The following is a 72,089-nucleotide window of genomic DNA, read 5'->3' on the forward strand; positions in this document are numbered from 1 at the left end:
CAGCCAGGATCACCCCAAAAAACTCAATGTCCTGTCACAGAGGGGGGGCTGCAGTCGCACACATTGTGACTTTTGCTGAGCCAGCACACAAGGAGGAACAACAGAGGGCACACGGAGACACTCACACAATGACACTTGAGAGTCTATGACCATAAATGACACAGATGTAGTTTTTACTGTATGTGTTGGATTAGTTACAGACACTTGACATACTTCTTTTTACAGCAAAAATTACCCAACAGTTGTTTTTGAGACTTTCTAACTGTAAATATAAAGTTTGACCTCACACAACAGAACAAGTGAGATGTAGTTAAAAGTAATTGTTAGTGTGTTTGCCAACACAGATGTCCACACATGGTGTAACCTTGCCTCAGTTTGAATCAAAACACATGGGAGGATCTTTTTCCATGTGCACTTCTGACGCAGAAGAAAATAATTGCTACTACGCCAAGAGATAAATATCTTTTGACTCAAGAAATACATATACAAAATGGTAATTTTAACTTGGTGAATGGCACCAGTTACTAATTTATAATATATGTTCATGAGTGTATTTCTTCTAATTTCTTCTACAAATGGATCCATATGGATTTAAGGTAAGAAAAATACTGGATCCTTTTTAGCACAGGTGCAATTTGTCAACCTGTGACGAACCAACTGATGTTTTGTAAAAATTAAACTTAATTTTCAATGTATTCAAACTTGTTTGGTGCAACTGGTGATACAATGATTATAGTTAATTATGTGTGGTAATATAATTGTGCAGTAATTGGGTGAGTGATTTATGATTGCAGTTTGAACAAGTGGCCTAATTACACTTAACAGTTCCTAAAAATAGCAAAACATTCACATGACAAAGTGATCATGGTTTACAGAACATTACTACGCTGTTCTTTTCAAATAACCAGGTCATTTTTCAGATTTCAAGTTTAGGCATTAGATGTTTCTATACACACATTTTTCACCTTCTTGCCACTTGTAATCCAGAGCTGCTAAGCATGAGCCCCTCTGGGTGATGAGACACCTCTGTCCTTTCTCCCATACCTCCAGGATTAGGCTGTGAGTCTCTGGAAGAGGCTATACTGACACATTGACCAATAAAGCTGTCATGTCGACCAAATGGAGTATCATCCTTTGAAAACAGTAGGATCAACATTTCCCATATACTGCCCTCATGCTCCCTCACATTAACGACTGACTACCAGACTCAAATCTGTTGTTTGGACAACCTAGTATAAACTGTCTGAGTGCAAACTTGATGAGTAAAAGCTTGTCTTAGTGAAATCTCTGCTTTTGGAAAACCCTACAGACAAAATTCAATAATGACAGTGTAGAAGTGTCTGAGAATTCAAAAGGACAGAACTAATGAGGATAAAAGAGAGGGCGTGTCAGTTGTTTTTGCTTCCCAGTTTAAGGTCACATTTAGCAGCCGGCCATAATTTTCAAAGCTATAGACCTTATCTAAATGTAAACTACGTAAAACCCTGATACAGACACTCCCCCAAAAAATGCAGATGTTATTTCATTCCCTTATATAGCAACAATGTCCTCCATCAAAGAACTGAGAAAACATGTTATAATTATAACATGCATGTTTGTTGATTAAATGCATTGTGGAGTTGTACTGTTTAGCTATTATTAGCTACAAAACCTGTGCGATTTTCCTGACAATTTACCTAACAAACAAAAAGTAAAAGAAAACAGAGATCCTAATGGCACTGAATACAACTTTCTACTTTGAGAGAAGGGGTTCACAATGATCTGAGTCCTACAGCGTGTCGAGACCATTTGTTGAGTCAGATATACCGACTCAAGCTAGCTTGGCACTAAGCAAGACATTCCTCTTTGCTTCGCATGACTAAAAACATTTTGATGAAACAAGAGCAGTGTTTTACAGCAGAGAAAAATGTGTTGGCCGATTATCATGTCTTCATCATGGCTATCAGCCTTTTATCCCTCAAAAAATTTGGGGTAGCACTTGTTGTGACCAATCAAAATTCAACAACAGCTCTCGCAACTGTTGGCTAGTCTCTTTTGTTTCATCAGGCAAGTTTTAGGACTCATTCATTTCCATATCCTCTGAGAGCAAATTTCCAAATTTGAAAATAGCAGTAGCAAATCTGACTTTTATTAACATCCATTGATGCATATCAAATAGATATATTCCTCCCAGGCTGTCTTCCTTTCCAGACAGAAATAAGTGCTTTTTTTAACATTCATACCAGGGACTCTGTTCCACTGACTACACACACAGGAATAAGTAGAGGTTAAAAGAGTGCAGGTGCACCTCGCTGGCCTGATGGCTGTTATTGCCTCTGTCTGCCTTTTGAGCTACACTTTATTCCACGTTGGTGAACCTATGAATTTTCCTTCAAAAAGCAGTCAAATACTGGAGCTCGAACAGGCGTCATTGTCTGCAGCAACAGCAGATGTGTGTCTGTATGCGTCTGTGTGTTTCAATGGTGAAGCACATGGCCTGGCACAATTTAAGTGTGATACATTTTTCAATAGCTGTGAGTCACAGTTCTCTCTGAGTTCTGAGCATGGCAAAGTGCGTCGCCCAGGGCTGCCTGCATCCACAGACGGGTGGCCTCATACTTCTTTTGCATTTGCTAGACACAAAATCTGTTCTCCAAACTCTACGTTTTCAGTTCAGCTCCCAGTTCACTGTCATCGCGGCACCCCCCCCTCTCTTTCTCATCCTGCAGTCATGGTAACGGAGCTGTGAAAGAACAAGCTGAGGAATATGAGACATGGGAGATGACAGACACATGGCCACATTGTGACAGAGACAGACGGAGTGAGTGTTGAATGGTTTGACACCACAGACAGCCATTTCCCCATCCTAACATCCAGCATGCAAGCAATTAGGAGGGACAGGAGGCAGAAGTTATGTGGGACACAGCAGAGTAAAAAAAAACAGGAATAGCAGTATCTGGGTGGCATTAAGAGCAGAGCGAGCAGAAATAATTACTGAAAACATCTTATTGTTTAGAGGTGCATCCATGTATTTTTATTTTCTCAACTCACACAGGACTAATTTCCTGCGTGAAAGTGATCAATGAGCTGATCTACTGACATGAACTTTTCAGCATTCTAGCTCCAAATCCCTTCTGTTACTCTTTCTGCATTAAGGAGAAGAGAAGCTATGAGTGTGGCTTAAAATCAATGAGATAAATGATAGCTAAATGTTCTAACATCTGAAATCCAACACGCACACTCACAAAAACCTTTCTCCCCCACATATAAAGTCTTATAGCCTAATAGATACAATATTGATTTTAGTGTGGTTGGTGCAAATATCCGTGAACTTGTAAAAAAAAAAAAAAAGTAAGACAAAACAGCTCTTGTTCTCCCTCCGCTGCATCCTGCATAATCTGAGCTGTTTTCAGGCATTGTGCTCAGCAACAGCCAAGGAGAGGTTGCTTTTCTTGTGTGTGCCATAGATGCACAGCATGTCTGGCACACACATAATAAAAACAGATCTATCCCAAAAGATACCATTCATCCCTCGACACCAGCTCAGGCTCTCACTTCATACCAGACCGAGGGTGCACACATGCAGTGATAGCGGCGACAAAATGCTCACACACACTCTTACACATTGTTGAAATACACACAAAGTCACTCACACAGTACTAACACACACACATACACAAAAAAAGAGTAAAAAAGAGGTACTGTATGTGTAGCAGAGGTATAAATGTCCATACATGCACATGCAAACTCACGCACGTACACACACACACATATATATATATATTTGCACTTTCAGATACACTCACATTAAAAACACAGAGGAAGGAGGGAGGAGGGGAAGGGGGCACTGAGGCCACAGAACATACAACAAAAAGCAAGCAGACAGCCTTGAGCTATGAGTTCAGCTAAATAAATAAATAAGTGAAAATCTCATTTTAAACCAGTAGCTTCACACCCCCTCTTGGAGCCCATTCCTCCTCCTCCTCCTCCTCCTCCTCCCTGCTCTCCTCCTTCTCCTCCTCCCCATATCCCTGATCAAGGTTTCATTCTGGAAAAGCACAAAGACTGGCTGCCCAGAATCTATCTCTTCAGCTCCTTCAATCCCACCTATTGTTGGCCTCCAGAGACATGGACCAGGAGCAGTGCACTGACTGTGTTTTCTGCCCTCTTTATTCCCTGCATGAATTCTGGCTGTACCAAACCACATCAGACACCTGACAGTCAACCTGCAGAGGGGGCAGGATTATCAGACCACTGTATGTGTTTCTGTGAATCTCCTATACAAATTCAACTGGCTCCATATCATTTTCCACAGTTTATTATGCTGGACTTTGAGGCTGGAAGGATGATGCCAATTAGAGAAAGGTATGGATGTCATGGGAGCTTAAGAATTCCAGACCAAAGACCACAGCGAAGCACCCACCACTTCATTTAAGCTGAGTTGTGGCTGAATCCATATTGTGCTACGCTGTGTAAACAGTCAGAGATTAGTAGTGGCTGTGGGCATGTGGATTCTGTGGCTGTGGATGCTGGGGAGACAACGGATCGTGGCTGCTTTGGCATGAAAACCACACACAGATGGATGAACATCCTGCCCTGGGCTGGAACGGATTTGGTCAAACATGTCACAATATCTATTAAACAGGGCACACACTCAAACTAACTGTCAAAATCACCAACGACCGACAGAGAAGTGGTGCGGACAAGTAGGGGGACCTTACAGGGGACCAACAGAGACAGATTATGCAGATGATAATGTGGCCTTCATTTGGCCTTAATTATATGGGTCAGTGGACCAGGGGCTGGTGGTGTCACGTGGAGGGGCTCAACAAGTACAACAAATGCACAGACACACACACACACACAGCCAGTTGATTTTAAGGGAGTCAATCAATGATGAGGCCCTGCATAATATAGTGAAACCTAGAAAATGCAAATACAACACACACACACACACACACACACACACACACACACACACACACACACACACACACACACACACACACACACACACACACACACACACACACACACACACACACACACACACACACACACACACACACACACACACACACTTATATGCATACATGCATTTATATCATCACAGTGGTGAATTTATAATGATTTTACCACTCAGGAGGAAAAAAAACTGAACAGGAAAAACAGGTGATGGCAGAGAGAGGGGAACATTTTCAGTGGAATTTGGTTCCTGACTAGCTTTCAATAAAAAAGGACACTGTGCACTTGCACGGTCAATCATAAAAACCAAGGACAATAGCTTTTTCACTATAGTGTACCAATGACAAAGAGAAGAGAGCCTCATGCACACCTGCTCCACCGTCATCATGATGGCTGGAGACTGTAATTAACAGTGAGGTGCAGATACACATTACCATGAATGTATTCGGAAACACAGCCACACCTTCCCACAAAATAAAATGGCCCACTGAATCCTTCACTGTAGGTCCTTCAGCACAGTGCTCCACACACTCATTGATCCAATTACAGGTCAAAGGTCACAAGACGGTCCCATCCTACCACAATATACAATAGGACCTCCCCCACTCACTTTTCCCCATCCTCCCAGCATTTCCCTCATTCATTCATCCTCCTCTCTTCACACCCTTCTGCTCAGCTGTCATCTCTCACTTCGTCTCCTCTAAATGGCTATTGACTGTGCTCACAGAGCTTTCGGTCTTTGTCTGTCTCCATCACAAATGTGTCTGCCAATCACAGGATTATGCTCTTTGTATGTTCACCACCCTGCTCGGACCAACCCTACATCTAAGAGAAACAATCCTCTTCTACTCCTGTAACACAGAGGAAGCAGTGTCTTATCTTTTTTTGAATCTAAAACTGCTTTCCATAAATTTGCTTTACTCCTCTGGCATTCCATACTACTGTCAGTGTTGTTGCTGCAGTTTCTCGACTAATCTATTTTCTCTGTGGTTGCCCTTTTCTCAATCATCGCCCTCTCTAAGCTTTCTCTCCTACGCTCATCCACTGTTACTCACTCTGTCTCTCTCCTACTCTCTCCTTTATCTGTTTCTTCTTCTCTTCTCCCATCACATCTCTAGTCTCTAGCTCATGCCCTGAGGGAAGCGCTCCCTTTCAACTCGCTGGACCTGGAGAGAAGAAAAATGTATTCCTCCCTCTGTGTCACTGTACTATGTGTGTTTTTAGTAACTAAACAGGAAAGTCCATCCCATGTGTGGCGGTCACTGTGTCAATATATGGCTGGCTTGGTAGTGCAGAGCATGGTGACATTACTCATCTTCACTCAGGTTTTTGTTAGTCATTCATTAAACATGTTTATGATGGTATACTGAAGCTCACTATATCTGGACTAATGTATATAAAACTGTCAATTAAAATGAAGAGAACATACTGTCTTAAGCTGCGTTCAGACCAAAAGCGTCTGACGTGGAAAAATCGCTTGAATCGCTTCTATCGCGCCGCTTGATCATAAATATACATTTTTGGATCATCGCTTCATTCGCGCTTGTGACGTCGGGAGAAACTCGCCGCTGATTGGATGTCGCCGCGCGATGCCGCCTGAAAAGTTCAAATTTTCCAACTTTATTCGCGCCGCTTCAGACGCTTGATTCATTCATTCATTAATTCGCTTCAGACGCTTCATTCGCGCCGCCTGATATAAAATCGTGTGTGATCGTGCCATTTACATTCATTTTCTATGTGGACTTGCTGCTTAATTCGCGTCAGACGCTTTTGGTCTGAACGCAGCTTAAGTCAGAGGCAACCACAGCAAAATCCAAATAACTGTTAGAGACCACAGACAGAAGGAGGAGGGAAAGCATGGGTGCCACATGATACACAAGGATACATGCACATACATAGATATACCCCCCATATAGACAACCACACTCCCCACACAGAACAAGTCTATCACTCCAAACAAGCCCCCCCCACACACACACCCACCCCTCACTCCTCTCCTCCAACATGCATTCTCTACTTGTCCTGCACGAGTGCCCCAGATTTACAACCTCTCTCCGCACCGGCAGAGGGTCGGCTGATATACAGTGAGCAATTAAAAAGAAAAAAGAGAGGAATGAAAAAGAAGAAGAGATGAGAATTGAGATTTTGCACTGCACTCCCTCAGCACCTCTGCTGATGAGTTTTGCTCTCCTGGCATCAGTCTAGTAAGAGCGCAGAAACTCATCACCTCTCTGGGCAACAGCAAAGGTAATTATGACTAATGAAGTGCAGACTTTTATGGCCAAACATGGGCCTAACTGCATTTTGTGCTCATAATGGCATACAGAGAGAGACACACTCTGCTGCACTGGCATAAACATTACCCAGACGCAGAATCAAGGTCACCTCAGAAGATTAGCACAGCCTGTAAATGAGTTCAATTAAACAAGTTGCTAATGACTGCCAGCTAATGACCAAGTCCTACACTGGCAGCTCAGTGACAGTGTATACAGAGCAAAAACTTTTGAATAACCTGCAATTTGTGTCAATCAGTCTCCAGGTACATTTGTAAATTGTCAGGATTTTTAAATGGGAGTAATTCTGTGCCACACAAAGAGGAGTGGAGGAAACATTTTGATCAGCTAAAAATCTAGTTGCAATAATTAAACATGAGTAATGAGCTCCTCCATAATTAACCTGCTCCCGAAGCTACGCTCTTCTCTATTAGAGAGAAGATCAAGAGAGCACCACAGACAGAAAGATAAGGGTGGGATATGAAATGTTCACATAACAATGTGTGAGATCAAATCCATTCACTTGGGCCTGTGTGAAAACTTTTCATGTAGTTTAATGGCAATTCCAATCATGAATTAGAAAAGGGAATCTCATCAGCAGTAGAAGCTGATGGATTATGGTCATGAGCCTGAGCAGGGCTGTCACAGGGCCAGGCTAGGCTCACCCCCCCCCCCCCACACCCCACCACCCCACCACCACCACCACCCCTCTGCTCGCCATCATTTCCGCCAAGCTATTTAACAAGCCATTATGCCATCTCATTACATTTGACGTCACAGTAGGATGTTTGACCTGGAGCAACACATTGGCAGTGAGGTCAGGGAGAGCCCAGCAGCAATTAAAAAATCACCATCATCTTCTGCCTCTGAGGCTAAACATAAACAGATTATAGAAGCAGTCAAGTGGAGAGAGCATTTTGTTTTAGGAGAGATAAGAGAGTGAAATATTATGCTCATATATTAATCAGCAAGGCCCTGCAGAACTAGAAATAAAACCTCACATACACAAGGGGAACCAATATATAATGAGAAGCCAAAGGTCAATAAAGACACTAGAACAGGGATTGGCAAATGACGCAGCAGACAAAATCTGGTCTTCCACCCAGACTATTTAGCCCATTTTCAATTTAGTCACATCAAAACTTTCATGTTTTAGAAATCTAATAGAAATGACATCATTTAACGGACCTGCCTCTCTGCTGCACCTGTAAATGTGTGTACAGTGCTAAAAGAAACAAGCCAAATATACAGCAACTGTTCACCCTTGTCCGAGAAAATCACGGTGGCATTTTGCAACTTTTCCGTCTATAGTCGCTGTATTCTGGTACCAGACAAGAGTATTTACTGTGGTGCCAGGTTTCAATAATATACTCCTTGAGGGAGATAAAAAGTAGTCCGGTGGCTCTGTGAGGAGGCTTTCTATGTGGAGTTTTGGCTCTCAGCCAACGCTATGACTCTGCTGGAGGTCTAACTCTATAAACAGCTAGCCTCTTTCCCCCTACAGACAAACCACAAAACTCTCAAACTCCCTCACATGGGGGACATTTTTTTGTGGGAATATGAATGATGACATCAATTCCAAATTATCATGACTAGATATTTGGATGAGGTGCAGGCTGTTACACACAGAAGAAACAATGAAATATAAACAAGTGTAGGTGCATTGTTTTCAATCAAATCAAATGACTGAAGCAATTGGACTGTATTTGGAGGCACAGGAAGAGTCACCCTGTGCTCTTGTCCTCTTCTTTCCTTGGTTACTTATTGAGGCCAAGGCAGGGTTGCTGTACACTGGCGCAGTGGTGGGCCTCTCAGAAGGAGCAGTAAAACTAACCACCAGTGGGAGGTTAAGCTACTCCAGTGTCACTCTGACAACCCACAGTGATGCCGACACACTTCCTGTGCCAAGTTTTGCGGCTTGATCCTGACAAGGACAAAAATGTTTCCCAACTCGTCCATTGGGGTCCGAGTCTCACGCCATGGATGAACAAGCTGAATAAATCATACAAGTATGACTGAGAGTGTGTAGAGCCAGAAAGCCTGAAGGAACAACAGAGCGGGTTCTGAGCTTCTTTCATATAAGCAGACTGCCGGCCGCATGGCTGGGGGAGCTCAGCCCTTCGAAGCGCAGGCTGTTGTGAGAGAAACACTGAATTATGCATCTGAGAAGGGAGGGGAGATTGGCTGCTGGCTCCAATACCACCCCCTCCTCTTTTACCTCCTTTCCTATTCACTGACAGATAGATGAGGGCAGCTAGATGAAGTTTCACAGGAGGTCAGTGCTGCAGACTCAGGATTGATAGACACTGTGGGGCGTGTCCCTCTTTCTCCTGTTTTCTGCACCATTTCACAGAATTGGGGGAAATGCCACTCTCCGCCCTCTCATCCGAGGGGGGTGCGGTTGAGGAACGTCCTGTCGCCTCTGGCGAAGACGTATGCTTGTTGACACATTGATGACACATTTGGGCCTCTGAAATCAGCCTAGGGTGGTTATAAGGTGTGCTACATCGATTCTCAGGGATGAGGACCATCTCCTGCCACACCTACAATGAGCAATGGGGTCAGAGGGTCACCCTTTTAACGGCCTTCCCTCTCCCTAAAAAAAAAATCAATCCCTTATTAGAACTTCATTGCCATCAGAGAAGAAATTAATAGTTCTTAAATGAAGACAGAAGACATTCACCTTTGTCAGATATGATTATGGACTCTCTCTGGTTTCCCTCCTGTTGTTATGGAGGAATTTCAGTGGTTCAGTCCCTCTTTCATTAGCTGGGCCTATACTGTTCCTCCTCCTCATTTGAACCTCTTGCTCCTTGTCTCTTGACAGTTCATTGCCAGGCTGTTGGTTCTATTTCTGTCCATTGCCGTGGGCTAAACATTTTGCATATTGTGCATGTACAGATGAAACCCACATATGAAACACCTGCTTTCTACACACACTGTAAAATATTACATTCAGCAAGAATTACTTTTTTCCACAGCAATTTACTATGCAGTTTCTTGGCTATGTAGAGAAGAAATCACTTCAAAAGCCTGGTGAATTATTGAGAGGGTAAATCTAACCTGCTGGTGTACTGTAGCTCAAAGACACCAGTGATTGCTTTGCCACTTTGCTGTCTTGATTGATCATTGTTGGTCCACTCAGGTGCCTTGTAAACCATCGTGTAAACCACATTCCTGATGTCCTTCACTGCTGCGGATGTTTGTGAGAACACTACCTCTGGCTAAATGGGGTTAACATAGAGGCAGTGATACAGATGAGGGCAGGTCCCCTTAATGGATCCTTCTGACTGTCATAACCAGCCAAGGCCTGTGGCAGAAACATCCTCCTGCCGTCAATTTGACTCATGAAACTGGAGCAGTGGGCCCCTCCCTGTCCCTGTCCTCTAGACTACCTCGCTCCCACTGACTGATGGCAGTCAGCGATAAGCTGGCCAAGGGTATTAGAAACTGCAAGCGAGATAAGAACACCCAACGTTGTAGAGCTAAATAACAACAGTATAGAGCTCCCTATCAACTGCCATGAATATACGTTGATATCAACAAAAATACAGATATGAAAAGTAGCACAATTTCATGATCTAGGCTATCTAGACAATTTCCTAAGAGGGACTTCCAACTGTATTAATGTGCTACATATGACTATTGAAGAAGTGACTGAACACACATTAATTCAGTCATACATTGATCCATCCATTAATTAATTTAAATATGTAGGCATTAACCTCCCATTTGAGATTGTGCAAGGTCTTAAAGGAGGGACATTGGGGTACCATATTACATCAATTTGCTCAAGAAGTATTTATGAGCTACTACAAGCTGTGGCCAATCTGCAGACACAAACAACTAAATGAGTGTATAAATATAGATGACATGCTCCAGGCTTATGGCATGAATATACGACCCCCTCGGGCTACTGGTCTTTTTCAGCCTCTTCCCCCACCTTGAGCTCCGAGATGTATATATGTATGGAAGGAAATGAAGGGGGAAGGTACTGAGGCTTTTTCAGATTCAGATTTACGATGTGGATACCTAGATGAGGGCAGATCAGCCTGTCGCATACACAGTGGTATGGTATATTCTGCAGAAAGCTTGCTGCACTGTAGCCATAAAATGCATTAGCTGAATTCTACTTTCCTTGCCTCATGTAACCCGTCTCTTGTCTTACACACAGTAGCGACTGAGCTGATGCATGGCAAGCAGTCATTGTGGAAATATGTTCCATAATTTTCTGCCTCCTTTCAGGACATAAATCACATTCTATAGCTGCTTGTATGAAACATCAAAGAGTGCAAAAAAGAGAGACACATGAAAGCATGCAACATACAAACATACACACCCTTTACTTTCACTTCTCTTTCCTACTCATGGCATGTGCACTCCCACTCTCCACCTGCTTTTGTCTGTCTCCTGTCAAAGTAGATGTGATGCCGGTTGCTGGAGCTGTGATAAATCCCATTATAGACAGGAATATGTGGACCAGACTTCATGTTTCTTGGCACATGTTGTTACCATTTCATTGTGTTGACCTTGACATGGAAGCTTTTTAAAGAGCTGGGGAGCACGCTCTGTGGCTCAGGTGAGAGGGGAAGGGGAGATGGGTGGTGGCTTAGATGACTGGAGGGGAGATAGAGCACTGAGTTCTAATGTTTTCCCTTTACAAACTCCCTGCAGACAATACAAAAGTGTCTACCAAAACCTTTGGGATTAAAAAAATCCAGGTATTCTGAATGTGAATATATCCTCATGCTTGATATAAAACTGTGTTCTCTCCAGTAAACATCTGTATCAACCTGAGTGTCTTATTCTGCCCCTAAGATTTTACTATGTTCCATATTATCTGGTTTTGACTGAGGTGTGGATGTGTGTATGGCTGAGGTCACTGATGTGTTCACATCTCTTTGTCACCTTTGACTCTCATTTTTGTCCTCCCACAAGGCTTTTCTCCCCCTTTTCTCTTGCTGTCTCGCATCATCTCGTGACTTGGAGTGTTGTGTCCTGCTAAAAGTTTACCAGTTCGTATCGTTGAGAAATGACTGATGATACATTTTTCATGTGGGGCATTAAAAATTCAAAAGATCCGTTCCCCTTCTTTATTCTGAGACTCAAGGAAAAAAAACAAGTCTCAATAATGGATGAGAGAAAGGTTTGCTAAGGAAAGAGAGCCACTGTGGTGCGATTGAGCTGAGGGGTGAGAGAGAGACGGAGTGAGAAGGAGGATGGAGGGGATGATGTATGGATGGACAGAGCACAATGGATTGAGACAGATGGAGTGACAAAAGAGTTGCTGAACAGTGGTTTTGATAGGCAGGGAGAGGAAGAAGGAGTGTCGAAGTATGTAGAAGGTGATCTGACCTGTTGTGGTAAAACAGTTCTCTTCCACTTGAAGCCTTTGTCCATGGGTATACACAGCTGGCAGCTTCTGGTGCTCTGCTCTTACTCAGTCACGCACAGCAAACGCTGCCTGGCCCTTCTCAGTCACAACGCCAAACATTCAACACACTGACATATACACACACACACACACACACACACACACACACACACACACACACACACACACACACACACACACACACACACACACACACACACACACACACACACACACACACACACACACACACAGGACTCTCATCAACTTATTGCCACAGGTCATATATTTGTCACTATAAAAGAACATTCATTACTCAAGAGCCTGTTTGTCAAAGAAAAATGTTGAACTAGTCAAAAATTCCCCCATTTTTAACATTCCTGTAGACTAAATACAGCTATTGTGAGAGCCTTGCTGGACAGTGTTAACAATTGAAGGACAGATATACTTAACTACAGCATGCAAGATGATGAATAAAGAACTGATCAACCCTAAAAGTTGTTTCCCATAATTGAATTTACATGGAAGATAACAATATTGAGTACTGTCTCCAATTGTCTTATCTCTCAGAAGGTAAATATGCCAGTAGGATTAAGAGCCAGACATCTGAACAACTCAAATATGTACAAAAACATCTCAAGACATCAACATGGTTGCATGAGCAGCAGACTAACAGCTCTCAGTGTTTTGTGCAATTAAAGAAAAAAAAAAGAAGCTGCACAGGAAGCGAAACAATATTAGACTTATACATTAAACTATCAAAAAAAGGTCTCAAGTGTATCAAACATATAAGGATGCTTTAGCAACATATAAAATGTATTTATGAGGAAATAAGCATCATTTAATAACATCCCTCTTGTACAATGCCAACAAAATAGTGCCGCTGGGGTGACCAAAGCTTCTCTCAGGATGCCATCTAGTGGTATATCATGAGAAATGCACATGGTTTTGAAAGAAATGGGTGACTCCCTAAAATATCATTACACCTTTCCAGACATTAAAAAAGGCTTACTAAACTAAGGTTTGGATAAAAAAACTGTAGAAAATACCTCCATAGAGAACATAATTTGTCACATCAGCTTCATGATGCTGATTTTCTGTTCCACTTGAAAGCTCTCACCCCATCGTAATGATGTCAAAGTCCTGAGGGGAAAGCAATTTTAAAAACCAGGTCAGTGTGCAATGCATATGTTTCATAAAAGACATGTCCTGGCTTTACGCTGATTAGCCAGGACCAGTATAGAAGTGGTTAACTTCACCTCAACACCAATGTTCACTAATCCTTTTTCCAAAATGCTCACTGACATATTACACACACACACACACACACACACACACACACACACACACACACACACACACACACACACACACACACACAACGTTACGAGGCTCATTAGTATGGCACAGGGTGTTATCAGTCTAATGAGAGCAATGTAAACATGTCAATCAGAGGGAGACAGTAGAGCGTCAGAAAAGGGAAAGCAGAGACATACCGTACTTCCCATCCTGCCAAAAAAATCCCAGAAGGCAGTGGTGAAGATTATAGAGCCGTCAAAACACTCTACACTGGTACATGTCATGATATGAACACACCAACATCAACATTTACTCTACATCTTGCTGATATTGGTAATCTCACTAATGAGTATACCAAAATGAGAGTGAATTTACAAAATACTTGTTCTATATGTTCTAAGTTGACTCCACACTGGATTTCTAACTTCGAAAACAAGTGTTTTCCAGGAACTTTTTTTCACTGTCAAAGAGATGCTAACTATACTATTCTATACTATGTCAGTTCAGGCTTTCAAAACATTGTAGATAATTCTCCTACAGATGGCCTAAACACTCACGGACATTAAGAGACATATCTCCATACACATTCCCCCTCTACAGTCAACAAATTCCAACACCAGCCAGCATCAGACAACACAGTACTCTTGCCACTATTCAACAACCCCTCTTATTGTGTTGATTTTGCTCCCTCTCCTGCTTTCATTTGGGTGTTTTATCTTTTGTTTACTGGTGGGTTTTATTCTCAGAGGCTCTAGGGAAGCAAAGTGTTGGCAGTAGCTCAGTTTGATCTGCGGTTGTGGATGAAAAGCACCAGTGGGGGAAAACAAGGGCATTTTGGAAATATAAAAACACTGCCATGTAATTACAATGAAAATACATAAATATGAGCCCTCCTGACAGCGAGGGAAAGTGCCAGTGTCAGCATTGTGATGGTAAACAGTCTGCGAGGGAGTGTTTGTGCGACACAGTGGGGGTCACCTCTACAATAGACGAGTCTGAGTTTCAACTGGGGTATAAAAAGTCCGGAAACTTCCTCGCAGTCCAACCAGCCCTTTCAGGCGCTGAGGCCATGAGTCGGCACTCAGCAGGCTGGTGGTGACTTAGCTTCAACAACACCACAAGACAATTTTGATGTTGAGGGGATAAAAAAAAAAGAAAAACAAAGCACAGAGGGCAACGATTTGCCAAAGATTTTCAATGAATGGTTTTACTCATAAAGATGTTTTAATTACTAAAAGGCTCAAATAAACAAGAAAATACCCCTCACCACTTTGTATATTTGCCATATTTCACCAGTTACTGTCTTCAGATCTCTGAGTTACAAATAACATTTGATTGTAAATTTGATTTGGAAGTGGTGTATTGATGTGATCAAATTCTTTATGTCGATACATTTTCACATTTATCTTAACAACAAGAAACGCAGAGATAACGGTTTGTGTTTGAGTTATTGATAAAAATACAGCATGACCAGTTAAATGGTTTGGACCAGAAAATCAGCTGATTGATTCAGCTCTACATGTAACCAAATAGTCAATCAGCAACACTTCTGGTAGCTGAAATAGAGTTGAAACCATTAGTTGAATAATAGATTAATCAAGGGACAGAAAAGGCCCAAGATGTGCAGCCTGAAGAGTCTTATTTTGTCCTGATAAAAGTCCACAACCCAAAAATATTCAGTTTACTATCATAAAAGACTAAAGAAACTAGAAAATATTAATATTTAAGAAGCAGGAACCAGAGAATTTTGGCATTCTTATATTTAAAATGATTAATTGATTACAAAAAGTGTTGGCAATTGATTATTAAACTAATTGTTGCAGTTTTATTCATTTAGGTCAGTAGTTCAACAAATTTGGTTCAGTTGTAAATGCCTGTACAGCACAGCGAAGATGATTTTATCTCATCCAAATGAATCAAATACGAATCAACAGATGGTCAAACCCACACAGTTCTGCTTTCAACCAACACAGAGCACAAAGTTAGTCTTAGCACTGTGTTTCTGCGGTGGAGTGGGCCTTTCAGTGGTGATTGCAACATGGTAGCAAGAAATCATAAATGGGCTCTATTCCCAGCACAAAGATGATAAGAGGCACAATTTAAAAAAAAAAAAAAAAGTAAAAAGTAAACAACAGTAGGAAAACTTTAAAAGTTGCTCAATTCTGATAGAAGAGACGCATCTGGGAAATAGACACAGAGCAGCAGACTAAGGGAGAGAGAGGAGGGGAGACACTTATCAAGAGTGGCGCCATCGAGGGTCGACATTTCAAAAAGGACTGTGTGCAGTCCCAATCCACTACTAAACAACTGGTCACAATCATTATGTGCACATACAAAGACAACCATTAACACAAGCACACATACACACACACGGGAACATACACACAGTGTGCCATGAAAAAAAAAAAACAACCTCCCAACAACCCGCGCTTATCTCAACACACCCAGGCTTTCTCTCTTTGGCATTCACCCACTCACAGGCCTATCTTTCATCCCAAAATTCATGGAGGCAAATCTCTCTCATCCTCTACCAACCATTCTTTCCCTTCAACTCTCGCAGGCCCTGTTTCCTCGTCTGTCCCAGCATAGCCTCTAAAATCCACCTCCCCTCCCCTTTTCTTTTTCTGGCAAACACTGACCAACTCACTGTCATAACTCACTCTGCATCCTTTCTTTTCTCTGGCTTGTCTCTGTCCACTGCCATTTGTGTCTTTTTTATCCCCGTCCTGAAATAATCTAATTCAACTAAACAAATACTTTTCTCATCAACCAAACAGCAGGTGAGACTGACTCAGTGGGCATCCTGCGGCACGACAAACAAATAGTGACTTCACAGTAATAACTTCATTTGGTTATGCTATTATTAACTGCACAGCGCCACTGGTCCTCATCATGTAGAAGAGGACTAAAAGCTGGCTCCCAAATAGTTTCTTTATTCTGTTTTTCCTTCTGTTCTGATATCTTTCCACACAGCAGCAGGCTTAGTGAGGGGTTTGGTCCAGAGGGTACAGAGCATGAGAGGCACGGCCTTTGTATCTAGGCCACAACACTCAGAGGCATCAGGCGATAGATTACCAGAGATTAGTGACATTATGAATCATCTTCCAAAGCATTTTTAAGTCAGCAAGCTAGACTTAAAAACTATCACATAATATGTTACAACTGAACATTTACAGCAGCAATGAATATGATTTGAAAGCTCTGATGCAAGTGTGAGTCATCTTTAGACCTTCTTCTCTTGCCTGCCTGTAGCACAGACTAATGTTAGCCTATACTGATCCTTGCTGGTCAAATGAAGTATTACAACTTCTGTAAGCCAAAGAGGTTTTACTGTGCAAGATATGAAGGACTTTCAAATTGTGTTTACAAGAAAATTCTGGGTAAAAAAAGAAATGCTTAAAACCGGTCTTTTAAGTATTAATATAAAAATGAAAAGTACCCCAAAATCATAACTCTACCATTTTCATATTTAAAGTTTAATACTAAAAAGTGTAAATCCACTTGAAGATCCCTTAGTAAATGTGATGAAGGTTGTTTTTAAGGCCGTGGATAGGACAGAAACATGTGATTACTTCTGCTTCTTATTTAATGTCACATCAGTACTAAAACAGCATCTTCAAGCAGGAACAAAGAAGCTTGTCCACTAGGTGTTGCCACAGAAAAAATAATAGATTTCCATATTAAGCAAATTATCATTATTATCATTATTATTATTATTATTATTATTATAAAACATATACTATAATTAACTCCTGCACACAGCTGGCCACTCAGAATTGCTGCTGCTGCTTTGTGGATTGAACAGAATAAAGACATGCAATTACTAATTGGCAAATTATTACTTTATTGATTTATTTTGACTTTAATAAAGTATCATTTAAATGCTAATTCGCAGCTAATTAATGTATTGTTTAATTATTTCCCATACATTTACTATATATTTGTCTATAATTAATTTGATTTAATCATTCTGGTGACAGACTCCAGGCTTCAACCTGCAGATGGTAGAGATCTCATATTGAAAATACACACTGCCTTTTTAAATGTTTCATCAATCTGTTCGGTGTAAATTAGCCATCAGCAAACACTTTACAATGTGTTAACTTTTTTTATCCTTAAATGAATGTCAACATTGAAAGCGAAACAAGCAAGATGTTATTTTTTAGTTTGACCAGTAACCATTTAGTACTTAATTTCATTTACTATTGTGTTTACAGTATCTTGTAAGACCCATGTTTTATATTATTCTTAATAATTTGTCTAAATGTTAAACTTATTTAATGAATAACAAGTTTTTATGGCATCGCTGACATGTTGGCTGAACATGGGGCCAACACTTTCAGCAATCCATAAACCCGTAATATGTTTTCACATTACTTTAAGAGAGGACACAAGGAAATAAAATAAATGGAGAACATTGATTAAATGGAGGACAATGACTTTAACAGCAATTTTTACACTTTGGAGGAGAGCTTTCAATAAGACTTTCCAAAAGAGACACTGCAGGGGAGGAGATCTTAGAAAGAAGGAGCTGGGAAAAGGAAAAATGAGCTGGAGGAAACAGGAAAAGAGCAAAGCAGCAGAAGACATCAAATGCCTGCAGGTCAAAGTATCCAGCTTCAGGTACGATCCTTCTAATGTCTCACTGGATACCAGACTGTTGCTGAATTGGCTTTTAACAATCCAATGTTCGAAAGGGTGTAGGATGAAGTAAACAATGTTTCTAGTCCTACCACTTTTTCCCAACTTTTCTAAAACTAAGTCACTTCCAAGCTAAAAAAAAAAGAAAAGAAAAAGCTTTAATAGGTTAAATATAAACATCTACTGTCTTTCTGTTTTTATGGGGCTCACCTTAGAGAAAAATAGCAGTCATGAACACTTCAAATCAAAATCCATAATGGCTGACAATGGCTGGTAATAGGATACCTTTGAGAGGTCTTAGCTGTCAGTGAGGTAAGGATTCAACTCTGGTCATGTTTGAGGCACTGGTTTGTGGTGTTAATAGCAAACTACCTACATTATACTTGGAGGTGTACAGTTTTATTTGGACAAAATGACAAATTGTAGAATAATAATACTAATGTTATAAATTACACCTGTTTCCACCTGTAACCTGTAGTTTAAATGTCGGTGGTGAAAATGTGCTAATCCACAATGCAATTGATTAGGTGCTCATTGTAAAAACTTTATATTTCTATTTAACATTTATATTTAATATTTAATATATATTTTTATTTTTTTAACTCAAGCACATTTTTTAACAATTAGACCTATTTATAACAGGTTGTTCTACATGAGTTTATGTCTCAAATGAAAGAGTTATATGACATATGACATTTGTAGGACGGAGTATTCGGGCCAGGCAAAAAAAAAAAAGTGTGGCACGAGAAACAAAAGAAAAAGTCCAGCACAAGAAAAAAAAAACCAGGCCCTAATACTCCGTCGTACATTTGAGACATGTTGGTTAAGACATTTAAGTCAGGGCGCTAACCAATAATAGCTAAAACTAAGACTAACTAATTTTGACAACACTTACCTCTGTTTTGACTCTTCAACCAAGTTGGAACAAAAACGTTCAATTTGCTGCATAATAATGAAAGAAACAAGCCATTAGCTTTTCTTTTCTTTTTTTTCAAACTGCGGTTTTACATAAGCAGTGCTAAATTGATAGCTCAATGCTAATATCTCAGCGCAAGCAGTGGCTGTTTTGTACTGAAGAATACACATTTTGGTTTCTTTCTCCCAATTTTAAGTTATTTAAATCCAAAACAGAGCAGGTGAAATAACCCGGATGTTTCCCACACCTAGCTTCACCTGTATCCCTGTCTACCCTTCCAGCCAGTCAGCTCACTACTGCCCCAGCAGAGCAGCAACTGTGCTGTAGTGAAATATGTGCTCATTACCAACTTTGGACTGCCAAAAGAAAAAAAAGGGGGTAAGCTATGTTATGCCATCACTCTGGGGCTTGTTTTTTGCTCCTTTATTGGGAAATGTTGCTTTAGCAGTGTCGGGAGTGCGCGACCTGTCCTTGCAGGTGTTTTGTTGTGAAATGAGCGGTGGTTGACAGAGGCAGCTAGTTGTCTCATTAGCTGGAGAGCTAATATTTGCAGGTGTTTCCCTCTTTAAATAACAGGTATTTGTTGTGGTGGATGCTGTCAGGAGAGAGGCTCGGCACTCGGGTGCGCGCAGAAACTTCACATTGGTTAAATGTTCGCGGAATATCCTGCACTGATCACTGTCCACAGAATTGGATGCATGGACCACAGCAGGGGCAATCTAGGAGTTGACATCCGGTGCCAAGGCCTGAGCACCCAAAGCAAGGGCCAATTATTTTTGGATGGTTTACATGTGCAGTATATTTAATTTTATTGCATTGTATGATTACTGCAAACAGTAGTAGTAGTAGTAGTAGCAATGATTTAGTTTGGTCCTTACTAACAATGTTCCAAATACAATGCACTTAGACATAAATAAATAACAATATGACATAAAATCAAAAATAAAACAAAAAGTATTACACAAATTGTTAATTAAGCTCAGTAACACTGACTGCACTGAAATGTCCACTGAAACACACTCTTAATCACAATTGTTAAAACTCACTCAGTTTCAGTCTGCAGCTGGTTGAAAATTCGATTTCAACCAGAATTTTCTTTTAAAAAATAGAATAGGGGCTGTAACCCCCTCTGCCCCTGGTCCGCAGGCTGTTGCATTGTTATTTTAAAAAAAAGTTCTATTACAGCCCATTCACTAATTGGCAAAAAAACTGATTATTTACTGTGAATTGTTTCATAATTGTTACATATAGATCCTTGAAGAGAAGTTGTGCTGTATTGCCTGTAGCCTTCTTGAGAGCTTTCTTAAGGTCTGAACTTGAAGCTCAGTCATGTACAGTAGAGGGTGCCCTTCACACCACAGTGGGTAAGAGCCCATAACACATTATTTGGACCCTCCAGTCCTAGGGCTGGGTATCGGTACTCAACACCTTTTATGGTTTCGACTGAAATTAATCGATACCAAGTAGTCTCATCACCCGTGAAACGATACCTGCAATCGATCCTTTTTGTACCCAAAGCTAGAAAATATGACTATTTGTATGGACTTGCTCACAGCAAATCAACGCAAGTTCCTTTGATTAATACATATAAATAATTGAAGACTTTAAAAATGTGCTTAAAAAGTTTGTGTAAAAATCAAATCATTTAGATGTGGAGGAGTAGTGGCATTTTATGCATTGTAATGCTTCTAGTCACATGATGGGTATCAAATGAAGTACTCAGTTGGTAAGGGGACTTGGATTGGTACTTATTGTTATCTTAATTTTTAAACGATATCCAGCCCTATCCAGTCCTAACCCCCACTGGATAAATCTAGACGCATTCAGAAGCATTCCTGTGCAAAGAAAGAGAAAGAAGAAATGTTTAAACATTCATAATCCAATCTATTGTCCACCCCTATTTATATACAGTAGGCTACACTATTAGAAACACCTCTAAATATAATGCAGTCACTAATTATGGGTCAACAAAACTGAACATAACTTGCACTAAGTTTAATTAGCAAATGAAGTTCCCAGAAACTGTTGCCACAACAATACTAAAGCCAGACATGGTGCGGCTCTCTGGAAGCCTCCAATGTCATTCTCTTGGAGCTTACTGTTCCCAAGGACGACTACATTGAGGAGGCTAACGAGAGGAAGAGGGCAAAGTATATTCATCTAGTGGACGATTGCCAAAGCAACAGGTGGCAAGCAGGGCCTATGGTAGGTGATGGGCAATCAAGTCGGCCACAGAGGCAGAAGAAGTTGCATCAGGGCTGTTAATCAGGGGAGGAGAGCTGTGGATGGGGTAGTGCTACCTGCATCACTGATCATGTGTCCAGCCGCAACACAAGATTACATAGCTGTCATATCAGATTGCAGATTGCACAGGTGTAATTTTTCATTATGTCTTAAAAAAGAAAGAAAACTCATTTTTAAACTGACAGGTCAAAGCCTTTTCTTCCTGCCTGTTATCTCATATGCAGTTTTATACCAACTTCTTATTAAAACAGGGTTTTTTTTTAAACATGAACTACTTTCATAGATTACTTTTTCATCTGATATTAACCAAAATATTCCTCAATCAGAATGATAAATTGTTATTAAATGACTATGGCATCCACTCAGAGGTCTGGATTACATGACATGAAGGATAATCTTCCTAAATTTGTGTTTGTATGTTGAGCAGATGAGCACATGTCTGCATCATGTTGTAATGTGAGAATTTGTATCAACTGTTCAGATTGTTTTCCCCCCAAAATATGTCTTCAGAGTTATAATATGCACCACACCAGATTTTTGTACATATTTTTGCTTTTTTTTTTTTTTTTTTAATTTTATAATCTTTTAAAGAAATATGGGAAACTGATTTCACAGATACTATGAGACTACTGCATCTTCTTTACAGACTCTAATCAATCTGTGCCTTCAAAAGTCATCACTGAACTCTTAAAATAAATCCTCATAACACTAACCCATGACAAACCGGCATTATGCAGAGTAACCATCACTGATTAAAAAAAGATTCAGACAATATAGCTGACACAGGAAAGGGCCTGCATGATGATTTAAAGGGCAATTGGAAATTGCGATCATTACTCTGGTAATGTGTGAAAAAAATGCAGTTCCTCTAAAGTCACAATAAGTCATAAACAAAAAATCTTCAAGGTTTTGGGTCGTTACAAGCAGAGCAGTCTCTACGTTTACAGTTATGCTCAGGTAACATTAGCTATAGAAATGGCTAGTTTGAGAATAAGCTTTGTTTGTAATGTGATTCAGTTGATCCCAAAGATACGGTCAAGATTATGTTTATTGCCTATTATGATGATGATTTAAAGGGCAATATGTTTTAATAAAATGCCATAATCTCTGCTGATTTCCTTTGTTTGACTTGAGGTATTTTTGTATCAGATCGTTTTTGTTGCGCATAGGAAACCAATTTTCTGTTTGCAATGCTTTACAGAAGAAGTTATGTTCTTTTCTGACAAGTGCTTTTTCTCCATTACAGCATATTTGGTGTGTGGGTTGGGTTCTTGTAAGTGCATGTCAAAAATACACAATTGCAAAATGTAGCAGAAACTGCATCATTTGCATCATAGGATGATTTCTTTCCCTTGAGAAAAAAAGAGAGTAATGACCCCCTGAAACCATCTGACATTTTATGCCTGAGAGTCAGTGTTCAGTGCTTATAGTGCTTGCTGTGTATTTATACGCTTCTTCGGGGCGTCGTGCAGTTTCATGAAGTGTTACATAAACTGGCAGCAAAGCAGCTCACTTCATGAAGCCGAGCATGGCTGGCTGTGTCTTTAACAGGGAAGGTAACAGTGACATGCAGGACTTGCACCGGATTTAGGCGGATAGGCTATTTTTAAAAACAACAACCCTTTTATTTAGATTATGTAAAATCGCACTGGATGGTCGGTCCAGTGGATGTTGACGCAGCGTTAGCCAGAAGTGTGTCACTGTTTGCACGGATACACGCATCACAGGCTGCCTCTGCGTCTCCCGTCTGCGCCCCTCCCTCTCCCTGACTCCCAGCATCACCTGCTGACCGACGATGCTGTCATAAACCGGAGAATAAATCCCCGTTTAAACGATCCTGAGGGGTGCTGTCATATTTTCTGAATGGCTCTTATGGTAGGCTGCATTAATTCGTAAGTACAGGCCTGTAACACGCTATTGGATGCGACCCCTTCAAATATACAACACAGCCTGTTTGTTATAGGCTCTCTGTATTTTGGCTGCTACGGATCACTGCGCGTCACATGCTGTGTAGCTGGGTACAGTGTGAATAATACATATTTTCAGTCCGAGGTTGTTGGGTTTTTTTCCCGAGGATCTCCAAGGGCATCGGTGAACGACACAGTGAGGCAGCGATGTGCACGGCTGACGGGTAGACGGAGCAAGTGGGGAGGCAGCCTGGTTTTCCTGCTGTTAATCGTTGAGTTTTCCCAGAGTTGTCGTTCACATCCAGGGTTCAGACACTCTTTGCTTTAGCTCCTCACTTGGTTCACCGCCTGGCTTTAGGATGCGACGTCATGAGTTGATTGCGTCTGACAGATGTTGCTGTGTTGCAGCTGCACAGGCATAGACTCTCCGTTCCGCCTTTTTCACGTTTTTTGTTGCGGGATGATTTTGTGAGGAAATATAGGCTACCGTTTATGTGCTAGATGTTTAGTCCTCGCTTTGTGCTCGGATAGATCGCAACATTCATTTAGTCTTCGGTATTACATAAAATGATACCTGGAACTGCCGCATCAATGCTACCATCTGCAGAAGCTGCGAAATTGTACCAGACCAATTACGTCCGCAACTCCCGTGTTATCGGACTTTTATGGGCCATCTTCACTATCCTGTTCGGCATTGTTAACGTGACCATCTTCTCACAGCCCTATTGGGTTGGCGATGGCGTGGATACGCCGCAGGCCGGCTACTTCGGCCTTTTCCACTTTTGCATCATAGACGCGATCTCCAGAGAGCTGTCCTGCCACGGTACCTTCTCCGAGTTCGCGGCTATCCCCTCCACTGCGTTCAAGGCCGCCTCCTTCTTCATTGGGATGTCCATGATGCTGGTTGTCACCTGCATCGGCTGCTTCAGTCTCTTCTTTCTCCTCAGCACCTCCACCGTGTACAAGATCTGTGGCTGGATGCAAGCGTTGTCAGGTGAGTGCTTGTCAAAGTGGGGTGCAGGGGCTGGAGGGGGGCCTTGGAAGAATGCAACATTAAGAATAGTTTATTGCTACTTCGTTCGCAAAAAGAGTAGAATAGACTGCACGCTGTATTATTTTCTAAATCAGAAATGATATGGGGCTGTTTGGGATGTCCTTGACATGATAAGTTTGTACACCTTTGAACTCCAAAACACTGGGATGGATTTGAATTTGATTGATCTTTTGATTAGATGAATTAGTTGTCAGTGTGAGCTGCCAAGAGGCAGATAAGCAGACAGCATCCAGAATCTCCCCAGGAGCTGTGAGCCAACACTGCTGAACAGACAGTGCTGTCCATGGAGCTGAAGTGTTGCAATGGCAGGCATGACTTCAGGCCCGATCAGTTACTTTCTGACTGCAAGTTACAGGTGTAGTTTGACAGCTTATCATTTTTCAATACCTGTAATATTCACAAAAAATGACTGATATGAAAAAAACCTTTGGCGACTGAAGACACCTTGATTAGATTTTGTGTATCAAAAGACATGTCAATCAATTTGATAGCAAAATCTCCAATTCTGTGTATTAGATGTTTTTTGTATACATTTGAACCAGCTATGCTTCTTTTTCTATGATGATAGATCTTTTCCGAATAAATTACATACACATCACATGCACATGTATGCAGCTCACACCTCTGAAAAGCGCATGACTGTTTTTATTAATGGTCAAAAATGAAGGTACAGTGAGATTTAGATAACACAAAGCAGGATTTTAGTTTAATACTTTAAAATTGATTTTAAAAATGGTAAAAGATGTTTAATTTGATTTTTATGAAGCTGAGTGACCACATAAAATATTCACTTAATGACATGTTTACCCAGGTATTATAGCACCCTAATTGGTATGTGAAGTGTTTATTCTTGTTCATGCAGATTAGTAACTCTGTGATCAGCCAACAGGTAGGTGTGTGTGTGCGTGTGTGTGCACGCATGCGTGTACGCATGCGTGTGTGTGTGTCAGAGTTGGGGTTGTTAAGGGTGTTAAAATGTTGTAGAGGTCAATGGTTCAGATGCTGGCAGCATTTTGTCACTGTAACTGTGGGCTACTGTCACCCAGTGTGAGTGGAGGCCTCCATCATCTGAAAGGGGTCCAAACATTGCCAAACCTTGGTATGCGCAGCTGTAACAGTGGTCGAAGCAGGCAGCTTCCTGTTTGCAACAAACAGAAGTGAGGGGGATTATTTGGAACAAGTCCAGCACAGTGTGTTATGTTGGGCTGAATTAACGCAATAAGCCTTTCTAATGAGGAGACCGCTGGGCTTTGTGCTTCTGCAGCTAAGAGATGAAAGAGAAAGCCAAGAGGAGAGACCCTGACCACGACAAGCTGGCAAAGGGATGCCTAATGAGCAAGTGTGGCTGCTTAGCACTGTCAAACTTCATTACTCTTAGCTGAAGGTTAAACTCATGCTGCCTTCATTTACTAGCCCTGTGGAGGACAGGTGGCCCACTGGCATCTGTAGTGGGCCCCTTACTGTCAGCTGATGTTTTGATTGGGAGGACAAATCATTTATATTATTGTGATATATGGCAGACCAGAATGTTCGTTCAAGATAAAGAGAAAAGGAGTGAGAAGCTCTTTGTTTCCTGTTCCCTGCATCCAAATGCTTGGCAATGAAAATGTTTTTTTCCCCTACTCTGCAGTCACCTAGATAAATTGACTGAGACTGTTACTGCTTATATGACCTTCTGTCAAGAAAATGCTTTCCTTCTTAAATTGTGTACAGTGTTACCTAACAACGGGTCTTGGATAATAAATCTGTCCGATCTGTTTTAAATAAAAAAAGATCTCCTTTTTGTAAGGGGTATGTCACCCAAAGAGCAGAGGCAGAAAAACATGTGGAAAAGGAAATAAGTAAAGCTAAGCTGAAATATATAAAGACAAAATAGAGAAGGAACTTGGCAAGGGTAACTCCCGTTTTGCATGTGAGGGGATCAAGCAGTGGGGATGGAGAGGAAAGCTGTTTCATCTGACAAACCTGATGGAGTGCTGGCCGATGAACTGAATCCTTTTTACTTACGTTTTGATGAGCATGATTTTAAAAATGGACATTAAGCTTTTAGGGATGATACTAGAGCCCCTCGGAACAGTAGTATCATCGATGAAGAGAAAATGCTGAAATCTCTCATGCAAACTAAGTCTTGATTCCGATGGCATTTGGGACAGGCAACTCAAAAACCATGACAGGCAATTATGTGGCATTCTTACTTTCATATTCCAGTGTTCATTTCTTCAGAGAGACTCTATTGCAGTGCCAGTGGCCAAGGTTACGACTCCCAAATCACTGAATGATAATCATCTTGTGTCCTTTACTTCTCTATCTATAAAGGCTTTTGAGATGATTGTCAGAAACAAGGTCCAGTATGACCAAAGATCATTGTTAAGGGGGATAGAGGAGGCCATCACTACCCTCCTTAACTTAATTGAGAAACACCTAGAAGGCAGTCAGAATTATGCTTGTTTGCTTTTTATTGACTTTTCTTCTGCCTTCAATTACATTCAGCCCCACATTCTTGCACACAAACTTATGAGTAACTTTGTTATGAATTTTAATTTCCCCTAATGAGGAACAGGTAGAGGTGGTTATCCAATACAAATATCTGCAGATAATTGTGGATGACAAACTTAGCTTTGAGCTTAACATGAATCTTAAACAAAGTCACCAGTACTTGCTTAGCAGTTTTAATTTGGACAAATCACCTCTTTTTTTCTCATCTTGTATTGATACAGTCCTTACCTTTGCCTTAATTTGCTGGTTCGGGAAGCTAAACCTGACAAATAAGAACATGTTAAGGAAAATTGTGACAGTGAGCTTTAAAATCAACGGCTGTGATCTGAATGACCTCTGTCTTGTTTATCAGAAAAGGGTCATGGGCTCAGGATATTCTTCAGGATCCTAACACCCCCTTTATACTGAGTTTTCCCTCCTTCCCTCTGGGTGTGGGTACAGGATGTTTAGATGCAGCAGGAATAAATATGGTTGCTCTTTTGTCACAGAGGCTATCTGAGGTTTGAACTTGTAACTGGAGGGTGTGTGGAGCAGGATGGATTAACCATGATATTGTGTTTGTTACTGTTATGTCTGATAGATACTGAAACTATGTTATTTTAGCTGTATATGTTATAAGACTTAATCTAAATGTTTTTTATGCTCCTTTAGCTGTATGTTTTAGTACTTTTTCTTACTATTCTTTATGTTTTTTAACTGTAAGCTGCTGAATTAATTGGTCCAGTGGGGATGTTAGAAATTTCTCTGCTCTACTCACATCTCATGCCAATGAATCAAACTGAAATTGAAATTTACATATCGGCTCAGTCATAGCTTGTTGTCGCCCATGCCTGATCCAAGGACACAGTCAGTATTCACAGCACTGCTCTCTGCTCTGTGGCACTGATCTTTCTCTCTGCTTTAGAAATCATTATTATGGGCCTTGTTATTTTCTATGTGAGGCTACATTTTACAGTTTTTTTCTTGACTTTTATGTAGATTTCAACTGGATGCTACACAGTATGATAGGTATGAAAAAACTGCCTATAACAGTACCATACATCATTGAGTAAAATGGTCATTTAGATGCACTAAATCAATATGAAGGTCATACAGTGTTGGCCAAGAATGTGTAATTTAAATGATATACTGAACGCCACTGTTGCAGCAGCTTTCTCAAATCCCATTGGGCTAAGGTCAGAAGGTTGTGTGCATTTGCAGCATATAACAAATTCACGCTGTTCGACAGAGCTGCTCTCTAGTGAATCGGTTCGCAAGTGATATCACAAACACATATCTCTAGCCATCTCCAGGAAGAGAGTTTTTTCTTTGAAGCCCAGGTAAAAATGCTGAGTGTGTAATGAGAAAGCAAACCACCAGGAAACATCAGAGCTCTTAAAATGTCCACCAGAGCAAAACTAAGTTGAGTGCTCTCCTGCATCCATCCTGCCCTAGATGGACTCGTATCCTTCTTTTGCTTTCCTCACTGGAGCTATTTCTGTCTGTGCATCTGCTCAAGTCCATGGCATGCAGATTTATTGTAAGTGTGTGTTTTTTTCCCCTCACTGAGCTGAACACAGCCAGATAGCTGCTGCACAAGCCCCCCTAACTTATCTCTTTCTGTTACATTCACACAATTTCACCCATCTGTGCATCTCAACTCGTTTCTCTTGCTCATTCTGACCTTACCTTCCCCCTCTCTTTTCTGTTCACAACCTTAAGTACAGTATGTGGTGTTCATTTCTTTCTCCCTTCTTTTCTTCCCTTCTCCCTCCATCACGTCTTTACACCCTCTCTGTCTTATAACAGCAGTTCTTCAAGGCAGCTTTATTTATATATATATATTCAAGGGTCTGTAACTAATTAACTAAGACGACTGTGAGGTCAGTGATAATTACTTCACAGTTTTATACCTGCTCTGCGTACTATGTCATGTCAGCTGTCTGCCTTTTTTATATTTCATGTGATTGTGTCTCCTCAAAAACAGAAATGAGTCATGCGTCACCTGTGAATAAGCAAGACGTAAGCTTTTTAAAGTCAGCATAACAATTGCACAGATAGAAGGTGGCCTATTTGGAAACACTGACATGACGGTTTTCAAAGAGCTGTATTTACTCAGTGTCACATTTCTATTTTCCCCTCTTTTTTTGTTTATTTTATTATATGGCCAGTTATGTCAGTGTGGGCGCGGGTGTCTGGATTTAGATTTTCCTGAATGCAAAATGATTTGCTTAAGAATTAAAGCAAAATGACAAAATTGCATTGGGGAACAGCCTCTACTTCTGCTTTGATGTGCAAAATAACTTTTTAGACACAAGTCTTTACTTTCTGTAGCATTTGTTTGGCTTCTTTTGATGACAAGCTGAAGCAAATTCAAACAAATTGAACTTTTCTCTTAATAAGCTATTCTTGACTGTTTCTGACAGCTCATTGATCCAACAGGACTGTCATTTCTGTAGTTATGCTGCATTCATGTCATATTGGAGTTTTGGAGAATTGGAGAATGTAATTATGAGTTTCCGGCTTGTAAATAACATTCACGTCATCATTCAAGTTGTAATTATAACTGGGAAGCTGGGATTTTTCTGAAAGCTCTGATGTATCCGAATAGATGATACCAAAAATATGCACTCGTCACATCAATCAAAGAGTGACATTAAAAGTAATTTTTAAAAATTAATTTAATGGTGCACCCTGGTGGCCTTAACTGCACGCACCAGATGGTTTGTTACACAGAACCATCTGAGCAGTCATCCATGGAAATTGTTTGGAAAAGGGCAGGCACTTTAAAAAGAATAATTGGCAGGTGAATGGATGAACCATCTGTCCATCACCGTGTATCACTATCTTACCTCACGAGGCAGCTGGATTCACGATGCTGACTGTTCTGAACCTCATGATCTCACAAATCCAGCTGCCTCACAAGGTAATAATGGTCTCACAGTTAAAATGCATATCACATAACTGCAAAATCCATGGTTTGATTGCAAGCTGAGGACCTGTGTTGCATTTCATACCCCTCTCTCTCTCTCCCTACATTTCCTGTCTCTACACAATCAAATAAAGGCAATAGCCTGAAAAAATAAGTAGATTTAATGGGCACAATGTAATTTTGTCAATGCATAGTATTTGTAAACCCCGATGACCAGCTCAGATATCATAAAACCTTCCTGAGTTGTCAGTATGTTGTAACATAGACACGCTTGCAAGATTTGTCGATGGCATGAAGATTTGATGCTTTATTTCATCATACATTCAGATACTTTCACTTTTTTGGGAATTATAAAGTTAGCCAGACCTTTTTATGTTTCTGTTGTCACTGCTATATTCTTTTTACTGAGAGTGTGTGTGTGTGTGTGTGTGTGTGTGTGTGTGTGTGTGTGTGTGTGTGTGTGTGTGTGTGTGTGTGTGTGTGTGTGTGTGTGTGTGTGTGTGTGTGTGTGTGTGTGTGTGTGTGTGTGTGTGTGTGTGTGTGTGTGTGTGTGTGTGTGTGTGTGTGTGTGTGTAAATTAACTACATTTCTATTAAAATGCACAAAACAATTGACTTCAGTTTGATGAAGTGCTGTAATTGCCTTGATCCCAAAGCAGTAAACAAAAAACTATTTGACCGCACACAAAAATAAACTCAGTATATATTAACCTTCAGTAGACTAAAATGTTGTTTTTTTCATCTTCGACTGACTTTTTATTGCAATTCATCCTTGAATGACCTCCTACATCTTAATTCCATGTAGCATACAGTTCAGCTGAGTGAACCTGTTTTTTAAAACATTATAGCTGTGTTTACCCAGAAGATTTAAGTTAATGTTGCACTGCTCCGCCAACACCAGGGCAATGTTCCATAATTCAGTTCATTTCAATTTGCTTTGACTTTGTGGAAGTGTTTTGAAAGACTTCTTCTGTTTTGACAAAATGCTTCCACTAACTTTGTATAATGTTAAAAAGGGTTGCTTGTAGTGTCAAACCCACTGATTAATATCACCCTACAGGTCCTCTATGGAGCATTACAGCATCTCATTAAAGTAATTTCCAGTCATAGCAGGAAACAGTTTACAGTCCATAAACTCTGATAAAAACCACTGTGCGCTACCTGTTCAGCACTAAACAGCATGCAGACAGATAAACTTGAATATATTGGAGTATTTAGAAGTAAAAGAGTGAGATATCTCCCTCAGGAATGATTAATCAATGATCAACTATCTATTTTATAGACGAGATGATTAATTGAGAAAATGATCGACAGATTAATCAATAATGAAAATAATCATTACTTGCAATTCTACAACTGTTGATAATAAGTTTACAATATTAAATTCATACAGTGAGAATATGTCAGTGTTGTGCTTACATCTTGTGATGCTGCCCCCAAGTGACCAAAAAAAGAGCTAGAGTCAGGTTAGCTACTTTGCGTACAAACTTTTGCAATTGCTAATAGACATTTTTCAAAACGGGGCTCATTTTCTCAAAATACAAAGCCAAACAGAAAATACATTTTGAAGAAGAAATATACAAAAAAACACAGAAAGCAATACTGTATCTCCCCACCTGGCTGGGTCTGGCCACAGCATCTCATCAACATCACAGGCAATATCTTCCCTGACTAGACATCAAGAGAAGAAGCGCCTTAAGTGTTGTATCCAGCCCTGGAGAGCACCCACATCAATACCATCACATGCCTCTTCCATTGCCTGCAGAGGAGGCATGCGAACAAAGGGATGATGGTCACACACCTTCCCCCACTATGCTGAAAAGAACTCTTCAATTGGATTGAGAAATGGAGAGTAGGGTGGAAGGTATTGAATAAGAAATTGTGGGTGGTCAACAAACCAGTTTTGGAACAGGGCTGCACAATGGAAACTGACATTGTCCCATACTATGATATATCTGTGCTGCTATGCATCATCCATATGGTCGGCAGGTATCAAAATGTTGTACAGTCTGTCTAAAGTATGTAAGTATGTGGGCAGTGTTGTATGGACCAAGGTTGGTATGGCGGTGAAGGACATCATTATGTGTGATGGCGGCACACAGTGTGATGTTGCTGCCACATCGTCCAGGAACACCTACAATAAAAAAAAAAAACTCATGTGGGATTACTTCAGCATCCATTCCCAATACTGTCTGAAAACCAGAAGGACAAAAATCAGTTTGGTGTAGTCCAGCACCCTGGGAATAAATGCTGTACTGTATGTAGTATACTGTAGTCTATCTTGTACTTACATGCACATATTCATGTCTCAGATCTTTTATTCTTTCAGAATTTCTCTCAAAAGGCACCCTGTAAAGCTGCATCTTGGGCACTTGGTTTCAATGGAGAATATAGGCCAATGTGCACAGGCTGACTTGCCAAATGTTGTTAAAAATGGTGTCTTCCCTTATGATGTGGCGGCTTTAAATCTCTTTTAAATCTCTTGGAATATACAGTAATTGCATTATTTGCCTAAAGCAAGTTGATTACTGCTGCTTCCTGTGCCTCATTGAACATTCGAACCCTTCCACGTCATTGTCTCTTAGTCCTTTATAAAAACCAAAGATATAGTAATTGGTCAGTGTAGCCTAAAGAAGGATTTTGTTTTTTCCACAGTAAGGATTCTTGAACAGCTATAGAGTGTATGATATGGCAGACATTCATGAAGTAAATAGGGGTCAAAAAATAATTGATGTATATACTGTGATTCAGGGAGCCATAATTATTGTAAAGTGAATGAAAATGTGGTACCTGTGCTCCAGTCTAAATGTCCGTATGACAGAGGCAACATCAAATCGGCTCAAGTTGGGCTGGACTTTCTGTCTAGCCTCTCTCATTGTTAACCCATGGTTAATAACATGATCAACTAATGCTACCCGGATTTCATCAGAAAGTTGTTTTCCTCCCCGTCTTCTTCTTGTGCTTGTCTTCATCTTCCCCCTCCAGCTCTCCTACTACCTCTCACTCTTCCTCCCCCTCTCTCTCTCATCCTCCCTCTACATCTTCCTCTCCCTGCTGTCTTGGCTTTTACGGTTGTTTTACAGTAAAACAACAATATGGTAGTCCCTAACCCTGTGGTCTTTTTATGGTGCTTACATCCTGATTGAGCAATCAACAACTAAATGGTTAGGTGTTTCGCACGTGCATATTGTGCTTCATGTGTCATTTTAGCATGTTAATAATTCTGAAGAGCAGCTTATCATCAAGTAATTTGAATAATTTGAGGCTTTTAATACCTTTTTAATACTTGGCTTTCTAGAACATATACACAGTTCACTCATAATTTAGGAAGGTAAGGGGAATAATATGAAATAAACCAGTGACTGATTGAGAGTGTCATTTGGAAGTTTCTATTTGTCACTAGATGTAAAAGTAATAAAGGAATTTTTACTCTTGAGCCCTACCAACTTCCAAATTTTGCCACCAATCTGATGACTAAATTGCTTGAGGCTCATCCAGTCATATAACATTTATGAGTATGCACCTCGTCTCTGCACAGTCCGTGCTGCCTGAACTGGTCCAGTTGCATGAATGTGCAGTAGAATAACCTTAAACCTTCACAAGTCCGACACTGGCACGTCCAAACCACAGGAGGACAATGTTACCTTGGGCCTTTTTGTTATTTTACAGCAGCCTGTGACAGTTTGGGGGCTGCAACTTATTATCATCACGTTAGAAACAGTTTGACGTATCCAGTCAGTCGTGCTGCTGCAGCTACATAGAGTGCAGGGAGTAATGTCTTTCTAAAGCACATCAAGTCAGAAATCCACTGGGGCAGATCTTTGTAATGTATGTATATTACAGTCAGGTGCATTAGCCCTTTTAATGATTAAACACCAATGAGTGTGCCTCTGTGTGTGTGTCTATGAAAGAATAAGAGACTGGGCTTTGTGTAGTTAAGTAACAAAACAGACAAAGATGAGGATATGTCCCCTACGGAGTTGCTCACAAATCCTAAATAGGCTTCAGAGTCTGACTGAGAGCCACACTGGCTGTCTTGGGTATTTGAATGTGACAGTCAGGTGGTAAAGAGAGGTGATGGCAAGTGGTTTGGGATAATTGCGTCGCAGATCTGTATTCTCACTGGGTCTTTTTTAGAGGAGCAATGAAACTGAATGTGCTGACCCACAACCTTTTTCAATCAAATCAACTGGATGCATGCCGCCTTCGCAGCACACGGTTCAACATTCAAAAGGTGAGACGGGGAAGATCTTGAGAGTAGAAACTCATCACTGTGACTCTCCTGTCACTCCTTTTCGATTTGCGTCTTTTAACCTGCCCCTGCCATCATACCTTATTTTTATACGCAATCACACACCAAGAAGCAATTAATCTAGCGTTCTTACCCATTTTCCTCATGTCCAAACAGGTAATGTGCTTTCAAATCACTTCTGCATTCTCTCCCTGTCACTCATGCATTTTTGTAATTAAGAAACACACACACAGCCAGTTGAACCATCTCATTATATGCAGCGAAAGGCATTGGGGATCCATCATATATGCTGCTCACAGTCCTGTTGATAGTGGACAGGAGGAGAGACTGGAGGATATCTATACATCCTCTGTACTAATTTACATCAATATATTGTACACTTTTTTTTCTGTAATGGTCATGTATTAGTTTTGTTCACCTTTCTCTTGATGTAGTGCTTATTTGAATGCAGAGCAGCTGGTTTCATTTGCGACCACTGTCATGTTTTTGGACACCAGTCCAAACTGAACAGATCAATGCTGATTAATTAGTCCGCTCTTTGTGAGTTTGGATGTCGTGCAGTGGAATAGACACTCTAAATGCCAGCCAAGTCATCATCATGGCTCCCCTGTGTTTAGTGTCACTATGGCCCTGCAGGATGTGGACTATAGATTTGTCAGAGTTAATCCTTGTGATCTCAGAAGCGGCCAGGCTCAGAACAGGGCTCGGGCGGGGGAGGCTGCTGATTTATTCCACAGAGGGAGGGATGAGGTGGGACAACAAGGACACTGTGACCCGTGGGAAAACTTTTCAGGCTGTAGTGACAGTGATGGGAGGAGTACACATGTTTGTGTATGATGTTGAGTACAATTTTAACGGGGACATATAATGCACATTCCGTAGTCTATATTTATAATCTGTGATTCTATTGGAATATTTTAATGATTTACAGTTAAAGAAATAAATGTCCTTATTTATCTTCAACTGACCCTTCAAGCTGCCCCTCAGTTCAGTCTGTCTGACCCCCCTCTGTTCTGATTGGCCAGCTCCTGGAAACTGCCCCTTTGTTAAGGTACTTATTCTTACTTGAGTATTTTCATTTTATGCTACTAATACACCACTATATTTCAATTGAGGGTAATTTACTATTTATTCCACTGCATTTTTGTAACACAGCAATAGTTCATAAGACTTTACATACAAAACATAGTGTTATCAGTTTATAAAATATGATGCATTGCTATAGATTAGACTACCTGACCGTATATTGAGTAGTTCAAATTAGCTACACCTTGACCAAATGTATCATATAATATGTAATAATAATAACCATCATAATAATCATATATTTATTCATATAGCACTTAAAAAAGTGCTTAAAATGATCTACACATTTATAAACACAAAACACACAGCAAACGCACCTATGAAAAATCAATACATTTTTTTAATTACTGCAATATAACACTAATATAACTACTTTTGTCAAGTAAAAGTTAGTACATTTAGTTACTAATATGTTAATAAAGTTAAAATTACCATTTTGAATGCAGGACTATTTTATATATCATTTGAGTACTTCTTCAACTACTGCATTTGCAACACACATAATTTAAATTATACAAATGATTTCAGTCAGCTGCAGTAGCTTAAGTTAGGGTTTGCCTTTAAGCACTATTAACTTAGAAATTAGTGGCTGGAGGCAGAGATTATGACATTTTGCAAAATTGCAAAAATGTTTAAATTAGTATAATATTCTTACAAAAACTGCAACTACTTTATCACTGAAAACGCTCCTCGGTCTGTCTTGGGTGAATCCTCCCACTGTTAACTTTCGACTGAGAGAACACAGTCAACAGTTAAGCCGTGGCTGTTTGCCTCTGTCGTCCCTGGACTGCTGGTCCTGTCAGTTATTTCCAGGAGAATTCAAAGGTCTCTTTTGATCCCCCATTGCCCTTGCCAATCTTTATCCTCTGTGGAGGTACAGCCCGCATCTGGACCTGTTACATAAGCCCTCCACCCAAGCCTGAACTCCCTCCTGCTCTGCTCACTGCGGTTTACGCTGCGTTCTTCCCTCGATCCCTCTCCCCCTCCCTCCCTCCACCCACGTCCGCATCCCCAACTCTGCTGTAACCTGAAGTGCTACATCTATTATAGAGGCACACAGCTTACTTCTTTCAACCTTATATCACTTGAGTGTAGGTACTTGATAATTACAGGTCACAAAGTGTCCTTATATATGTCCCTGCTTCACCTGTAGGCATCCACAGCCCGCTCTCCCTTTTAATACCAAATTCAGACAGTGTGTAATAATGAGATGCACACAATGGTCTGTATGGACATTAAGAGTCAGAGCACATGCTCTGAATATCTGACTATACAGCATTTGGCCAAAGTAGATAAAATAATGGGAAAAAAAGAAAGAAAAAAAGATGACAAGTTACTGAACATTTACTCTAAGGAGATGATGAGTGAATGTCAGTGTGTCCCCAGATAGATCGATAAACATTTTGTATTTAACAGATACGTTTATTTGGGTAAAAAGCATGTTTAATGTATCTCAGTTGTCCTCACTGGCAAATATAAACACATAATTATTTGATTGGTTAATTAAGTGAATGATGTATAGTTGTTTAATAGTTATTAATGAATTAATCACTTGCTTGTTTAATTAATTGACTGGCTCATTGAATGATTATGGATATTAGTGTGTGGGTGGTGCTGGAGACATTTCGCAGTTATTCTGTGTAGCCTTTCCTTTTCATCCTCTCCTCTTTAGGTAGAGATGTCTCCTTATCAGGCTGATGGATTCACACATCAGCCTCGTTTGGAAGCTCGAGTTGCAATTTTATTTCTAAAGATCTAATTCTACTTGAGTTTTACTCCCTGTTGTATAAGTCAGAGTGCTTCCTGCTGCCTAGAGGTGCACTATAATATTCAATGCTCTCTTGTGGGAAGATAATCTGCAGGATTGCAAGATGGTTAAAAAGTTTTTGCAAGACTTGTCCTGGCACAGAACAGAGACGAGTTGATGAAATAAGCCATTTGCTCCTTCTAATCCTTTGAATGGAATTGATAGGTAGGCTGTGGGTCTTCTGTGTTCGTTTTGCAGAAAATTGCTTAAGATGTTGACAGAGCGGGATACAGAGGATGCCTGGAAGCTCCTTGCTCCCCTCTAGCAACCACAAGTTTTGCCAGCAACTGAAGCAGAAATAGATTTGGACTTTAGACAGCTCATCTCGAGAAGCATGTTCCTCGTCTTCCAGGGGAGATAGTTGGAGTCATTTTTAAAAGTTTTCTCATGCTCCACTTTCCACTCAATCCTTGACACTTTTTTCAAAGAACTGTGTTAGATTTGTGTCCAGCCAGCTGTCTAAAAGTATTTTCATCTCCTGCCTTACTGTGTTGACCTATGAAACTCTAAATCCTGTATATTTCACGTTATTTTCTTCTCTTAAAGACACATGAATTGACACATAATGCTATCAAAGTAACACAGTAAAGGTTTTCTATAACAGCACTCTCACCATATTTATAACCTTATTTCTTTCTTCTATTTCCATTCCACTGGAAGCAGTGGTGACCTTTTCACGCTCCACTTAGTCACACTATATAGATCATGCACTCTTAATTGCTCCATTTATCTGGATGCAATTATGGCATATCATTGCCATAGTCTTAGGCCACTTTTCTTGGCTACTTATTCACTGATCTTTGGAGCCAGATAGAAGTCTTAATTGTCAAGTATGAAGAAGGGGTTTATGCTGCCCACACTTCATTAGAGTCTGGACTAGCCATGGGAAATATTGGATGAATCAGTCTCAATCTAGCCCTCATTTAACCACATGATTTTCTCAGAAATTGCTCTGTAGGTGAAGCGAGAACCATTGTTTTCTTTAGTATGGAGTTATAAGAATGACATGAAGTTGGCCAATCACAGACCATGCTATCCAGTACATGATTATGGAAACCAACATAGATTTCTAATGGCAGCTTCTGAGAGGTGCAAAAATGCAGTCTGGACTTGTGGATTAAGAATGCATTCAGATTCAGAGTCCTGCTGCAAAATGCAAAATGGAAGATGAGAAGAGAGAGCGAAGCGCGTTGATGACAGGCTCCCTTGGAGGCAGAGTAAAGATGAAAGAAGTCAGATTTTCCCTGGCTGAAATTATGAACTGAAATCCTTTTGGATGGTGGCAGATAATCTCATTGAATTGCAGAAAAAGTATACCACTGTGTGTCACATCTAATGTGAAGGCTACAGGTCAGTGTTAAAAATTTCCATTTACCTTTTACTACTCAATTAATATTCAGTCAATTCTAACAAAATGTTGCAATGGAAACTATTTCCAAGCTATTTCTCACCAACTGTATTGAATATGTTTTTAATATGTCTTTCCCTAAATGGCTAATTGGCCATTTAACTACTACCAACTAACCCTTACTCAAAGTTACAATCAGGGATCTAAGTGTTAACAAAATGGACATAGCTCCATCACCAAACTTCAGACCACAGGAACCTGTAATCACACTTAAATTGATTGACATTTAATACATTGACTATTTGCAAACAAAAAACAATCTTTCATATGATTGATGTTGCTAAACAAAAACATATCCATATATGCACAATTCAGATCATTCAGGAAGCACAAAATGCAGATTTTTCACCAGTGTGTGAAACTTGTATATTTGAATAAACCTCAGAAACACTGATTGTGCCTTTAACCAGGCCTGTAGTTTGTGAGAGCAGATGAGTAGGGAAAAAATACTGAGCACTTCTGCAGGAGTAGTTGAAAGGACTCGTTCAAGGAGTCCTCAACAGTAGCTGTGTACATTGTGAACAAAAAGGATGTCCTGTACACTTGAAACAGATGAAATAGAGGGGTTCATAGCAGTACCTATCAGTCATAAGACAGCTTCTTTATGTAGTTTTGCATGTTTTAGCCCACATAGCCCACTTTGGACTGAAACTAAACCCAACAAATGCTATAAATTAATACCAGTATGATATGTCCTTAATATTCAGTATGCTTTGGAAAATGGAAATGTAAAATATATGTAGTTTGTTGTTATGCACTTTAAATGTAAGTTATGGGGGACAAAATCCACATGCCTCCTTCTATGCAAAAATGTATCTGAAGGTAATATGACAGTTCAGCAGTCCACTTTTTGTTAAAATCCTTCCACTGCCGTTCAACAGGAAAACACTGTCCACTGAGACAAAAAAAGAGTGAATTTTTAAGTATGAAGAATATAATTGTGGAAAATATCCACTTTATTTGACTTACCCAAATGGCTTAAGCCTCGTATTTTTTTAAGACTTTTAAATACATTGTTTCTCAAAAGGAAGACTGTGGATTTTGTCACCCCATCATTTACATTGTAAGCTCATTAGGAAGGGATCTTCTAATAGTTGTTATGAACAGGACTGACTAAAGTGAGCAAAATGCTTCAATATTCATATGGGAATCTGACTGTTGCTTTAACACAGACTTGAATTATTGTGAACCTATCCTATAAACCATAAAAATACACCAAAAACCACCCGAGTGGTTGTTTAAACTTTAGGTTGTTGCTACCACTCACACCTCCCTCTCACAATGTGGTGTTCAGCCTTGGGCTGCTTGTCTCTGGTCTCAGCAACGTGAGTCATCCAAGCACCCAGACTCACTGTCACACAAGTGTCTCAGCACCGGCAGGAGACTCACTCTGCCTGGAGCTTATGCTGAGAACAGCAACGTAGAAAACAAGCATCAGGAATGAACCATGTCTTAAGGGGTAGTACATCACATTACAAGCCAATGAAGAACAATCACCAGCTAATATGATCTGTTTGGATGTGAGTAATAATGTTACTGTCTTTTTCTATCTCATTTCTTGTGTTAAGTGGGTTTCCCATCAGTTGCTTTCTATAAGAAAGACTACAAAAGCTCTATGAGGAAAAATGATCATAACACTTGAAGTAGTATGATTTTGCCCACATTCAGGTTACTGTTTTACCTGTGGGAGTGTAACATTAGCTGTTAAAGCAAGCCTACCTATGCATATTCATAGGAAACCCCACTGGGATAAACACTAAAAGCTGTTCCCTGAACGTGTGTGCTGGTTTCCTTTTTTGAGATGATTTTTAGTTTTTCACCAAAAATGCCACTTCGCTAGCCACAGGCTCGCTCACCAGAGAGGCTGTAAGTTCAGTAAACACTGCCTTTTATTTATCAGCACCAAGATGTGTCACTATTAGGGGTGACAAATGATGTTTTGCACATAATCCACTGTGACAATAGTACACAGTGTGTGTGTGTGTGTGTGTGTGTGTGTGTGTGTGTGTGTGTGTGTGTGTGTGTGTGTGTGTGTGTGTGTGTGTGTGTGTGTGTGTGTGTGTGTGTGTGTGTGTGTGTGTGTGTGTGTGTGTGTGTGTGTGTGTGTGTGTGTGTGTGTGTGTGTGTGTGTGTGTGTGTGTTAGACCTGGATCCATATGCAGTACGAGATACAACAGTTTAGGATGTGTCCATGCATAATTCAGTTTGTCACAGCCATTTAAACAGATAGCTGGAGAAAATGGGATGCACAAAGGACTGTGGGAGCAGACAAAATGTGAATCCCTTTTTTCATGGCTGCTTGGATGTGCTGCAGATGTTTAAGTGATGGAAAGAGCATGAAGCACACACACAACTGTGTATTACCATCTGCCACCCAGCGCAATCAATGACATGCTGAAACACTAAAAACACACTTAGACATACAACAGCATTGGAAATGTTAAAACATGAGCCAAACACTACATGGAGGTACTTTAATCTCCATAGTTTTTCAAATACTTTTCTGTGTCTGCAAACCAAACACACCGAATCTCACTGAATCCAATCTAGCTGCTGCCTTGGAGGTCACGGTCGACCTCCAGTCACCTACGCTATTTGTAAATGACACGCAGAGATAATAAGAGTCAGTGGGATTCTATCAGTGTCGATGAGATTTACTAGTTTCTTCTGGAAAATGAGCCAATCATACCATTCTGTGCCATCTGCCGGTCGGCCCTCAGACTCTCCTGTAGCGCTGTTTGAACTTAATCTGCCCTACCTACAGCCTCTTACATAAGCCGCTGTTTGCCAACAAACATTTCTCTGTCCAGTTTTCCTATCGTATGATGCCAGCGTTCCCAGGGTGAGACACAGACAAACAGAAAGGTGTGTATGTGTGTGTGGAAAAGGCAGAAACAAGGAAATGCTGAGAATAGCTCCGCCAAGGGGCTCCAGCATATGGTAGCCAGTGCTCATGACGTTAGTGCGGTGTTTGGTTCTTGCTGGCGGCCACACACAGGGCTGGAGCACGGCACCCTACATGGACTCTGTCTCTCACCATCTCTCTCTCCCTCTCTTTCTGTGTGTGTCCCTGGTTCGCCCTGCCTCATCATCTGTCTCTCCTCTCTCTGCACCTGTCTGCTGCTCCACAGAGCAGTAAAGAGATGGAGAGAAGGGCAAAGCTAAAAGGGTGGGATAATGCCGTCAGTTCATATCTCTGCTCCGACTGACAGCTGCATTCTGTCAGATGTGCTGCTATTTCTGTGGCAGGGATATTGAGCACGCCATTTACTACTGCAGCATGAATGTAAGGGGTGAAGCCAGAAGATACCAAGAGATTTTTTAAATACTATAATAGTTACAGAAGACATGCACATACATATGCAACCAAATTCAAGTCTTCACTATGAAAATGAAGAATTTGTCCAGTTATTGTCTGCTTTTGTAATTTACCTTTTTGTTGTGCTCACTTTCCACTCGACTTACTTCTTCTACTTCAATTTCAGTTCCTGATTTCCAACATTTTCCAAAATTATGTGTAACAATTTTCAGACAACAACTTAGAGTTGTTTGTTTGCATTGATTATAAGCTACTGACGGTGTTGACATTTACTTAAGACTCTTTTGAATTACAGTTTTTTTGTAAAAAGAAGATCAAACTCTGAAAGTTTGACATAAAAACTTGATTTTTATAGATATCTATATCTATTTGATATTAAACTGAATAGTAACTTAGCTGAAAACATCTTTATATGAGGACTCATTGTCCTGTTTGGCGAGTTATCTGTGGCAAAACTGCAATTAACAAAATTTTTCCTCAAAATCTTGTAGTACATTTTGCATCTGTGTGCATGTCAGTTGTTGCTCTACAGTATGTCCCTAATGAAATGTGTATGAATGCACTATATCATATTTCACATATAATTTAAGGTAATATTCAAGTATTTAAAATCTCCATATATACGCGTTTAAAGCTTAAATACACATGAATGCCACTCAGTTCACACAATATGATATTAAAGTTTTTTTTTATTCTTCTGAAAGTGGAACAACCTCAAATAAACCCTTTTTTCTTACTCTGGTATTACTGATATGGACTGTTTTGGTGCTATAGTTTTTTGGGGGTTTTTCTCTGTGAATTTTGATTAAGCTCCTCATTATGTAAGCGGATGCAGTGCATTGCAGGAATAGGGCTGTTGGGCTGTGCTGTCTCCTTATGGAGTCGTTGACTTTGGGCTTACTGTTACACTTTATGAGGGGGACTTGTGCTTCTCTTCTTTCCACATGCTGTTTCTGGAAACAGGAGGGGCATATGTAACACCCTTTGTTGGTATAAGCCTGGCCAGTGCGTCCCTCAGAGACGTTCCTCTGCAGAAGCAGGCGTTGGATAGCGATGTAGATAGCATTTAGTTGTGACTGTGACAGATATTTTACTTATAGCTCTTTTCTCTGTTCTTCTTTGGTCTCTCTCCCATGATGTTATCAGCATAGTCTTTATTCGTCTTTTTCCTGCACCATTAGTTTTTTTCTCCTTCACTTGCACCAGAGCTCTGTGCGCCTCTTCCCTCTCCTCCTGAGCCTCAATGTAAAAGTCATGATGGCACAGAATCAAGCCAAAGGCATGCAGCAGACACCCAGGAGGATCTGGAAAAGCTTATGTTACCGTTTGTAGTAAGAGGGAGAGAGAATAGTAATGTGTATCACAGTATACCAAATATTATTTGGTCTTCATTGGCAATCCCTCTGTTTAGTGAATACTGTTACATAAACCCCCACAATATATATTCATGCTGTGAAGAGAAACACAGTTGGTAGCAAGTTATTGTTGTTCCAAGGAGAAAAAGATATATATACACACCAATGCACCAAACTTTCCCAAACAGCCAAAGATCACCATTTCAGGATGGACATCTCCTTTCAGATTTCTGTTTGTCCTGTTTATGCTTTCTCCAGACTGCACCAACACTTGCTCAATAAGTCATTTTCACCCAATTAGACTACATGCTCATGCTGAAGCACAGCAGGATCCTTACTGAGCTAGCTAGCTAGCTATTATTATATTGTGGTCTTCAAACACTATTTGAGCAGAAGAGCCTCACATTTAAAGGATATGACTAGCTATATTTAAATATAGTGTATACTGTATATTTTGAACAACAGCAGAGGTCTACAGCACAGATGAATAAGATATATCAGGGTTTGGATAAACACAGTATTTTTAAGTGGGATCACTTCATTACTGGTTTGACTCTGCATATGAGATGTGTTGACAATAAGAAAAATATAGACAATTGGCAGCCATATCTTTTAAGATAGCTTTGGTGTAGAGGCAGCTTTTTTAGTGACACAGGTCGTATGGAGGCCCTATCACAGCCTGTGAAGACCGTATTGAATCTCGCTGGAATGAAAAGAGCTCGTCACTTGATGCAGTTATGTTATCTGGATACAGTAAAAGGCACAAACTTCATGTTTCATTTGTAAAACGGGCGTAGTACAGCAGTGGCTACAGTTCACTGTGTAACACTGGTGACTGCTTGTTGTTTAATCACCTGTAGTTAGCTTTACATACCTATTAAGAGATGTAAAGGAATACTTTCTGTGCTGAAAAAATGGCATTTTAATGCATCTTGGTGAGTCTGCAGTTCTGGCAGCTGTCCACCTGAATCAGAGCATGTACCTGAGTCTTTGCTCTCTGAACCGCTGTGTGCATATGAATTTGTTATGACAGTTAGAGCCATGGGGGCAAGGTAGAGGAGGAGTGTAGTTGATGGTCTGCTCTGTTAGACATGCAGTTTGTCTGCAGCATATATTGCTCTGTAATTTCCCTTATACTTAATTTCTCTCACTGAAACATCTTTTAACACCCCCTGATGTCTTTCAGCACTATTAAAGACTGCAGCATTACTGTAACACACTGCAGTGCATGTGTGCGTGTGTGCTTTAATGTGTACATGTGAGTAGGTCGTGTATGCGCATGAGAAGAGAGCATACTGTATTGTAAGACAGTGGAGAAGGCAGAGAGGAGCTACACATAAGGAAAAAAGGTTAATTTATGATAATATAGATTATATAAATATATTTCTGTTTTAAAGGTGTATCAATAAAAGCAACAAACAAGTCCTTAAAAACGCAGCTTACATTTAACAAGCTACAGTAATGTTCCAAAGCAGCAGCAGCCTCATTCATCCATAAACCCCAATACACAAATAAACAAACACTGGGGGAGGAAACATTGTGAGCAAGTGTTTTGGGTATAAAGAAGTGGAGAATATGTTTAATTATTAATGTGCAATGCACTCTGGATAATTGTGCAGTCAGCTTCTTTTTCCAGGTCTCCTGCTGCTCTGCTGCAGCATCAACTCAAAGGAGAGCCTCATCCAAATTGTAGATGAGAGAGATTTTACCCCCGTGGGCAAAGACTGAGAATGAGGAGTGGTTAGTTAAATTCTAAAGAGGGAGAAAAGGCTGCAACACTATGCATGAGTCTCTCACTTTTCTTGTGCTGTTCTGCTGCAGCATCACCTCAGTGAATATTCTCTTTCAAAGAGAAGATGAGAGAGATCTAAATCGAAGATAGGAGAAATTTTATCTTCTGGGCGAAATCTGAGAGTGAGAAGCTGCAAGTAAAAATTTAATATTACCACTACTTAAAATCCAAGAGGGAAAGAAGGCTGGGAAGCTTATGTGTATCAAAACAACCTAAACTATGTGATATTAAGAAAATCCTGGATGACATTTCATATTATCATCATAGTATATACACTCTACACTCGTTCTGTTACCCTGCTGTGGTTGTTTACTGACAGTTTTACTGCACTTCCGCTGGCACACATTGTGTCTAGACATTTATTTGCCGCCTAAGGGATCGAATGAAAATCCATGTGGTAAATGCAAAAGAAAACACACTAAATCTCTGTAGAAGAGAATAGAAAGGTGTAGACTTTTAAAAGCACTTGAAATGTTTGTTCCCTTTTCTTTATCTTTCATTTCTTCACAAAATCATGCTTTTTGACTCCTTTCCTTCTCTTTTCCTCTCCTCCTTCATCTCTTTCATTGATCCTCCACCCTGATGTTGCCACCTCTTTTGTCCTTTACTTTCTTCTCTCACTTGTTCTACTCCTCTCTGCCTCCCACCAGGTGTCTGTTTGGTGCTGGGTTGTATGATCTATCCTGATGGCTGGGACAGCGATGAGGTCCGGCGGATGTGCGGCGAGAAGACAGACAAATACAGCCTTGGGGCCTGCTCCATGCGCTGGGCCTACATCTTGGCTATTATGGGTATCCTGGATGCGCTCATCCTCTCCTTCTTGGCTTTTGTCCTGGGCAACCGGCAGGACGGGCTTATGACAGAAGAGCTCCTGGCTGAGAGCAAGGGTGAGAGTGTGAGATGTATTATCTAATCTAATAAAGATGTGATATTTTATTGATCTCCTTTGGGAAATCTGCTCCTCGCCTGCACATCATGCTGGAAGTCAGAGTCAGCTCTCAAAGTAGCACTGCAGGACCATGTTGGGATGTAATGTCTCACTTAAGAAAACAGGAGCTTCTTTAATCACACTACATCTTTCAACAAATGTGGGTTCCCATGTGTTTCCAATTATTTTAAAATTTCTATTGTTATACATTTATTGTTATAAATTATTATAAAGCTAAGTTATTGATGTAGAATTTGTCAGCTTTTTCTTTTAGCTCAACGGTAAAAGTGCGCAATTTCTACTATAGTTGGGCTGGCAGAAACATACACTAAAACTAAATGGGAATACTTTAAGAATAGACTCCTGATATATCACGGTCAACGTGACTTTCCACCAGACTAAAAATAGAAAAAATCATTAAGGTGGTGATAAAACATACACTGATCTTGCAAACACATAGTGTAATGGGTGCTGAATGCATGAAAAGGATCACGCTCAGTACACTTACTTGTATTTATGACAAATAAAGGCCAGCGTTTTAATGTAACAAGCTTTTGATGCTCCCTCTATAAAAACTAAATTTAGGACAGTGAACTTGAACATAACCAATGGACCTGCGTAGAGCCTGTTAGTGGATAATGGGCTGAATGTGCTAAAACACCAGCAAACATAATAAAAGGGGAGCACCCCTTTTTGTCCACAAGCCTCAAACTGACACACCTAAAATAACATGTTTCTTGTTCTTGACCCCTTTTGATTACATTAATGATCATGGTCTCATCTGGAAGGGAATTCTTCTGAATTTACTACATAACAAAGTCAAAATGAGACCAAGTGATACTGAACCAAATTAACAAAAGCCCAAACCTGGTAAAAAAAAAAAAAAAAACATCCAACAGACTAACTACTGCCTTCAGACCTGATGTCATACAGTCAGTGGATGTCATTATTTAATCATGGAAATGGCCCACACTAAAAAATTCACTATCGCAGGTCTACATAGTGAGACACTATGACAAGGCCTGGGTCCAGGTATGTCCCGAGTGGGAAATGGGATTAGCATGTTCATGTAGTGTTAGCTGTAATGAAACCAGACAGGCATGCACAACCAACAGCCCTGTAAAGAGAAGGGGGGAAAGCAATGAGAGAGAAAGAAAGAGATTTGTGAACGACGCAAAGACCAACATCTACCTTAGTTTGCTGTCATCTAAATACGCATGACCTATGTTATCATGATGATGCCATGTTTAATTATCTGTGGAAATAGCTGGTAATATCCTTTACAGATTTACTGAGATACAACTTTCAGATTAGATGTATGCTGTTTTTATTTTACAATCCCAAACCCTAGCGACCTTCAAAAGACAAGAGAAAGAGAAGGGATGAAAGATCTAAAGACAATGTCATAGAGGAGAAAACCTGAATGGGATTATCAGTAGCTTTAACAGTCAATAAACAGCCTTACTGTGCAGCTCGATGATGATTTACATCTTATGGCTGTGTAGAATCTATCATGTCTGCATAATGTATTACAGCTCTATAGCCTTTTTATCAACTAGCTCATCCCTGGTGCCATCTGCTGGTGCTTTTGTGTAATACAAGCAGTCAATGTGAGGGGTGCATGTACTTGGCAATGTGTGAACATGGGGGTCTATTAATAGCATGACCTTGAGCTGTGTTGTATCATTTTTTTTATATTTTTCTCTGTGGTTCTGTTTTTTCAGAGGGAGGCAACGCCTAACCAAATTTATAGGTAAGTAAGGACAAATGCTTACATGTTATAAAACATGCATGTCTAAATATATGCTGTAGATGTGGATCAACATATGACAAAGAGCCACCTCTCGTTACATAAGCCATCATGCACAATGAGATCGGTCTTTAATATTTGAAAGCCATGAAATGTCAGTTGTCTCCACTGACATTATACGACAGTGGTAATATCCTCTGGTTATACATTTTCATAACATAAACAATTTAGACTATTCCTCCCTTCAGTCAGCAGTGGAAGAATTATTTAAATCATCTTAAGTAAAACTAGTAGTACTGCAGTGTTAAAATACTATTACAAGTGACAGTCCTGCATTTAAAATTCTTAATGGAAAAATACTGAGGTGTTATCGATAAAATGAATTTAAAGTATTAAAACATAATATAACCATGTCATTTTTAAAATAGATTATTACAGGTTTTGTGTATAAAATGTATAAATACTAAGTAAATCGTTGTCAATTAAATGTATTGGGGTAAAAATTAGCCTACAATGTTTTACTCTACAATGCAGTATAAAAAGCAGTATTATCAGCAAAATGTTCTTTAATCATAAAAAGTAAAAATCTGCATAAAAATGGCCCCTTTGGGTGATATATTATTATATATCACATAAATAAAGAGTTCATACAGATGCAACAGTGTATAATTAGGATTTTACTGGTCGAGTTTAGGGTCAGTCCCCTACAAAGGCTCACAAGTTAAATCTGAGCGATGATGAATGGGGTAGGAAAAAAGAAAAACAAAGTTCTGCTACACAAATGTATATTCATTTTTCAGGTTTGGAAAGAAATATAATATTTACTTACTATATACTTTCACCTCTTTGGGCTTCCACAAACCTAAGCTCATGATTTATTTTTGTTTTTTTATAAAATATTTTGTTCAGAAATGTAATTAACAATTATACCTGTGAAATGTATGTTTCTGAGTAAAAAGTACAATATTGTAAGGTAGCATGAAATGGAAATAAAAGTGGCCTATCTTAAAATTGTACTTGAGTAGATGAACTTAGTTACTTTCCACCACTGCCTTCAGTAATTGTACATTTAGGGGAGGGAAAGATCATGGTCTTGGTCTTACTGGGTTACACAAACATACCATCTCTTTCTTTTGCTTTCTCTCAGGTTCCTGAGTTTCCATATGTCCGTTGTCATAAAGTACCAGTCCCTCAACATCAGCTTAAAGGAGGGAGGCAGTCCAGGTCTGTGGAGGAGAATACTGTGGAATCAGCCAGCCTGCCTTTTACATCTACCTGCCAAAAACCCATTGTAACTACATTTGATGCCATCCATTCTGCTTGCAGTTCCTATACGTCACCCCACTCCACCCCAACCCAACACTAGACGGAGCCCACTGCACATTCATCCAAGAGCTAACCCTTGCACAGCATTGCATAGACCATGGCAGGGGCAGAGACTGTTATCTATATGAGAAGTATGGACTACCCCACTACCTATCTGAGAAGGCACAGGGTTGAAAATGTACATCTGCAGTACGAGCACAGACAATACACTCACTCTTACATACACACACACACACACACACACACACACACACACACACACACACACACACACACACACACACACACACACACACACACACACACCAGCTCATACATTTCTCTGTAAAACAAACATAAACATGCATATACCAACAAATTCTGTAATTACAAGTATTAAACTATGTTAACACTTAGCCGTGTGTACCACCGTCAGAATGTGTGTCATGTTTTATTTGTGAAAAGAAGAAAAAATTCTCATTTTCAAATAATATCAGGTTGATGTAAATCTATTGTGTTTCATATGTCCGTAAGGTTTGACGATGAAATGAAAGTTTAAGTTTTCTTCTTCTGCTCATATGCCCCTTTGTTCCTCCTAATTTACTAGAAAAAGATATTTAAGACTGTTTTATAATAATATTATCATCTAAAACAAAAGAACTTGTATTACAAAGTATGTACAGTGAATATTAAAGATGTTCTAGGAATTTTAACTAAATCCATTCAATGCCCTGCTAGCTAACTTTGCACAGCACTTCAGTTTCAGAGGGATTCTAAGATTTTATAGTCTGTGGTATCTACACTGTGATGGGGGCTATTAAAGGACTGTGTGCTGCAGGACTTGTAGCTGCTGTGTGAGTGTGCTTCTGTATGTGCGTGTAGGGAGGTCTGTAAGTATACATGAGTGAGTGTGAGCGCATGCATGTATGAATGTGTCCGTGTGCAATAGTTTGTTGGGCTAGTAAACCGACATGCCAGCCTCTCACACACACACACAATTGTCCTGTTGTGTATCTAAATCTGTCTGTTTCTGTCTTCGTCTCCAGCTCTCTACTATATTTCTGTTTCTCTTTATCTTTGACTCCCTTTCTCTCTCTTTCCCTTCTTCTTTTGTTGGGACGTACAGGGTAACATGATGAAGGATTGGTGTATCATGAAAAGTGACGAGAGGAAATCAATTTCAGGCCTGTCCCAGCCTCACCTGTGGATATGTTCTTGTGTAAATAGATATTATATAGATACCAAACAATTAGTGAATATGGAGAAAAGGGGTTAATTTACAGCAATTAAAGAGATTCATTTAAAAATATATGAACACTTAATAAAGGTTTTCACTGTAAAATACTGTTTTACTGTGTTTTTTGTTCATTCAAAGGTCAAAGAAGCCTTATCATCACTGTCTCCAACAATACATTTGTCATTACATGTCCAATTCAATGAGAGTAATTCACAGATAGTGTATAGTCAGGTACAATATGCAAAGTCTGTTTACCCTAATGATGAGTATATTTTAAGTTAAGTGCAGATTTTTGAGGATAGAATACAGTATCTATAATTGGTGATTAGTGACTTTTCCAGTTGGAGTAAAGAGTTGAAGTATGAGTGAAAGGACTTAATTTTGGATGCCATCAATCTTAATGTAAAACCTCAGAAAGGAACCTGTTTTCTAGTATGGAAACACAGCTGGGTGATACAGTCAAGCACTCAAAAATTGTATTATTATTTTTTAATTAAGAGTTAGATTGGAAATCATAAATGCAAATGAAATCAAATAAATAAAACTCAATCAAAGAGAAAGATACAAAGGGGGGGGGGGGGGGGGGGCAATACAATACAGTTTCTTTGAGAGACCAAATGTCTACAAGATTAGGAGAGATTAACCTCTCAGTAACAATAGCCCTGTTATCCAAGTCACATGTCTAGACTACCAAAAAGAATGTAGAGGAGAAAAATGAAGGAAAATAAGAAAATGCCACTTCCAGCTCACATTGACCCCTTCTGATACTTAAAAAAAATAAAAAAAAAACAACCAATTTCTTTGCAACTGAGATGGCTACATAAAGAACGATGTTGTTTCAAAGTCATCATTTTGACTCACGGCACTCCAAGCACTCAGCCTTTCAAATCAGCACATGATACTCTCCAAGACTGGTTTGTGGTTGATTTGATGTGTGTGGTTCATTGCTTCTACGGGACTCATTTTAGATATCCAGGGGATGAGTTTAGGAATAACTTGATTTCAGTTTCAACATTTCATTGCAACACAGTGAGTAAGTACATAAAATGACTGCAGTTTTTTCACTTGAGAATTCATTATTAGATTAATTGTTGGTTATCGACTATTAATGGTAGAGACATTTGTGCTATTCTCTTTAAAATCAGTATTAGTAAATGTAGTGCAAATCCATAACAGAGTGATGAGTGATGTAGAATATTTTTAGGAAGAAGTTGAATTGGGAGATTCTAACCCAGTATGCAGATATCTACATAGTCCTGAGAAAAGAGTCTATTCAGGCTAAAAAACACCCGTGGGGGTGGATCATGTGTGCACAGGGTCTTAAAAATAGTTCAAATTAGCTCCACCTCAACCAGCCACATTAAATTACATTTTTAACACATAAATAATAATCATCTACTGATGTAATGTATAATTATATAAAACCCTAAGAGGGACCACCCAGCAAAATGTTGATCATTCTCAAGTTGAACTGATTTTTTTCTTATGTTTGGGTCAAAAATGTGCAGTACAAGTCAAAAGTTCGGACTCACATCCTCCTACATCTTACTATTCACTTGAATGAAGAAGAGTGTGCTGATATTTGTAGGGAGTTTGCAGAACGAGGAAGACTTCAAGATGGAAGATACAGGAAGGGAAGCGGAGCATCAAAGGTCTGACAAAAGAATATTTTTACTTCTTAAGCCACAAACTACTTTCTGTCTTTTCAGCCACATTTAACAATAACGTGGCTGAAGACAGAAAATAGTCTTTTTTTTTTTTTTTAACATAACTGTGACAACTATTTCAAAATAATCAATTTGAAGTGAAATTGTTGAGTGGAAAATGTAAGTTTCCTATTCATATCAATATGATTTAATAGAAAATATAACTCAGATATGGTATTTTAGAGGGCTTTCATTTTTGGAACTGTACATCAAAATTTCCTGACATTTTCTTAGTGACACCCTGAGGTGGTGTACTGTCAGCATGATGTGAAATTGTTGAGTGGAAACAGGAAGTTACTTATTAATATCAATGTGAATTAATAGAAAATATAGCTCATATGCATTCAGTTAATGTCAGTGTAAAGGTCATAATGTGTTAATCATAATGTAATTTTATATTCCTCAATTCCTTATCCTGTAGATACGAAAAGGCAAAGGCTCCCCCGAAGGCCAGTCAAGTTATTTTGCCAGCTATGACAAATAAAAATGTAAACCGATTGATCACTTATTAATGGTTGAGTCCTTGTAAATCTGAGTTTAATAATGACAGGCAAGGAGAGAGGGAAGATGGAGGAGACTGACAGGGCTGAAGGAGCAGCACTGACGGAGGTTAGTGATCAAGAAGAAATTAGGAGTTTTTTAAGCTTTCAGTTAAAATGAATACTGAATTTTATGGCACAGGCCTATTACTCATCTTTTGCATAATCTATCCTTAATTATTTAGTTTTAGCAGTTCGCACATCAAACATCAGCCTTTCATGATAACTTTTCTTTCCACCATAGAAATCTACTAACTGGGCCAATCTAATCCATGCTACTAAGTCAGCAAGTTGAAAATTGAAGGATGAAGATTTCAATACAACCCAGCATGTAAATTGCATGTATACTGCCATTTTATGCACATTTTTGACTAACTATTGTTTTCTGGCTGGGGATTGGCTGGATTTTGATTTCTTCCATATTTGTAGAAATGTCATTTCCTAAACATATCCTCATTTGTAAGAATACATGAAAAAAAGTTCATATTTGTGTAAGTGGATGAATATTTAAGTCATATTAAACCAATTACTAATGTAACAGAGTGAATTATATAGTAATACGATATATGTGTTGAGTTAAATGTCAATTAGTTTTGTGTTACAATTACATAAAATCTCTGCCTGACATGCTAATCCTCCAGTTAAGTGGAACATATGAGTGTTTTTCTGTACCCCGACGTCTACTTCCGTGGGTCCCCCCCAAATGTCTCCCGCCTCTGCCTCTTCCCTTTTGTCACTGTACTCCATGGGAGAGGGAAGCCTATTTTCTGTCTGTTTGTTTGTTTGTTTGTTTGTTAACTTAAGCTTTTTTTGTGCATTATGGTAACATGTTTTTTGTGTCATTTGAAGTGTGTAGGGGCTTGAGTGTATCTGCTAACTGACAGAATAAACAGAGGACACCTCAAAGATATCCTGCCTGACTCTCTGCATCTGACACAACGCACACAACGCCAAGTCGCCAACCACCACCGCTTTCACTGATACAAACTATGAAGAGACAGATCTGCCGTGTGCCAATTTGACCATATTTTTGATTTATTTTACACCTATAATAACTACTCTAAAAGTTCATTAAAAACAGACATTTTTTGGGCCATTTTTTAAAAATTCCTCCCCCCAGAACACCCTTCTAAAGGCATAACCCACTTCTCTATAAATCTCTAGTAACGCCCCTGTTTTGTTAGTTTTTGTTATTCATAGTCATGATGTTATATTATCCAATACAATAGGTGGCGACATGCAGTTTTAACATCGGTTTGTAGTCCACAAAAGAAGAGGAAGAAGGGCGAGCGGGATTCAAACATTTAGCTCCGCCTCTGCTGCTTGTTATCGCGGAAACACACTCCTCCAAAACATCCACCAAAACAAGATGGGTGCAGTGCTGGACACTCCGGCGAGCTGCCCGCTGTGCAACGAGCTGACCCGTGACCCCGTCGTCCTCAAATGTAAACACCGGTTCTGCCAACGATGCATCGGAGACCTGTGGAGCATTACTCCAAACGGGCCATACAATTGTCCAGAGTGGAGGTGTAAAACAGTGTACCAGACTCTTCCGTTTGATCGCAGTTTGATACGGCCGCCGCCAACCCCCAGTCGACGGGCTCAGCCTCGCAGCACTACAATTGAAGGTAACCTGCGGCGTATAGCCACCGGTGTTATGTCGAAATATGTTCCCTTGTCGATATGTGTCCCCCCTTTCTCTCCATAACCCCAGCCAGTCGTCTTCTGAGGTGCTTAACATTAATCCATGTTTACTTTACCCCAACCAGTTTAACCGTAACCATAACCATAACCTAACTCCATCCGTGGATGTGTTTCTATGAGAAACACAACTTTAACAGGAAGGGACATTATTCGAGGGGGGAACAAATTTCGACATAACAGCGGAGACGTCAACGTGCAACTTTGTGACGTGTTCAAATACACCAGTGAATTTGTGACTGTCAGTTAGCTAATGAAGACTAATGGTGCCCGTAGCACATGTGATATTAGTACTAAATTTAAAAAACTTGTGTACAGCGTTATTACAGTAGTTGCAGCTACTTAAGTAACATTAGTAAAGTTGGTTGGTTACTAATTTAGTAACGTTTGCTAATCCAGACACAAACAAAACATCAACAAACTAACTTCTCTTAAGTGTTCACCCAACAGGAGCTGAAATCACATCATGTTATTGAACCGTCTTTATACTCCATGTTTGTTTATAGTGTCAGGGTCAGTGTGTCAATCTAGACAAAGTCTGTCTTTTCTTTTTCTTTGACAGTGAGGTTAAAGGTCTAACTTATGATAATAATAATAATAATAATAATAATACAATTTATTTGAAGGCGCGTCTCTGGGCACTGGAGGACACCGTACACTTAATTAACAAAACAGTAAATAATAAACAAAACAATAAGAAAAAAAACAGATAAAAGAAAGTGTAGAACAGACAAAACAGAGCATGGTAAGGTAAGGTAGTGTAGTTCATGTTAATTGGGTTATGCAAGTCTGAATAGGTGAGTTTTTAGCCTTGATTTGAAGAGAGGGAGAGATTATATACTGGTTTTTAATAACTTTAACCTTTACAAAACTTTAGAGCTGCTATGATTAGTTGATTGGTCATCGACAGAAAAATCAATCGGCAACTATTTTAATAGTCAATCCTTATTTGGAGTCAAATTCTCTTGTTCCAGTTTCTTAAATGTGAGTGTTTTTTGTTTCTTTACTCTTCTATGATTGTAATCTGAATATTTTTGGGTTGTGGGCTATTATTCACTAATAAACACTGTCTGTAACATGCCTACCAGCAATGCAAACAGTGACTTTAAAAGGCCAGTGTGTATGATTTTCTGTGGCAAGTGTGTTGGATTTACTGTTGAGGAACTAAATAGCTACCCCTCACTATCCCCTCCCTTCTATAAGCATGTAGAAGAACCTACAGTGTTACTCATGTTACCTTACGTAAAAAAATATTTGGTATTGGTTGATGTGTTGAGGTATTGGTGTGGGGAGACAAAACATTGTAGGGTGCATCCCTTTCAATTAGGAGTATGTGCCTGCTGTAATAGAGCAATGACAGTGTTCTTTATTGAGTTCATCTTAACAGAATTTGACAGGTATAATTGCTGAAAGTGGATCTCCTTCAAGTTGAGTGAAGGTGCGCTGGTTCAAAGCCAGTTTGCAGGTGTTTATTTGAAGTATTGCTGGAAATTTTGCTATGTCAACTTTGCCTTTGACTAATTTTGCTTTGTTTGTATTCTTTTAATTTTAGGCACATCCAGTAACAATGAACAGAACAGATCTGACTCGACACTGAAGAGGCCCTCAATCACCAGCCGACTGCTCGGGAAGAGGAAGGCCAGCACACCTGTACCAGAAGAACCTGACACAAAACGGTCAAGTAAGGTATCTGCTTCTGAGAGGCCCAGTGATGCTGAGACTCCCACCACTTCCTTGTCACAGGATCCTGTGCAGTCGACTGGTGTGGAGGCAGCTATGACAGAAGTGACCCGAGAATCTACACAGTCTCAAAGTGGTGACGGCCCATCCTACAGTGACAACTCTGAGAGCAATGCAGTACCTACAAGTGATTTGCCACAAGATTTGTCAACCCAGCAGAGCCCGCATAAATCAGTAGAAGTTGTCACACTGGATAACTCTGATAGCTCTGATGAAGTAGATATATGTGATGCGCCTCTTCTTGCAACACCCAAGAAACACACACAAATGACAGGAATTCATGCATCGCCACAAAAACCTGCCTCACCCACCAACTCTGATTCATTTCCAGGGGTCTCAACTCCAGGAAAAGATAAGTCCCCTGCGCCCCATGTCAGCAAGCACCCTCTAATAATCACCAAACAACCTGGAGCTGCTTCAGGATCTCCAAGCCGTATTGGCATCTTTGCAAAGCTAGAAAGCAAAAAAACCAGGCCTGTGCCCTGCCATTATTGTCCTAAAACAGTATATCAGCCTGCTGTGAAGACCTGTCTGGTGTGCGGGGCCTCCATGTGTGCAGAGCACCTGCGTCCCCACTTGGACTCCCCTGTGTTTCAGAGTCACACCCTGGTTCCTCCCATGGAGGATATTTCTCTCTGGAAGTGCCAGGAGCACCATGAGATGAACCGTATCTACTGCAGTCAGTGTGCAGTGTGTGTGTGCACTGTGTGTACAGTCATAGGTTCCCATCGCAACCATGTCTGCATCAGCATCAGAGAGGCAGAGAGAGAGCTCAGGGTAAACATTGACTCTTCAGCACCATACATGTTGTGGACACACAGTAATGTTGGTTTAATTTGAGATATATGTGCTTTTTAAAAAATATTTTTGTGTACATTTTTCCTTAGGGTAATCTGAAGGAGGAAATCAAACAACTGCAGGAGACTGAACAGCAAGTGAAGACAAGGATGACTGAACTCACTCAGCAAAAAGAGACTTCCACAGTAAGAATCTTAACAATGTAGTTCTCACTAAATCATATATGTTTGAGTGTATTGCTTAGGATCACAAGATGTGTTATATGTGACAGATGTGCACACTATTCTGAAGTTAGAGAGTACATGGAGCTGCAGCATTGTATTGAGATTTCAGTTTTGTTGGTACACAAATCAACTACAAGTGGTTAAACCTTTCCGCAGTTATGTCTATCATTCACACTGTTTGATGAAGGAGGAAGACTTGTCTTCGTTTTCAAGAAATTCTGAAATTCGAGACAAGTTAAATAAAAAAATTAAAATAAAATTAAAAAAGCCCAATAACAGTTGTGTTGATTGAATTTGATTGTGAGCTGAAGATATGGTTACGCATGCATTGTTTATATAGATTGCAGATTCATAAAATGTACAAGCACTGTTGAAGTTAATATAGCTTGAGAAACACAATATAAAAACTCAGATGTTTGAATTTATTCTCTTACTTCTCCTACGTCTGTGTGTACAAATATCCCTCCTCCATCACCAGGTGGCTTTAAGCGAGGCTCGAGCAGGGGTGCAGCAGCAGTACGGAGCTATCAGGGAGGCCCTGGAGCAGGAGGAGCAAACAGCCCTTCAGTGTGTGACCAAGGAGGAGAGCAAGGTTTTGGGAGGGCTAGAGGAGAAACTCAGCCAACTCCAGAGTTCCCTGCAATCCATCCAGCAAGGCCTGCACACCCTGGAGGGGCTGGCAGATGCCAAGGGTGAAAAACACATCCAAGACCAGGCCTTCATTATGGTGAGGATAGATGATTGGTTGGTAAAGTATAATACATGTGGTTGACTTCTGAAAAATAACACAACATTTTTTGCTTTTTTTCTCCTTCTCACATGACAGGAATACAGCAAGGTAGCCCAACTGTAAGTGATTTCCTTTTAAATTTTACCTAGTTGTATGGAAAGTGTTGATTTACTGAACACACACACACACATATATGCCTTCTGCTCTCCTCTCACTCTGCTCCTGTTCTTCAGGGCTGGTGACATGGGAAGTTGTTTGGATCAGTTGGAAGCTCCAGAGGAAGTGGATCAAGCCCGGCTGAAATTTCTGCAGATGTGGACCGAGAAACGGCTGGACACAGTCGTCATCACTTCGCCGAGCAAAGACAGAGACCTCTACAGGCTGCTTTGTAAGGCAAACAGTTTTCATAGCAACACCTGTTTACTTTCTACTCACTCATTAATCACAGCTAATTATACCAAATAAGTAAATGCAATCTGAAGGCCCAAAGGTGGCATATTCAATTAGTCTTAAACTTTTAAATTTAAATTCTTTTCAAAATTTCATTTGCACAGATGGTACCATCCCCAACTTGGATGCAGATACAGCCCATCCCAAGCTGCAGCTGTCTGAAAACAACAGGAGGGTGACCTACAGCGAGGCCCAGCAGGCCTACACAGAGCAGGAGGCAAGGTTCAGTTCCTTTCCACAGGTCCTAGCCTCCCGTGCCCTAGAGGGAGGTCGCTGGTATTGGGAGGTGAGCGTGTCTGTGGATGAGGGCCGCTGGAAAGTGGGGCTGTGTGAGGGTCAGATAGAGAGGAAGGGCCAAAAGGACAACTCTCGCCTGGGCTTCAACTCGTACTCCTGGTGCCTGGCCTGTGACAGACGGAAGGTGGAGGCTCTACATAACAAGGTGGCGGTGGCCGTGGATGCAGACAGGCTGCAAAGGGTCGGAATGCTCCTCGACATCGAGGAGGGTGTTTTATCATTCTTTAGTGTGACACCAGAGGGCACTCTAGCTTTGATGCATTCCTACAAGCACAGGTTCACTGAGCCGCTTTACCCAGCCTTGTCAGTGTCTAAAACACAGCTGGCCATCTGTGATCTGTTCCAGTTGTAATCCACAGAATAGTGAATATAACAGTCGCTGAAAATATACAGTATACTAAAGCGCTGTGCCTTTTTTAAATATGTGAAAATCATTCCTTCATCTGTGTCAGTTTGAAAAATTCTCGGGGATTACAGTTCTGTGATGTGCTATTTACACTATAAAGCTTTAATTTTGCAACACTCCTTAAATGTGATTTAATATCATTTTATAGCACTGGACTTGTAAAATGCCTAAATGCTGTTCACTGTGCATTTAACATTCCACATTTGTCTCAGCTGTTTTATATCAGAATTTTAACTTGTGTATGTTTTTAATTTTAGAATTAGTCAATGAACAAATGAGCAGGTCTTCACATATGAGTTAAGTTAGCACTGTCGATCAATAAAACATTGGTTTATGAAATACTGTAATTTTTTGTTATAAAAATGTTTAAGATTTACTCCATATCATCTTTGACATCTCATTCTTGCTGTGATGAGCCATTGTCTTTCTATAGCAATAAAATATCTATCAAAGTTTCAAAAGAAATATGGAAAAACCTGCATTACTGTTTTCCTTAATACATCCCATTTTCATTTCCACAGAGACAGGTGTATGTGAGTGGGTGGGTAGTGTGTTTCCCCCTCAGCACGTGACAATTTGTGTGCTAACTTTGAACTCGCACCGACCCCCACTGCATGTGAGCATTACTGACACCAAAGCCATCAATCCCTTATAACTACAGATCACTACTGTTACCAAATTGCCCTCCTTGTAAACTCAGAGGCTCATTTATTTTGACTTGAAGGGTCTGTGCGCTTGACGTCATCGAGAGGGATCAAAGTGGTGTTTACATAAACTCCTTCTGGATGATTGGTAGAGTAGTAGTAGCATGCCCAGTGGCTTTGGGACAGCTGGCCATGGATCTAGGTTGATCCAAACTTGTTGGCTAATTGGCTAGCTTAAAATCCTCAGCATCTATAGTGGTGAGTGTACAATAATTGAAAGGACTGCTTGTTGAAGAGAGCTCAGGGGCATAGAGCTTTGTAAGGAGCTACGTCTAATCACCACCTGCAATATTTTTTCCCCCTAGTTTAATAACCAATTTGTCTCCAAAATGTCTATTTCCTCTTCTGACTGACTTTCATTTGGCCCAGTTTCAAACACATAAGTAACTTGAATCCTTGCAGGTGTGCCACTGAACCATGGCAACAATTTCACACTTGCAGCCACGTGATCCAAAAGGCCCTCTTTGGGTTTTGCTTTCCTCTGCTCTCTTCCCCAGCTGACACATGAAGGCGGCATGCTAGAAAGACAGAAAGAGAAGGAGCTTTAACAGTCAGGATGATTAAATTCTCTTCTCCCTGTCCGTCTCAGTGGTCTCTCAAAATCAGCCCAGCTCTTACAAGCTTTTCCAGACATGTTACTGTTAAATTAAATGAGCTGAGGGTGTATAGTATGTTGGCAGGGGACAATATGCCAAGATAGTTATTTAGGAATAAAAATGTATCCGATGACATATGGAAAACTCTAGACAGCCTTATTGGCTACTAATGGGGCATCACTAAATCAAGAGGCAGGGTCTTCATTAGTGATCCCACAAGTCTCCTCTATCCTGAAGATAACTGCCAAAGTGTCAAAATGTCCTTACATAACAAGGTACTCCCTCCCACTTCTGGCAGCTGTGGTTAAATGCACCCTGGTATTTGTGTCTCAGAGGGATATGTAGAGAATGAAATCTCCTAAATTGCCATGTCAGTGGTATGGCAGTGTACAGTGATAAATTACTCAAAGTATGTGGCCTTTCCTTGTAGCCGAAAAGCCACCTGAATTACAGTGATAGTACATTTCGGGTATTCTCAAAGGCAAATAACGTCAAGTAGGGATTAGGGATAAGGCAGGGAAAAGAGGGTGCTATATGCTTTTACAAATAATGCCTTATTAAAAGGAGTCTAGATTTATTCAACTATGGAGAGCAGTCTCACGCTCATCTCATGTTATTCTGGAAGGAAATTACTTTCTTCTCCAGTCGATTGACAGTGAAGCAGTACAGTAAGTGGGTCAAAGTGGCTCTCATTTGCAAAGCTTTCCCAGCCAGTGCTCTTCCTTTGATAGCATGCTTTTACCTCTCATCATCATTGTCAGGGAAGAAAGTGTATTGGCGTGAAATTACCGAGGTCAGAGATTTTCAAACAGATGGTAGGCAGCAAGCCTTCCTTTTTAACTCTCATCTTCTGTTCTTGCTTTTCTTGATTTGCTGTTGAGCTTGGGTTCAGAGGTCAAGCAATTTCAAGCTCACTTTCGGTTTTCAATATAGAGTATGTTGCTATTTGATGTACTGTAGGCCCCTGAACATTAAAGCCTCTCTCAGTCTTTTTTGAGATTAAATAGTGACTGCACATCACAGACTGCTGTTGCTCCTGGGCTGGGAACAGCAGCCAATCCAATTTGCATTCTTCCATGGGAAAATCTGCCCAGGGTCAACCTTTACTTTCTGGATCGAGATCAGTGAAACCAGCCGAATAGTCACGATAAGGCCACTCAGGGTGTAAAATGTTACATTTATAGTATAGAGATTTCAGCTAGCATAGAAAGAGACAACAGTTAATCACACCACAATACTCCTACATGTATAATTAACCCAGAATACGTCTCTGTATCAATCCCAACAGCATGTTCATTCCAAGCATTTACTTTCTATACATTTTCTATATCTCTACATTCTATAAATATTTCAACTGACCCCACAATATACTGTACTAGCTGATGAATGGCACCTGGAACCTGAGCTATGAAGTAATTGGGTATATGCTAATTTGGGTTTGGACTCATTAGAAGGTGTATAACAGGACAACATCTTCCTCCAGAGAGGACAGAAATCAGATTGCCATCCACTTCACCAGCTCGTCAACTGGGATCATACTGTGGATGTATCTGCTCATGCATAACACACATTTTTACTGCCACTATGATCTTTTAGATATGCAGTTGCTAGGCTTTTTTTTCTAAACAGTTTGGTAATGACGTCCTAAAGTTTGCACATGGTGATTTGTTGTCTGCTTTTTTTTTTTTTTCTTACAAAAGTAATATTCTGTCAAAGAATAAGTCTGCTGTTATTTTATCCTTTTTTATTCTCAACAAGTCCTGTGCAAACTGATTGCATCACTCTAATAAGTACTGTCTGTTTAACCAAAGCTTGATATAGCGTATACTCATATACCACAGAAATTAATTGTTTTCCAAAAAAGGATTAAAAACACCTAAAAGATTCATAATGTTGTATATGGGTGGCATGTTTCTTCAATAAACACAGTGAGTATAGTTTAAATATTGTATTTTTGCCTTTTAAGCCCACAAGGACAGTTGCTAAAATCATAGATTTACAATTTCATTGTTTTCACAGATTATGTTCAGTTGATTCACAGGAATTTAAATGCCTCTTGTGTTTTTTTATAGTGAAATATTATTCTGTGGAACAACATAGGATCAACGCAGCACCAGTGTTACCAGCAGTTGGCACAATCTAAACATACACTCACCTGTCATGCCTTGTGGCTATATACTCTGTTGACATGGTAACAGCTGGTGAGCTCAGATGAGGGGGGAGTCTCATGTGTGTGACCCAATCACCTGCCAAGCTTGGCATGGTCCACTGAAATCTGAGACAGAATAAGTGATGGGCCTATTGTTGAGTGACAAGCCTATTCTTTTTCTTCACCTTTCCCCGGGCAAATCAATTTACTCTTGGCTGTTCTAAAGAAAAACACCTCATGACTTTCATGAGCAAGTCTATCTCTGTGTCTGTCCCTCATACAGGGGCTGAATTGATCAAATTCAGTTTGATGAAAACCAAGCATCACATGTGTCTGTGTGGCTGTCCACTCTCATGTAATTACAGTTTATAAAAGCTTGCACAAAGTATGTATATGTATACCTCTCATACCTGTTTGTGCCTATCCAGACCTGTTATTATATGGTGTTGCCTTTCAACCATTAACATGTCAGCACTAAGTTTAGTAGGAAATAGCTGCAGCATCTATTTCATCACTCTCTGCTGTAAGCGATGGTGCCTGTCTGTCTCTGCCTCCTCCTCCTTTATCCCACATACTGTACCCACTTATCTGTCATTTTCAGAATCTCTGCAGTGTGTTCAGCATTACTTATTTATTTGTCTGTCCTACTGCTCTTTTCACTTGGTCCCTCAACAGGAAGGTCAGACTGCAGGGCCAGTGGCAGACAGAGCCTCAAGAGGTGGCTGAGATTCAGTGCTTCAGTGATTCAGACCTGCTGCCTGTGGTGGGATCATTTCTAACTTACAGAGCATGCACCAGTGTAAGCTCCAATGCAAGTCTGTTAAAATTAAACTAAGTAAAATATTGCATTTCCATTTTCCAAATTCTGCACCCTATCAGTCTCATTTTCAAACTCATTCTTTAAAACACAGTCTACTCAAATCTTCCACCTCTTTTCAAAGTCAATCTACAGTTGACCTCAACACATCCATCCTTTCATTTAATTTGTTCTGTTCTGTGGATTCTACACAAAGGGCTTCACATAGTTCCGCATTTAACCCTCTAGGGCTTCAAGTCCCATATTTAGTTGCCAACTTCTCTAAATCTCCCCCTCTCTCTTTAATAAAGAGACCCCCTTCTTAAGGGTCCTGTATGTTTATTTAAAGGACGAATCTGCATCTATAAGTCATGTGACAGATCAATGGACTCTGTGGAAGGAAACCAGTAACAACCTCAAACACCGCCCTGATGAAGGCAAGATAATTTTGGCATCAAAAGTGAAATGTTCTGTACAACGTGTAAAATGCTTTTCATGCTTACATGATGCCCCTTTACTGTTCCAGTCATAGGTTGACATGTATGAGTGCAGTAACACTAGTAACACCTAGTTTCACTTCCTGTGATCTTCCTGTGATCTTGTGTGTTTTTTCTCTATCATCTCTTATTTTCCTTCCCTTAATAACTGCCTGTGTTTAAACCTCTATGTTATGCTAAGAAGATCTACAGCAACTAGTATGTGCACGTTTGATTTGAGTGCCAAATGTGTTGGGTTCATTTCATGAGGGAAATTTAGATACAGTTACTTAAGTAGCCAGTTAGTCTTAGAATCTTGGATTTAATTTCAAACCAACTGTTCCTATGTCTAAACTTTTTGGCTCCTTCTCTTTGTTGGATTTAATCAAACAGTATTTCCAGAGATTAACTGCACCCAGTTCTCAACTATAATCATCCTGCAACATAATTTTCCAGACATCTGGGACTCTTGATCGCTTTGCTTTCCACCTCTTACGTTATGTCTTGTTCAGGTTGCAGGTTGTTCATCCAACAATCACAAGAGAAACCAGAGCTTTCTTGTGTTTTGAATCTTTAAACTTCATTGCATTGCAGTGATGGTTGATTGTTTTGTCTTTTTTCCATTGTGCTGATATTCAGGCTCAGCGCACAGCTGAGCACAGATATTTGTGGATGTGCAAACAAATGTGTCCCTGCTGAAAAACTATTGATAAGCCATTAATGTGACAGCCAAGGACACAGTGTTGCTGTGTGTGCATTAATTGTGCAAGCTTAATCATGTCTGTGAGTGTCAACAGTGTACCTCCCATGTCTTACTACAGATCACATGACTGTTAAAATGCTAGAGTTAAGTATTTCTGTGCACCCCTGTAACCCTCATTATATAGTGCGCCTTGCACACAAACCGCATATAAACTGTATATTTAGATCATGGAAGGACATTTTCTGTATTTGAAAAAACTTTTTAATTTTGACCTTGAATAGGTGTCACAACAAAGAGAGAAAAAAGCATATCCTTTAAGGCAATCATAAAGCATTAATGAGTGAAAATCAAACTACTGGCTAATGTGACAAGATACATCTCCTGTGAGAGACAACAAGCTATCATTTCCAAAGAGAAATGACTGGCAGACAGTAGACATTACAGGTACTTATAACCACAGTCAGGTATGTGCAGGTTATTTTGCATTTCTTTGGTTTAATAATGTTTGCAGAGTGCCAGGACGAAGAACATGCAGAGTTATGATCCATTTAGCAGGATCAGTGCAAGTATCTGCTTCACTGTGCAGGGAATAACACTGTTGGTGATGAATGAAATATCAAGGCAATTAACATGCATCTACAACATGAACACTTCTAAGTCTTAAAAGGGACTAAGAGGGATGTGTCATCACATTTGCCTTCCCCTTTAGCCATCCAAATGTCAGCCAGGAGAGTTCTTGCCCCCAAGCAGATACACGGACGCTTAACTGTTGTGAATGAGAAAACGCTTGGCATTTCCACACAGCATCATGTTGACTGGGAAATGAAGCAACCCATCAGCCCTGCCCAATGCAATCAGGCTTTTTTGGTTGAAAAAGTGTTGCATCCTCAGTATAATCATCCACCATTTTCATTTCCCCCCTGCCTCCCTCCCGGGCCTGTTTTCAGCTGTCTGAAACGTTTTACAACCTCAGATAGAGATGGGGGATCCTGGTTTTCAGGGTAATTGGTATTTTGCTGTCTGAGTTCCTGGATGGAAATATTTGGTATAATTCATGATGTTATTGCTGTTTTTATGAACACAAATAATATAAATGCACACTTTACAGTCGGTGCATCTTTGGTCCAACTGTCTCAAAAGCTGTAAATCCTTATTGTATAGGGTGTTTTCGCTGTCTGTGTAATGAGCAGTCAGACATTTTTATTGTATGAGAAAAATCTTAAAATATGTTCTGTGCTCTTTTTTGATGTGCCCCAAATCTGTGAAATGAAAGCTGCTCATTAAAATAATACATTCACTGCCCTCATGATTTCTCTCCCTTTTACTTGAACTCTCTTTTTGCCCATTATGAATTCCCACAGTTCTATCTCCCTCTCTTACTCTCACACTGTCATTTAATTCCTCAGAGCCTTTGCTGACTTGAGCGATTTATTCACGTCTCAAATTCAGTCTCATGGTGAAATGTGAATAACGTTCATGTCTCCCAGGGGCAGCTGGCTAGTCATACCTGAATACACTGAAATCACATTTCCCTTCATTGCTGTCTATCATTTGCCTCCTTATTTCACTTGAGCATGACTAAAAATCACTCCACTGGATGCTCTCCAAAGTATAAGTATGCCCTGACTAGTGACTCTACACCAATGATATTCCTGAATTTCAGTCATTCTAGTTTTGCAGACATATCGAGTAGTTTTTTTCCCCAGCCTGGTTAGATGAATGTGTAGGTGGAGTTTGCCACAAAGTTTGGTCCATTGAAATACCATGAGTACCTAAGCAATGCATTAGATAGGGGATTTTATGTAATAAATAATGTACTTCACAGTGCACTTATCGAACCTTAACAACCTAACTCACAATGTGGGGATGTAATAGAGAAGACTGTTCTATCTTCCAGTATAGGTGCTGGAAACATGCTTCATACTGTACACCCAAGTAAATGTCTGGTGTCTGATGGATACCGCTGTACCTAAACAATGAAATAAAAACTCCCAATTAAACAGAAAATAAATAGTGCAATTTACCATAGCCTATGGACTTTTTGGTACATAGTACAGCACATGGGTGTATTATAAGAGCTGGTTAAAAGACTGGTCCAATAAGAATAACCTTTTTTTTCAGCTCAAGGAAAGTTTTGGAAATATAAAATCTTCATTTGGTATTTAGCCCTAAACACTAAGTCCAGCTGAGGTTAATGGGAATGTAATTACTTTTGAAGGAATTTGGTCATGAACCAAAAATCCATAAAATTATGACCTGATGATGGCACCGGATCTTGTTGAGGGATCATTAGAAGTTGTACAACTGATCCTGAAGGGGGCATGAATGTTTGTGCCAAATTTCATGGCAGTCCATCAAATAGATCAGTTTGGTGTTGGACCAACTAAACAAACATCAAATTATTATCCTTATAGCCGTGTTGTTAGCATGGTTAAAATATTGGTTGTATTTATATGACTTTGTCTTGTGCATTTTTGTACAGAGGTTTGAATTTTTCATGGTTTTTTCAGGTCCTTTTCCAAGTGTAGCTTTAAGTTTGAAAAGAGGGCAAAATATTTTCTTTTTGTATAATTTTCCTTGAAAACTGGGGAACATTCTAAGATTTATTTTCCCAAATATAGTTTGGACAAGTGACGCTGATTTCAGCACTGGCCTGAAATAACTGCAGTGACACTTTGTAGGAGCTGATCACACTGACTTTGCCTTCAGCTTTTAGTGGCTTGAAAGGAGAACACCTCCTGATCCATTGATAAAGGGCTGGAGGGAGCACACTGAAGTGTAAGAGAAGTCGGCTGTCCTTCCTTATCCCTGGAGAGCTGTCATATTTTCACCACACAGGACAGAGACTTCAAAAGTGTCAACTGGGTCTCATTTTACCAAGCTCTTCTTGGAGGGGAAAGTAAGATAGAGTACTCTGAGTCCTCTCTCTTCTCATCAGTGCATCAACTGCTCTGTCAGCAGGATATGGGACAAATCAATGTGTGCCTTTATGTGAGAACATCTTTGATGAGCAGAGGTTGTCTAAGCCTCTCTTGACTAGATATCGGGGCACAAGACAACCTGATGCAGACTTAAAGGATCTTCTGCCTCACCTGCTCTTTATGAGCTGGAATTTGAGTTTATTTACTTTTTGAGCTGAAGCAATACAAACTTTTACTTAAGTCATTTATTAAGGGAGCAATCGTTTCTTGCACATAACCAAAAAGCTGCTCTGCAGGTCCATTGTCATCTCTTTGTTAAACTTGAGATAAATAGTGCCTATGTATTAGTGGTGCAAAGAAAATTCCTTCTTTGATTCATTTTCCTTCCTCTAGTTTTTCCTGGGCCTGCAGGATGTATTGTGTTTGCTGAGGTGTGAACTCTGACAAAGACATCCCTGTTGACCCACTCACAGCCTTGCCTCTAATCTCTCAGTTTGCCAGAGATTTGGCCAGAGAACTTTAAATCCAACTCTTTTATCATTGGCAGCAGGCGGGACTTTCTAATATATTTTTCACATTTTACTGCACACTTAGTTCAAGCAGTTCAAGCTGTTTCTCAATAGATGAATCAGTGTAGAATTTTATCCAGTATCAAAGTGATTGTCTCTGACAAATTAACAATATCAAATATCAAAATACATTTTGAAATATGTTTGCAATACCAGTTTGCAATTGAAATACTTTCACATTACTAAGTGAAATGAAGGTCCCTTTCATTATTCGTATCTTGTAGAGCATTTCATAGATTTGTACTATGAATTCGTATACATAATTAGTAAATGAAATGACGTACAGACTTCAAAGTCTTTTTTATTGAAATTGTTAGCTGTATTAACGATGTGTGTTTTGTAGACATTGTAGCTGCCTCTCAGCTGGGACTGACTGAATGGTGGCAAACTCTGTGAAGGAAAGAAACACACTCAATTTGGCTAGTTTGATTACCTCAACATAATGTGCTAATTTAGTTTGACCTTTGCCAAAATGATGATGAACTGAATGCATGGTAACTGTTGCTTAATTGTGCAAAAATATAATGTAAAATGTGTGTGATTGGGTCACTCATCCGCTGTGTCCTAATTCAGGTGCCACATCTTTCGAAGAAGGCCAAACCGAGCATGGTTATGCTACAATCCACTGTACGTGCTACTTTGTAGATTCCATTTATATTTAGTTGACTTGTCTTTGTGAGCATGTGGTCCTAGTCTGCTCCTCCCATCTCATTTAAAGTGTGCTAATATGTTAAATCAGCTGCTGTAGTGTTGAGTTGGAATGAAACCCTGCATGCAGGTGTCCACGTTTTCCCCAGCGGGAACATTGGAAGTCGGGAATACTGACTCAGTACTATTGACTTCTGACAGTCTTCGATCACCAGCTGTTCACGCCCTTACCCTCAGGTCACGAAGCGCTGCTCCTGTTGCCTAGCAACCTTGACAGCTGCAGTTGATAACCTACCCTGGAAGAGGTAGCGGTACCCCATGACCATGACTGTTTTTAATAAGTAAAACAACTGTACAGCTATGATTCCTATTTGTTTAAAATGTTTTGTAGAAAAAATTTGCCCTAGAATTTTTTGTGGTGAGATTTCTTTTTGTCAAAATAACATTTTGAAGTAGTGTTTTGTCTGTACTTATTCTTGTCTCTTTCTGAAAATATTTACTTCATTTATGTTGTAAATAGTTGTAAAGAAATAATAAATGTATTTAACAATTATTTCAATTCATTCATTCAATATTTTGTATTTTTCAACATTTCTCTTGAGTAGAGAGAAGAGCTTGTCTATTCTCTCTCTGCTCTTCTGTGCTCTGCTCTGCTTCTCTGCAACCCCGTGTCTTCTTTCATGAGTTGAAGAAGCTCAGCCTCCCTCTTTTTCTCTTAAATTGCTTCTGTGGACAGGAAGATGCAGGACGATCATTCTGCACCTGGAACAACAGCGTTCCTGCTGACAGCATCGACTCATCTTCAGCAAAAACTACCTGACAAAATAATCTAAAAAAAAAAGCTCCAAAGCGCCACTTATAGTTTTTCCTCACAAAAAAAAACCCTTGATGACAAGAAATGCAGTAAATTATGTTATTTAGTCTGTAATGAAGCTATAATACAAAATTCAAGCTGTTGCATAGCTTAATAAAATATAACAAAATTGAATATAGACTGATCTGTTCATTTTAATACATTAATATTTAGTGAAATGTGGCAATATCTGTATTTATAGAGTACCACAGGCAGCAATGTTGTTCTGTCCAATAAAAATATGAAGCCTTGCTTTACATTCCTAATATGTATAACTAATATAACTGCTGCAATTGTTGGATTTAACCTCAGACCAATATTTATCTTAAACGGAATTATATCGCATATCAAAATGCTGCAGAGACATTAAAGCCAGTGATAAATCACCAAAGAGTTGCACAGATAAGTTCATAAGATCATATACTCCCCAGGATGATGACGGATTTTCAGCACAAATTTCCAAATAGGTATTATTTGGATAACTAACCACATATTGGAGATTTAAATTGTTATTTTTTCACCTGAAAAAAATTAAAACTTCATAAAGAGACATAAAGAGTCCTGCCTGGCTCAAAATCTCTGCCATCTTTCAAAATGCATTCTGGGTCTTGGGCCATGAAGGATCCATACCAAGGATCCTCCAAATTCAAGATAAGAAGGTAATTTCATTTCTCGGCCATTTTTGGATGATCCTTTGAAATGGGACAGTCTCTGTCTCACTGCTGTGGCACATTAGGTCTTCAAATGCAGTCTTTGACGGATGCGGACCCTGAGTTGGGACACAGCTGTTGCGTCTCCTCTCCAGGGTGTTCGGGCTAAAAGAGTACCCGGCTATCTGAGCACCAATTTAAAGGTTTTGGGAGATACCATATTGTAATCAGTTTGGGGGTGTTAGTGTACTTTAATCTGCTGTTCAGATTTTCTATGGTTCTATGTAATGAGTAACATATATTAAGATAATGCAGAATATTTGGCAGTAGTTCAGTATAAATGTATTTTATGTATTTGTTGTTTTGTGTAGTTTCCATCGAGCACTGCTGCTTTCAGGACCGCATGCTGCCTGCGGTCCACAGTATTTTATATATAGAATTGTAGAATTCTTTAATGTGTTTAGTGTGGGTGAAATAAACACCTGGTTGGTCTGCCTCAAGTGTCCTGCTTTTAAAGTCCTGTCTCTACACAGCCATCCTAACACTCAGGCAGGGCTACAGTATGTTCCTCCCTTCCTACACACATTTTGTCTTTGAGCTTTTTTTATTTTTTGGATAAGTAATGGCTGTTTGATATTAAATTCATACTCTGTGTGCTCACCAAAAAAAGACTCATTTCCATTGTGGTGCAGCATGTCAGCATGGTAACGGTTGCTAATTAAGCACTAAATATAAACTCTGATTGACTAATGAATTTGTTTACTTAATGGTGTCATTAAAATTAATTTAGTCAATGACCAAAGTGATTTGCTATTTATTAAAATGGGGACTGGATTTGTCCTTTTGGGCATTATTTTTATTATGATTATGCTTATGATTATTATGCTAGTGTGGTAAGAAAAGACATCAGACTGTTTTGGTGTACACATTTTTGTCTTATAGCTGTAAAACAGATATTTCCATCATATGTTAAGTAAATAAGAGTATAGGTTTTAAAAAGTATTGTACTAGCTAATAGTTTTGCCTTTTTTGAATTTGGATTTTTTGTGAGTTTTCCATTTTGTGTAGTGATACTGTTCCTGTGTAGTGATACTGTCATTTAACTGCTTATAAAAGGGAGAGCAAAGCTAGCCCGTATCAGCTATGAAATAATTCACCCCTTACACTGAGCTGTGTTCCTAATGATGAAACATTGTGTAAAAAATACATGCAAACATATTCAGGGAGCCATATATTCATCCTAGAGGGTCAAGTGAGTGTTGATCCTGAGGGAAATATTGTACCATCCTGAATTTTTATCATTCGTGGTATACGCCAGGCAGATGTGGGTGTTACAATAACGGTTTTGATCAATTACTCTTGCATTAATTGGTTTTAAAGGCTCAAATACATCAGGGTGGTCTTGTTTGTGCTTCCAGTCAGCTGATGACACAGTCAGCACCTCATTTAATTTCAAAGTAGAATTAATTAGAATTAATCAGTTTTTAATGAAGCTATTAGCATTTCTTCTGGATATGACCTCTTGGAACCTTACATTAATGCTTATATATATCTATATGTTTTTTTTAAATTTCATCTCTAACATCCCTGGGACATCGTTCAGCAGGTGAAACATTTACAGTATGTGTCATACATCAACTTCTCTTAAAGCATGGGAGGAAAAATGCCTTAATATCTGAATCCAGCTTATGTTTCGGTTAATAATTTTCTCCTGCTAGGAACAAATAAGAGCCAGTTTCTCAAAATAGCTCTTGGCTGGAGCAAAGAGGAAATTTAATTACATTTGAAAGAAGGAAAGCCATTGTTCTCATAAGAAGAGCAGCTTATATGTGCTAAATATTTAGTTTAATCCCACGTAGCAGCACAATGTACCAAAGCACGAGTTGAGACCGTTTCCATTTGCTTAATAATTTTTTGGAACATTATTCAATCTCTGTGTTATTATAGGGGGAAGATTTCACTTTACCTCTATTACCTTGTCCCTTATTATTAACTTGTTGTGGAGGTTTGTGATAGCCATGGCCTCACGGGATAATATCCACCCAACTCACTCTCCAGTTTAGTTTGATTATCTACACAGGTCAGTTTAATTTGCAGGCAACCACATCAAACAATTAACATTACACAGTTTGATAC

At 39.8% G+C, this 72,089-nt stretch overlaps 2 protein-coding genes across 2 annotated transcripts; both read left to right on the forward strand.

Annotated features, from left to right (window-relative positions):
* The first annotated feature begins 24,189 nt into the window (after positions 1-24,189).
* Positions 24,190-52,487, forward strand: LOC133982481 (LHFPL tetraspan subfamily member 3 protein-like). Its single transcript, XM_062421535.1, has 3 exons — positions 24,190-24,592; positions 45,728-45,972; positions 52,425-52,487. The coding sequence occupies exons 1-3, from the start codon at positions 24,190-24,192 to the stop codon at positions 52,485-52,487; spliced, it is 711 nt and encodes a 236-aa protein (XP_062277519.1).
* A 1,420-nt stretch (positions 52,488-53,907) lies between these two features.
* Positions 53,908-59,293, forward strand: si:dkey-29p10.4 (tripartite motif-containing protein 14). The gene is made up of 7 exons (XM_062420902.1): positions 53,908-54,170; positions 55,796-56,760; positions 56,871-56,966; positions 57,484-57,732; positions 57,832-57,854; positions 57,969-58,123; positions 58,290-59,293. The coding sequence occupies exons 1-7, from the start codon at positions 53,912-53,914 to the stop codon at positions 58,832-58,834; spliced, it is 2,292 nt and encodes a 763-aa protein (XP_062276886.1). The 5' UTR covers positions 53,908-53,911; the 3' UTR covers positions 58,835-59,293.
* The last annotated feature ends 12,796 nt before the right edge of the window (positions 59,294-72,089 follow it).

The sequence above is a fragment of the Scomber scombrus genome, chromosome 6 (assembly GCF_963691925.1).
Source record: "Scomber scombrus chromosome 6, fScoSco1.1, whole genome shotgun sequence".
Taxonomy (NCBI): Eukaryota; Metazoa; Chordata; class Actinopteri; order Scombriformes; family Scombridae; genus Scomber; species Scomber scombrus.

Coding starts and splice junctions, on each gene's coding strand:
- LOC133982481 (XM_062421535.1), top strand. CDS start 24,190: ATGCTACCATCTGCAGAAGCTGCGAAATTGTACCAGACCAATTACGTC. Junction 24,593..45,727: donor CTGGATGCAAGCGTTGTCAG/GTGAGTGCTTGT, acceptor GCCTCCCACCAG/GTGTCTGTTTGGTGCTGGGT. Junction 45,973..52,424: donor CTGAGAGCAAGGGTGAGAGT/GTGAGATGTATT, acceptor CTTATCCTGTAG/ATACGAAAAGGCAAAGGCTC.
- si:dkey-29p10.4 (XM_062420902.1), top strand. CDS start 53,912: ATGGGTGCAGTGCTGGACACTCCGGCGAGCTGCCCGCTGTGCAACGAG. Junction 54,171..55,795: donor TCGCAGCACTACAATTGAAG/GTAACCTGCGGC, acceptor TTTTAATTTTAG/GCACATCCAGTAACAATGAA. Junction 57,855..57,968: donor TACAGCAAGGTAGCCCAACT/GTAAGTGATTTC, acceptor CCTGTTCTTCAG/GGCTGGTGACATGGGAAGTT.